Raw genomic sequence first — 72,089 nt, 5'->3', positions numbered from 1 at the left:
TCCACGATAACTCCAAGATCTTTTTCCTGACTCGTTGTAGCTAAATTAGCCCCCATCATGTTGTATGTATAGTTGGGGTTATTTTTTCCAATGTGCATTACTTTACATTTATCCATGTTAAATTTCATTTGCCATTTTGTTGCCCAATCACTTAGTTTTGTGAGATCTTTTTGAAGTTCTTCACAGTCTGCTTTGGTCTTAACTATCTTGAGCAGTTTAGTATCAGCTGCACACTTTGCCACCTCACTGTTTACCCCTTTCTCCAAATCATTTATGAATAAGTTGAATAGGATTGGTCCTAGGACTGACCTTTGGGGAACACCACTAGTTACCCCTCTCCATTCTGAAAAATCTACCATTTATTCCTACCCTTTGTTCCCTGTCTTTTAACCAGTTCTTAGTCCATGAAAGGATTTTCCCTCTTATCCCATGACAACTTAATTTACAGAAGAGCCTTTGGTGAGGGACCTTGTCAAGGGCTTTCTGGAAATCTACATACACTATGTGCACTGGATCCCCGTTGTCCCCATGTTTGTTGACCCCTTCAAAGAACTCTAATCACAGATCATTAGGGTTGGAAGGGACCTCAGGAAATAATCTAGTCCAACCCCCTGCTCAAAGCAGGACCAATCCCCATTTCCCTAAATGGCCCCCTCAAGGATTGAACTCACAACCCTGGGTTTAGCAGGCCAATGCTCAAACCACTGAGCTATCCCTCCCCCAAATAGATTAATAGATTAGTAAAACATGATTTCCCTTTACAGAAACCATGTTGACTTTTGCCCAACAATTTATGTTCTTCTATGTGTCTGACAATTATTTACTATTATTTCAACTACTTTGCCTGGTACTGACATTAGACTGCCTGTCTGTAATTGCCGGGATCACCTCTAGAGACCTTTTTAAATATTGGTGTTACATTAGCTATCTTCCAGTCATTGGGTACAGAAGCCGATTTAAAGGACAGTTTACAAACCATAGTTAATAGTTCTACAATTTCACATTTGAGTTCTTTCAGAACTCTTGGGTGAATGCCATCTGGTCCCTGTGACTTGTTACTGTTAAGTTTATCAATTAATTCCAAAACCTCCTCTAGTGACACTTAAATCTGTGACAATTCCTCAGATTTGTCACCTACAAAGGACGGCTCAGGTTTGGGAATCTCCCTAACATACTCAGCCATGAAGACTGAAGCGAAGAATTCATTTAGTTTCTCCGCAATGACTTTATCGTCTTTAAGTGTTCCTTTAGTACACCTCTACCCTGATATAATGTGGCTTGATATAACATGAATTCGGATACAATGCGGTAAAGCAGCGCTCTGGGGGGGCAGGGCTGCGCACTCCGGCGGATCAAAGCAAGTTCGATATAACGCGATTTCACTAATAACGCAGTAAGATTTTTTGGCTCCTGAGGACAGCGTTATATCGGAGTAGAGGTGTATCTCGATCGTCCAGGGGCCCCACTGGTTGTTTAGCAGGCTTCCTGCTTCTGATGTACTTAAAAAACATTTTGTTATTACCCTTTGAGTTTTTGGCTAGCTGTTCTTCAAACTCTTTTTTGGCTTTTCTGATTACATTTTTACTCTTAATTTGGCAGTGTTTATGCTCCTTTCTATTTACCTCACTAAGATTTGACTTCCACTTTTTAAAAGATGCCTTTTTATCTCTCACTGCTTCTTTTACATGGTTGTTACATGGTCCTTGAAAGAGGAGCCCTCTGAAGTGGGTGAATTCCCCTTTTTCTACTACCCTTTCCGCTGACAGAGTAAGAGCAATAGACATGCTATTATGTCCTGGTATGCACAAGTTATGCCTTTCCTGTCTATTCTTCCTTTTTTTGTCTTATGAGAAAACAATAGGGTTTTTGGCTAACTAAACAAGGGAGCTCTTGAAAAACCAACTACTGTTTCTCCCATCTCCAGCAGTGTCTGTATGGCTTATTCCAGCTCCAAGTTAGAATTAGTGAGATTGTTAGGATGGACCCAAAGAAAGCAAGACCCTGAAATGCTGAAATTTCAAGGATGGAGCGGGATTATGTAGCATAATACAAAGGGTATAACTCAGAGTAACCAAATGAAATTAAGGAAATTAAGGAATGTAGGCAGATATCAGGATAAGCAGGGCTGGTGCAACCCATTAGGTGACCTAGGCGGTCGCCTAGGGCACTAACATTTGGGGGGCGGCGACCGCGGCGGCCGGATCTTCGGCTGCCCCAGTTGTCGGCGGTATTTCGGTGGCGGGACCTTCCGCCGCCTCTGTCAGGGCGGCATTTCGGGGGTGGGTCCTTTCACCGCCTCTGTTGGGGCAGCATTTCGGGGGCGGGACCTTCCGCCGCCTAGGGCGCCAAAAAAGCTGGTGGCGCTCCTGAGGATAAGGTTTCAGACAATGAGATTTACATGACTGGGGAACAATTTCCCAAGCGTGGAAGTCCCATTCATGCAGGTCCTGACTAAACACTAAAAAAAGGTCTGGTGGAGAAGAGAGCTTCACTGCAGGGGGATAGACTGGATGACTTAACTGGAGTTTTCTCTCTTTAACTTCTGTGATGCTAGGAACTAAAAATACACAAGGCATTCTTAGCTGCATCCATTGTCTGCTGAGCCCAGCTAGTGCTAACTGTATGTTGACCTTGGCATACTTTAGAGCAGCCTGAGCACAGCTGGAGGGTATGTAAACTGTGCCACCCCTGGACCAGCCCTGGAAGGCATTGTGCCTCAGAACCACTCCCTTCCTGCTTCACTCTTACTCCTGCTGTGGGTATGGGGGTAGATGCTTTCAGCTGGTTTCTACCAGCAACAAATTAGAACAGTAGCTTAGCTGTGTGGGCAAAAGTAGGTGATGGAGCTGACAGCCAAGGCTCTGTCCATTCCCTGCTCACCTACTGTACGAGGCATGAACTGATCATGCAGCACCTTCTTACTGTGCACCGAAGGTCTGGGTAGCCTGCAGAGGGGCGGCTGTGGGAAGTCACAATCTATCCCTTATTTGCATCCTGAGGCAAAGCTAGGGATGAGGGTGCTTTGGGGTTTTCAAGCCCCCCACTCAAACTTGCTTTTTAAAAGTGTGGTCTTTGTTGCACTTTGAATTTCATGGAACAAATTTCCCCTCTGTTAAAACCATTATTTTTCAAATGGAATGTAATGCTAGAACCCCATATTCTGGTATTTCTACCTACAGAGAAGCCTGTGCTAGGCAAACAGGAAAGATCCTTGTCTGAAAGGCATTTTCACCCTGCTTTCTGCACCACCGGGGGAATAAACCTAAAAATCTGCAGGAGTGGCCCTGACTTTGTCTCTTGCCAGAACCAGCAGGAACTGAGGCCCACATATTTAAAGGTATTTAGGTGTCAAACTTCTATTAAAATCAATGGGAGTGAGGCACTTTAATACCTTTGAGGATCTGTGCCTGAAAACTTATGTTTAGACCTCAACTTGGCTTCTCTTCTTGCCATTTAGATGTCTATCCTAGTGGAAATTCCAGGTGAGGATTTGTGACTGGGTCTAATTGTTCAGGTAGGTTTTGGTAACATAGCAACAGAGCTATTGATCTCCTAGTTTCCAGAGCTACATTTCCTCCAATTGAAACATATGCTGATGGAGTATAGTGGAATTTCTACTTGGTTTGCAGGCATAAATCAGTTATTCATGGATACATGCTATATTAACTACATCCACCAATTTATGCAACCAGAGGAAGGGAGGTCATATTTAAAACTCTGGTTCCCAAAATTCTGAGCTTTATTCTAAAGTTAGAACCTGTGATTTTTGGCTGGTTTCTAAATTGGGTTAAACAATTTCTTCTCTCTCTCTGCTGTGCTGTCCCATGTACCCATTACCCAATGGTCCAGTGAAACTGTCCAGTGAAACTGACAGTCATTGGATGCCCCAGAAGGGCTGCATTGGTGAAGTTAAAAACAATTATTCAGCAATGACATCCCCTCCCAGTTTCATAAGCAGACAATGATTTATGGAAGCAGATGCCTGTGGCAAACTGTATTCCCTACAGCAGGCATTTAGTCTGGGTGCAATCATTCATTTGTTCTGAAGGATTACATGCAGGTATGGGTTGTGGTGTCACATTGTGTCACGACTTGCTGCACCATTGGAATGTAAAGTTACACACATGCAGTGTGACGGCTGAAAATGGAAGCAGAATATACAACAGCTGTTGATCAGCAACTGTCAAAGCTATATTTGGGATAATTCAGGCTCTGCCTAGTAGAGATCCTCTAATGTATTAAATATTTTGCAGTTCATCTGCCATATTACTCTCTATCCTATCTGATGTAACCCTTCAGTCTGATGAGGAAATATTTACATTCTAACTCAAGAAGGTCTATTTGCGAGGTAACAGCCCATTTTCTATTGTCATTGTATCGTCGCAGCTTTCTGAAATGTGTTGCCATTCTAAATGGTTAAACAAGCTATATACCAGTAACAGTAAATCTGCTGTTCTGTAATATGGTTAGGACTAAGGTATGCAGTTAAATTAGAGTGTTGCTTAAGCTCTAATCTCAGAAAAATCAGTGATTACCCACAGAAGCCAACTGGCAGACTGTTTACAGTATAATCACAAGACAATTTGTGAACTGTTCAGAGTCTATTTGTCCAAAGATTAACCAAATTTAGCAGCTTAATGATTTTTCAACTTTCTTCTTCTGGCACTTCACTTGATATGCAGCAAGCAAAGTTTGCAAAAAATATAGGATATGTGACCACTTGTAACTGCCAGCAGAAGAATGGAGAGGTCTCTGTTAACAGTTACTAGCAGTTGTGATGTAAGAGAACTTCAGATGGTGTTTCTCCACTTGGAGATCAGTCTAGGGAGGAGCAGTGGGGGAGGGGCAAGCTGTATGACCCTAGATCAACCCCTCTCTCCCCACCTACACACACACAGCACATGTACTCCCAAGGAGGCTATATATAAAAGTTCCAGGTGGCTCCTTTAAAGCCTTTCCTCTGCTTGCACAGCAACCCTTGATTCAGTTGGCCACACGAGCATTTCACATCTACAGGACTGCAGGCTTAGGCAGCAGTCTGGTGGCCCAGACTTCTCTTCTCTTGTCCTTGGCCATGGGACTGCCACACCCCTGAGCAACACGTTGTCATCTGATGATGTGAGAGCGTGGGATGGAGCCACCAGGGCTTGTGAAGGTGAGATAGAGGGGACAGCCATCAAGAGAAGGGGCAACCAGAGAAAAAGAAAGCTAGAAAGAGGACAGAAAAAGAGAAGAGAGAGAGAGATAGTGGCAACTCTACTGAGGCTTGTCAAAAGGGAACAGTGGGTTGGGGAGACATAGGCGCTAGCTGTCAGTTTGCCTTAAATGGAGGGAACTTTACTCTCCAAAAAGCCTGTTAAGCGAGGTGAGAGCAGAAGCGATTCCTTGAGAAAGGGAGCTCCTGGGGTGAGGAGGAACCGCTCTTCTCTTGCACGCCATTTTAGAGGGGCAGTGTAATACCCAGGCTCCTGGAGTCTTTTGTTTGCTGAGAAGACTAATGCCTTTGGGTCAGGAAGAGGGATAGATAATGCCATTTCAATCCATAAGACGCTGTGCTCTCCAGGCGGTCAGTCTAGCTACTGTAACAAATCCACAGGCACACAGGAACTCTTTGGCTGTCATTATCCATGCTGCTCACCATGACTATTCAGAATCCCACAGGAGCAGCAGGGATCAAACTGACCCTCCTGCTCCTGAAGCAAAGGCTCCCTGCTGCTTGAGCTATAGGAGAATGGCTGTTCACTAGTCTATTAGACAGACCAGGGGGGTGAGGTAATATCTTTTACTGGACCAGCTTCTGTTCATGGGAGAAACAAGCTTTGGAGCTACACTATTAGGCATACAGGGACTATGACACACAGTTGAGCAGTTCCATTAGCATCCAGTGTAGGGCAGAGGTGACACAGCCATATTAGCCAGCTAATTACTCTGTGTGCCTGCTGCTGTGGGAACATGGAGGAAAAGTGGAAGGATTTCAAGGAACCACCTGCCACTTTTCCTCACACTCACATATTCAGTAATGAACTGACTTCTATTTTTGTACACCACTGCCCTTTACAAACTCGACTGGACAGGTTATACTATATAGGGGAGCTGGTAACTAACCCGCTATTTCAGTTGGGTGCATCTGAAAACCCTCCCACCCCCTGCACTTCCAGGATGTACTTATGCTGCTTTTCTTCACCTGAACTGGGCCTTGTTCACCTCAGAGAGATCAATCAATTGTAATGGCCTTCGATAGATTGAAATTCTCCTTGTGTCCACACGTAAAAGTACCCCAGTTGATTGATAGGCAGGCCACACAAAGTTACCCTGAGAGCTTGTAGGAGTAAAGCCTCAATTGATTGTGTGGTAATGTGTATGCAACACAGTGCAGTCAGCTCTGGTAGCTGTCATCTTTGCTGGTGCTCCCAGTCTGCCAGCAATGTAGAACCAGAAGCAGCAGGAGGTGCAAAGGTAGCATTAAACTCCTACTTTCAGCAATGTCCTTCTTAGATTCCTCCCTGCCCAGAAATTCCCCTCCAACTATATTCCCGTATTACCCCTGGGCAGTGCCCCTGATCTGTATTTCCTCAGCAGGCAATCCAGTTGTAAAATGCTAGCTGAGACTACAGTATACTCCCTTCCCCCTCCCACAATATCCTTCTGTCCATGCTCCAATTCATAGGCTGGTCCCCTCTCCAAATCCAGTAATGTCCCCTCTCTGATAGCTACAATTCTCCTGAGGAGTGTAGCTACTGCCTTTGCTCCTCCTGGGATTCAGGGGGACATAGATGGCCTGTGCTGTCCCTCTGCAAAGGGGAGAATTTCACCCACTGTGTATATATCAAGACTTATTTGGAAACGCTATTTGGCCCATACTGGTTTGCTAGTGCCTAACGTAGTTGGAATTTCCTTATTAGCGAGCTGCGGTATTGTATTGCTTGTACATTGTCCATACCATTCTTTTTGCTGCTGTTCCTTGGATAATGATTTTCTTTGTACATAACTCAGGAAATGAACCTGGGGGTGGGGAAAGTGTGTGAGAGAGGAAACTACAACAAAGGCTCACAAAGGAGATATTTTTTCCAGGTTTGCCCTTCAGAGTTTTATTTTTTCTTTTAGACACAAGTGTCTGGGTTACATAGTGCTTACAATATATGGCTTTTGTGTTGCTTGGCAACTTTCTGAACACTCTTGTTTTGAGCAGAGATGTAGTTGTTCAAAATGTACATTAATGCTTCTAAATACAAGCCTCTTAAATTATTTTCTTCTGTTCTGTTCAGTGCGCTGGTGTCTCTTATTGATATATGTCAAAAAGAACGTCACTTCCCCGCTTTACTCTGCAGAGCCCATTGTAGGTGAAGTGCCTCTTTAGACCTCTCTTTTCTTGGGAAAGATTCAGCAGGTTTATATAATTGTGAAACAAGCTGTGCTGAATAAAGGACCAACCCCTGCACCCTTACTCCTGCTTGGGCACTTAAGTATGTACTGAAGATCTTTCCTGAAATGGAATTTAAAGCAGTAAACTGGAAGGTCACCTCTTTCTGTCACTGAATGAGAATCCAGCTTTCATCATAAAAATTATACCAAAAGGACTGATGCCACCCCCTCCTTTACACCAGTTTTTGGGAGTCAGTGGAGTCACATGGATATAAAGGTGAGGTAAATGAGTGGAGAACATTGAAAGGCACATATCAGAGCCTGGCTTGCAGCGCTTTCCCTCTGACCCTGCTGAAACTGCTGTGGGGGGCTGTCAGCTCTCTTGGTAAGACATAGAATATGGAGTGCAGTTTTCCATTTCCCCTCTCAACAAACTGGATAGTTCTTTTGATGTTGTTTTCCAATTATTAAAAGAAAGAGAGAAAAGGTCAAGAACAGAGAGTCATTGTGCTGCATTGTGGGCTTGAGTCAATGTAGAAAACAGAGGCTGCCGTGTAACCCTTTTAAACAAGTGTTAGTAGCTATTGTGATCAGTCTTCAGAAGGTCACCATAGCCTAGCTCAGGAGTGGGCAAACTACGGCCCAGGGGCCACATCCGGCCCTTCAGACATTTTAATCCAGCCCTTGAGCTTCTGCCAGGGAGCAGGGTCAGGAGCTTGCCCCACTCCGCGTGAACCATGGCTCCACACGGCTCCCGGAATCAGTGGCACGTCCCCCCTCCGGCTCCTACATATAGGGGCAGCCAAGGGGCTTGGCACACTGCCCTGCCCCAAGCACCACCTCCACAGCTCCCATTGTCCAGGAACCATGGCCAATGGGAGCTGCAGGGGCGGCATCTGCGGACAGAGCAGTGTGCAGAGCTGCCTGGCTGTGCCTCTGCATAGGAGCCGGAGAGGGACATGCTGCTGCTCCTGGGAGCTGCTTGAGGTAAGCGCCGCCCAGAGCCTGCACCCCAACCCCCTCCCATGCCCCATGCCACAGCCCAGATCCCCCTCCTGCCCTCCTAGCCCCTTGGTCCCAGCCTGGAGCACCCTCCTGCACCCCAAACCCTCATCCCCAGCCCCACCCCAGAGCCTGCACCCCCAGCCAGAGCCCTCACCCCACCCCACACTCCAAACCCCCTGCCGCAGCCTGGAGCCTCCTCCTGCACACTGAACTCCTCATTTCTGGACCCACCACAGAGCCCACACCACCCGTCAGAGCCCTCACCCCCTCTTGCATCCCAACCCCCAATTTCATGAGCATTCATGGCTCACCTCTGTACTAAGGCATGAAGAAAGCATAGCCAGAAAAAAATCTATGTGCATTTTGCCAATGGCTCTATGGGAGTTTTAATATAAGCTATATTTGGAATGATTACACAACACACTTGGGCCTTACAGACTCCCCTATGGATCAGATACTGGGCCACATGGCAAAATTCGAAAAATAATAATAAAAATGTTATTTGTCTGACAGTCGTATCTAGGGGCACTGTGTGGGAGGCACTGGACAGACATATAGTAAAAAATAGTCCCTGTTGAAAAGAACTTACAATCTAAATATAAAGGAACTATTGTTATCCTCATTTTATGGGTGGGAAACTGAGGCACAGAGAGATTAAGTGACTTGCACAGGGTCACACAGGAAGTTTGTACAGAAGTGGAAATTGACCCCAGATTTTCTGAGGCCTGGATCTGTGTCTTAACCACAAGACCATCTTCTCTCTAGCTCAGAGGTGGGCAAACTACGGCCTGCGGTCCACATCCGGCCTATGGGGCTGTCCTGTCCAGCCCCTGAACTCCCGGCCGGCCCTGGCCCTCCCCTGCTGTCCTCCCTCCCTCTCAGCCTCAGCTCACCGTGCCAGCAGTGCGGCGGTGTGGCTGTCTCCGGGTGGTGCGGCTCAGGGGAAGATTTACAAGTGACCACAGGGTGCCCTGGCACGGGCCCCCCAACAACAGGGGGCCCCAGGGCTGGGCACTTGGGCAGCTCAGCACAGGCGAACCCCCTGCAGGAGGGAGGGGCTGCACTGCAGGGGCAGGGGAGCAGGTGGGCGGTGCGAGTGGTGGGAGCGCGGGGAATGTGGCCAGAGGACTCAGGAGGAGCACCGGGCAGCCACGCAGCCGGCCGGAGAGAAGCGGCGCTTTCAAGGGGAAACTGCCGCTTCTCTCCGGCTGCACGGCTGCCCCTGCTCTTCCTGAGTCCTCCACCCATGTTCACAGGGCCACATTCCGAAAGGGGCTTGTGTGGATATGGGGTGGGGTCCCAGGGGGGCAGTTAGGGGCAGGGGGTCCCAGAAGGGGGCAGTCAGGGGACAGGGAGGGGGGGTTGGATAGGGGGTGGGGTCCCAGGGAGGTGGCGGTCAGGGGACAGGGAGCGGGGGGGGGGGTGGATAGGGTGTGGGGTCCCGGGGAGCAGTCAGGGGCAGGGATCCTGGGAAGGGGCAATCAGGGGACAAGGAGTGGGGGGGTTGGATGGGTTGGAGGTTCTGAAGGGGGGCAGCCAGGGGGCGGGAAGTGGGAGGGGGTGGATAGGGGGCAAGGGGCAGGCTGTTTTGGGGGGCACAGCCTTCCCTACCCAGACCTCCATACCATTTTGCAACCCCGATGTGGCCCTCGGGCCAAAGAGTTTGCCCACCTCTGCTCTAGCTGGTATTTATGTAGCACCTTTCACTCAAGATTTTAAAGACTTTTTCAAACAAAATGAATTCCCATTCCCCACCAAAGGTGGGATTAGCATCATTATTATTATCCCCATTTTAGAGGTAGCTAATATGAGGCACCGAGAGGCTACCGTAAATGACTTGTCCAAGGTAACATAGCCTGACTACCCAGTCACTGTTCTAGTCATTAGACAACAACATTACCTCTCCTTGTCCATTAATTAGCCGTGGTAAAACTTAGCTCTGTGTAGGCCAAATTCTGCCCTCAGTTACACCCATGGAACACCGCTGAGTTTAATAGGGTGCCTGCGCTTAACTGAGAACAGAATTTGGCTTCCAAGTGACTAAGATTTGCCATCCCCCAACCATATTATCTCAATAGGCATATCCACAGCAGTCAAGCTGGAGGAAATCCATTCTAGGTCACACCTACTTTGTAGGAACTGCACAGATAAACAGTATCCTGAGGAGCATTTTTGCCAAGTGCTGTCAGTCAGAGTCCATAGTCACTCCAAGACCAGCCAGTCAGATCTCTATATACCGAGCCTGCATTGGCAGCTTACATGACAGGAATCTTGCCCAGATGCAGATATGATGTATTTGAAAATTCTTCATGACAAGAAAGATTTGTTTTGGGCTTATCTGTACCAGCTTAGAGAGAAAAAACTTGAGAGAATACTGACTTTATCAATATGTTGGTGCCAACTGGGCCAAACAAGATGCTTTTGTTTCCTTTATCTGGTGTTATCTCAGGGAGAAAGCCCAGAGTTTTTAGGACCTGATTCTGCAAGGTACTACTACTGAGTTTCATGTGTACCTTCCCTTTCAAGAGATCTCAGATCTGAGGAGCACCGCATAGCATTAGCCCCATTGTGGATCACATTAACCCAGTAGATCAGATGAAATGTTCCTATTCAAGTGAAGGTACTTGGATTGCTCAAACCCAGAAGAGTTGGATGATCAGATAGTACTGAGAGCTGAAGCAGATGCTGTCTGGATAGCAAATGTCTAGTAAGAGAGGTTCTTTTCAGAGGTAAAAAGCTGTTGTCCTCCCTGCATAAGACCTTTGTTTCACGTTACCATACCCATAGAGAAAAAACAAACCAATAATTACGCTGTGGAGGTTAGCAAAAAATCCTGAGTGCACGTTTGCTGCTGCATGGAGGACAATTTACTGTAAAAAGACAGTCCCTGCCCCTAAAAGTTCACAATCTCTTAGAACATAACAGATAGATGAGACATAACAGGGGTTCCAGGCAACAGCAGTGAGTACAATCAGCTCCAACCTTGCCTAGACAGTGGCAGCTAGTGCCACTTTGAAAGTACCCAAGGGGAGAGTTTTAAGGAAGAATTTAAAGGTAGTCCCTCCAGGTCAGGCTTGAGACACTATGAGGGAGTAGCATACAGAGAAGCTTATACCGCCCACTGCCTATGCTGTGAGGATAAAGAGAGGCTTTCCAGGGCGGACAGTCTGGCACTATTTGCAAGCACTAAATTCACACCATTTTTTTTTAAATCACAGCTGAACTGAACAGAGAACATCAGGAGCTCACTGTCACTGAGCAGGATTTCCCTGAGTAAATACATGAGGTGGGGACTGATTATAAAAACTAAACAGCCTTCATCCCTCCTGAATACAAGTGCTCTTAAAAAATGGCAATTTGCTGCTTGCAAAGCACCTTAGGGCTTGTCTACATAGGAAAACTGACCAGAATAGCTATTCCAAGAGAGCACCCTGACTGGAATAGCTATTCTGGTCAATTTCCCCATGTAGACAAACCATTAATGCATTAAAAGTGCTGTGACAAAAGCCTGAATGGCCAAGCCTTTTGAAAATAATAAGTATAATGGTCCAGATTTTTAAAGGTATTTAGGTGTTGCTGAGCTCAGGCTCTAGCTCTGTGCAGGCACAGCTTTTAGCAGCACCGATAACACCTGAAATAGAACAGAGAGAGTGCCCAATGGAAATATATAGGCCAAAAAATGGCCTGTTCCGCTTACAGCTGCCTACAGATAAGGGCAAAATTACCTGTCACCAAAGAGCAGATGTGCACATTATCACATTGTTCCTGTCCTACAGTTTGTGAGCTGTCTTCAGAGTCCATTAGCACAGTGCTTCCAGTACAATGTGCTGCCAACATGGGATCTGATTCCTTTCATAGTCTGAGAACCTTTAGAAAAAATGTGCAGGTTAAATGAACGTACTCAGATGAAATGCAACATTAGTGCTGAGATTTCAAGGGCAAAGCAAGCCAGGACATTCAGAGCCTAGGTTCCCAGAGTAGTCTTAACGCTACCACCTGCTGCCTACGTGTTACAACAGGTTCTTTTAGAAGGAACCCGTTTCTATAAGCTTTCTGGGAAGAGGCACAGGATGAACACACAGTTAGTGCTCCCTGTAGAGAGCAGCATGTGCACTAGGCAGCAGACCAGGCCTCTGTGGGGATATGTTGCCCTATAGCTGGTAGCTGCATCCTTAGAAATGGGTGTAGACTTGTCATTGCCGGGCCAGGGAGCTTAACCAGGCCTCAGCGAGGCTACTGCTACTGTGAGAAGAGGCAGAGGCAAACCAACGCAATGGAAATAACCTTACATTTATCAACTTTATAAAGGCAAAGCTAGAAATTTGGCAGGAACATTAATAATATGAAGTAACAGCCAATATTCACCAAGGAAAATAATATACTGTAAATTACCATTGTAATAAAAGAAATTTGTCAACAATGCATTGTGTCACCCCCCAAGAAGGAATCAACTTCTCCCTGGCTGCAAAGTCTAGTTTCACCCCTGCTGTCCTGCTTTCATCCACCCCTGGCTTGCGCTGCTCCTTTGATTCGGCCCTTTGACAACAGCGCCTCTTTCCAACAGGGTGACCCGTGAGTGACAGCTTCTCCCCTGGAGAGCCACACCCATTCCCCAGAAGCCCAAACTGTATCTCTCTGTCAGCCTCCCAGTGGTCAATCTCCCTGGTCAGTTGCTGTGTGCCCCTCACAGCTGGCTCCTTGCACACGTCCCTTTGAGGTCCAGCTTTCCTCTCCCCAGCAAATCCCCTTTATACCCCAGCACTGACTTTTTCGTCTCCTTCTCTCATCATCTTCCCACTGGCTCCTTCCAGTGGATTCTGAGCTCCCTCCCCAGCTTGAGCTGCCCTCTCACTGCCTGTCTCCCTCCCCAGGACAGCACTCTATGCTGCTGCATCGCAGCTGCGGGCTCTAATATTACCCCTCTTGGTCAAAACTGCAGCAGGTGCTAGTGCCAGGCTTACTACACTTCTAGCAGTAACAAACAGACCGTACCACCTGGCTCCTAGTACTGAGCTCTGCCCCATAATGTCCATCCGTGATTCCTTTGACAGAGAGCCTTTCAGTGGTTTCTCTGTATGTATTTGGGAGAGCTAGAACTGGGAGGAGGGGAGGCCAAAAATTAGCTCCTGCACTGCCCCTCTTGGCATGTTTTTCTGCCATGTGCTTATGTACAAAAGGCAATCACAATTTGGCCATTTTTTTGTTATAAATACCAGTTTCCAGACTTACACTCTACCTAAGCAATATTGCTTTTCAAACACTCTGTGGTCTTTCTGCTTGGCTGTCTGGAAGATGAGGCTCTTCTGGCTATCTGTAAATGATCTGCACTGTGCTTGAATATGGAGGCTTCTGTTCCTTTTCTTGTTTTGGTCCAAAGTCCTAATGAGAATATGAACTTCAAAACAAAAGTGAAATCTGGGGAGTGCCCTCAAATACACACAAGGACGAGCTGTGAGTCCTTGTTAACATTTTCTGGCAAGCTAGTAATTAAAGATGAGTTGACACTCCAGAATACACAAGGCAGGAGTCATCTGTAGTTAGTGATTTGGTATGAGACCAAGCCTGTGTGTATGAGATTCATCCCTGGAAGTCAAGGCAGTTCTAATCAGGGTGACTTTGGTATATATAACTGAAAGATCTAGTTCAGTACATCAGTATATTTCTGACTGGTGTGGATTTTATCTGATAACTTTCTGTGCCATGGGTCAAATCCTCAGCTGGTATAAATCAGTGTAGCTCCATTGACTTATGCAGATTCACACCACCTAAGAATCTGGGTCACAGTCCATATTTCAGGGTTATCTTTGCTCTATGCCCTCTCTTCCTTGCCTCCATTTCATCCCTGCCCACCCCCTTGCTTAGTCATTTGTGTCTGTCATAATCCCAGGTAAACTGTAGACTAGAGATGAGCCCAAACTGGAACACCAAGACTTAATTCCTTTGAACTTTGGGGAGATTGGGGTCTGGAGCTCAACGCCTTGGCTCGGCCAATTCTCTGCTGTAAACATTTATCCAGAGCAAACCTGATGCTTCAGGAGACAATAAATAGAAGATTAGAATGATCATCTCTGCAGAGGGGTTTGTCATGAGTCATGAAACATGAGTCAGCAAATGAAAGAGTCCTGCACAGTAGCTCAGATACTAAGACGCTGACAGAGACAACTGCTAATGTATTCTTAGTGATAGAGTAGAGGGCTATAGGAGGATTAGCTCTGTAATGTCTGAGTCCAGTGTTCCAGAAACTGCACAATGCTTTGCAGAACAACACTTTGTTAAGTCTACTGAAAGGCTTTGTTGTGGATTTGGAAGAGGCACATTGAACGTCACGCTGAATCATGGGGCTCAGTTCTTGGAGTCAAATGGGAGTTACTTGTATCCCTCAGGGAGAGAACTGGCCCCTGCGCATGTGTGTAAAATAGAGCAACTAGAAGCACCCTTTCTAGAAATGCAGTAAATATGTGATCACATGCAATGCTCCTTAAAATCCATGGTGTTTTTTTGGCAGCTGAAGTACCAGGGCTGAAAACAGCAGGAATAAAGTATAGACTTTTCTTTTTAAGGACCAGATCTGAGGCCCATTGAAGTCAGTGGAAGGCTCTCCATGGAGTTCAGTGAGCACTGGTTTATGGTCTCAAACCTTTAACACAAGTGGTTGTGGTACATACTTTTAGACCTGCAAGTGCTGGGTTCAATTCTCCAGTCAGCTCAAGCTGGGTGGGTTATATGTGTGCTGTTATGTGCACTGTTTCCTATTCCAGCAGTGTCATATGGTGTCAATTTGAAGGCACTGGACATCGTTTAGTGTGGGAGAGTTATTGGTCTTCCTAAACCTACCAGCTTTGACTGAGTCCTTTGTTGTAAAGTACTAAAAGTGTAGAAAAGAAGCCAACAGGCTGCTGTGACACTATTGTATCTTTTAAAATACAGAGTTCAACACACAAAAAACCTCAACAGCAGAAACATGAAGAAAACATGAAGTTTCATTAAGCAGAAGAGTTCATTGAGCTCACAGAATAGCATTTTATTTTCATGTCAAAGTGTACTGGTCTCTGACAGACAAAAGGCAGGATAAGTGGATTTCTGAGTGACAATAGCAAATTAAATGGAATCCTAATAAGAAATAGGAATGCCACCTTCAGCAGAAACACTGCTGGTTAAATCTCCCAGGGATTTGGAGGTTCCATAATTCAAATGCATTCTATGACAGGATCTAACTGAGGACTTCATTTTTAAGAAACTTTCTTGATGTTGAGCCAATAGGTGTCTTGCGTGTGCTTTATTATTATAGTGATCATGAAAGGTCTAATCATCCTGAAGACCAATTCTCTTTTTATTCACAGAACAGGTCCAGTGTGGGCAACTCCTACTCTTACCATGTGCCTCAACCCTGACTAGGAGGGACCACCTGTGGAGGAAAGAGAGTCATCATTCAGTTTCCATTGACACTCAGTCCTTGACCTCTCCGCCTGACTGTCAACAATGGTGCCAATAAGTGGCGGTTGCCATGCGGACACCTATCCAAGAGGAACAAGACTCAGACTGACAACCAAGTTAATGGGAAAGATCCTTCACTGGGTATAAATCAATGTAACTCCATTTAGGTCAACAGAACTTCAGTGATTTACACCAGCTGAGGATCTGGCCCCATACATCACTTCTCTGATTCTGCAATTAACAGGAGCAGTACAACTTGACTGACTATACTGTATCCCTTTATACAACCAAACTTGGTGCAACTGCTGGTATATATATATATATATATATATATAGCACAGGTCAAACAGCAAATATCAAAAGATGTGCGACTACAGAGATGACATTTTGCACCCGGTCTATTGCTTAGTAAGTGGTTTCTCAGAATGTTATCTTTGGAATTTGGAATTACAATGATTGCTCTGTAGTAAAAGAAAATATGTACTGTGCCTTCTAACAGTTTGGAATGGTTTCATGATCATCATGTCTAGGAAAGAAGGGTGGCACATAAACAGTTCCTATATGATACATTTTGGGAGCTGACTATATAGTTGTAGCCCTCATCTAAGTAAGGCTTTGGGCTGAGAAATAAGATTGTATTGTAATGAGCTATCCCTGGGATAAACTGTGTTTCAGGTAGCCAGGGACTCAGGAACTGTACTGCATGAATTATGTATGAACTGGAGATAAAGACACCAATTCACATAGGCTGTGACAGTCTGTTGAGCCAGCAAATAAGAAATTACATAGATTGAATCGCTGTAAACATTACAGATTACAACACTGCTATAATGATTGTGAAACTCTGTAGGGTATGGCCTTGGATAACCTTACCTGAAAATAAAGGAAATACCAGAAAACTAAAGGTTTTCTATTGCATTCTAGAGCTGCCCCTCACAAACACTTGAGATGTTAAACACTTGTTTTTTCTGAACAGATGTTTAGCATCTACATTTAAGGGAGGAGACCCTCACAGATTTAAAGGCCACAAACAACTGATCTGAAAAAAATGTTTAAACAGGAAACCTGAAACTAGCAAGTAACTGACTCTGAAGCGAAGGTGCTTGGTAGGGCTTTATCCATTGCTCACTGAAGTCAATATAAAGATGCCCGTTGTCTTAAATGGTCTTTGAATAAGGTGTACACTCATACACCTCCCCACATGGGGAGTGCTGTGTCAGTTCAGAGAAGTTATCATGAGGGACCAATCTCTGTTTTCACATTGATCTTAAACCAATGGCTTCAAATGAGTGACTCTGGATTTACTCTCCCATAATTGAGAGCAGAATTCATCTCTGGTTTTAAATGATATATCTCCACTCAAGTCAGTGCACCCACTTATCTAAATTTGTTCTGAGGAGCCTGTCTGTGTTGTGTCTATCAACTAGACCCATTCTGCCTCTGTGCAACCCACTGACTTCAGTCATGTCTACTGTGTGGTGCAACTGAGGTCCGAAATTAGCCTTCTGAATGTACTCTGTCAGATAGCAGAGTCCCCTGTGCTGTGACTGGACTCACTGACACGCTGTGGAAGACCAAACATTGCTCCAACTAAGATCTGAATGAGGTCCCTTGAACAGGGACAATAAGGCAAAGCCTTCTGTTAGTTATGTGCATAGACACTTGTGTTAAGCTTTTGTTTTTTTGTCAGCTGGAGGTCACACTTACAAATATCAAAGGTACAGGGGGGGATGGAGAATAGTGAAAAGGAAACATCTATCTATCTATGTTCTGATAACAGTGTCTATCACTACATAGTATTTGTTTTACTGAGATTAAAAAGAAACTCTTGCTAATTTAAAAAAATATACATTTAATTCCATATAATAGATTTTTCCACACCCCTCAGAGTCACAGTTCTTCCTCTGCCCCAAGGGGGTAATAATTTATTACTGGTCTATACTAATAGGAAATTCTGGTACCCCATTCGACAGCTCAGCTGTATTGGTGGGTACATTGCCTGGGGGCAGAGCCAAGCATCCACTCATTTCCCACTCCTCTCCTCCCCACCCATCTGTCCAGGAAAGGAGAACTGGGCACACAGCACCCTCCTTCTGCTGGGCACCCAGATTCAGGGTCCAGATAACCCATTAAAGGTTGTAATGCTGGCTCTTACTTCCCTTTTCCACATAGTTTCCCTTTAAAATTCTACTGACAATGTTGAAATGATTTCATATGCCCTAGGAACACATTAATGTTATTAATCAGTGACAGAAATGCCCCAAACCCTGCTCTGCCTCACTTAACAAACAAACTGTTATCATCACCAGCACACAAATCCAAAAACACAAGCAGGTGTGTGGAGGTGTCAGAAGCAGAATGAAGGGGGAATGAGTCATTTTTCTCCTTTGGAAGCTTGAGATAGGCTGGCTGAAGATTCTCATCTGCCTGGCTCTGATCCTGGGCTCCCTTACTTGGTGGATTAGGCATGTTGCACTCATTCTTAACATCAGAGAGTCAGTACCATGAAAATCTAGCTAAGGCTTCAGGGCGGCCTGGAGGGGAATTGTAAAAAAATAATTTTTATTTGATGGCCAGATATAAAGTGTAATTTTCAGTTACTTTTAAGGGCTTTGTCAAGTTAGTGGCACAAGCCTTTGGTTTGCAATGCCTAGAGTCCATTTGAAAGGAGAGAGGCTCCAAACCAAATAGATTCTGAACTCCCCCATACTTGGGGAAGTTTGGATTCAAATTTCTCCACTTGGGCCCATCTCTAAACCCCAGTTATAGCACATTTATGAGTCCCTCTTGACTATCTCTTCCAGGAGCTAGGGAATTGCCCAAGCACCAGAGAGAGTTCACAAGAGAGCATTCTGCCTTGAGGAAACCCATGTTAGAGATGACAATGAGGTAAGTAGCCTCAGTCCTTAGCGGTTGTTATCTAATTATAGCATAAAATCTTCACATAATTGAACCTGATGGAGAATTTCTGCTGGGAAAAAACCCAGGATGAGACTAGCAAGAATATTACAGGTCAAAAACAAGGTGCACTGGTAAAATCAGAAGCTGTTTGCTATTAGAAGCACCGAAGTCACACAGTTTTTAAGCAAACATAAACATATATGTCACTGTTAGAACTATCAAGAGGGTTCAGCTTTATAGCTGAGAACTTCACACGATAGATGAATAGACTGTGAGCCACTGGAAGGTTTCCACAATTCATTTGCCATTTGTTAAGTCTTTTACAAACACCAGCCTGGTTTTCAAGAAAATCCTTCCTCCGTCCTTTTTCACTCCATTGTTCACAGCTCCTTCTGCACTTGTTGTAAGCATCATTAGGAACAGACACCTTCGTTGAACATGAAGCTTGAACTAATAATAGCATACTGCTCAAATACTCATTACTAGGCTGCAGCTATGCTTGAACATGTCTGTACAGGCGACAGACAACTAGGGACATGTCCCTATATGCCTCTTAGTTACAGCAAGGGTCTGATACTGCTCCCACTGAAATTAGTGCTAAAATTCTAATTGACTTCAATGGGAGTAGGAGCTGGTCTATCATTAGGAAATTTCACCATTATTCCCACTGGATCATGAGTGCAGCCATGTACGTAGGGACTGTTTGGAGTCAAAATGGTCAGCAAGATTAATATCACTCTTGAGTTCTTTGTTTTTGTTTCTTGCTATGATATAATTTGTATATGTTTGGAGTGAATTTAGGGCTCGTGAAAGTGGTAGTTTAGAGTTGGCCTGATATGCAAAGTTCAGATTCAAAGTTCAATGGTGTTTTGTAGCCTACACTAGGAAAGTGAGAGTCTTTGTCTCCCTATAATGTTGGGGCTGCATGAGAGGTTAATGAGTATGCTACAAATACTGGCTATGGGTCTTAGTCCTTCAGCTCAAGTGGTGCAGTCTTATGCTTTCAGCACTGAAGGTCCAGGTTCAAACCTCTCTAACAACCCAAGAGGGATCAATTACATTTGGAGCTAGGATTTCAGTTTGACCCTTTCTAGAGGTGAAGATTAGATCCACTGGCTGTCTTTCTAAAAAATATGTTCTAGTTCAGCCACTAGATATGGGCTTGGTGCAGGAATTACTGGGTGAAGTTCTATGGCCTGGGTTTTGTAAGTGGTCAGAGTAGATTATCATAATGGTCCATCATTTAAGATTTAAAATCCATGACTCTATATTGAGTGAAGGGCTTCAAAGGGCTTTGGATTGAAATGTGAGACATACAAGTACCATTCTCCAGATAAAATTAGAGACAAAAATTCAAGGATTTGGAGCAATCACATTTTTGACTTGCTCCGCTATGGCTCCGCTCCAACTCCGGGCATAAAACCTACTGCTCCGTGCTCCAGCTCCGGGCTCCGCTCCAAAGCCCTGCAAAAATTAATAAAAATATAAATTTCCCCCTCTTTCTCCATTTAACCATCATGGCTCAAATGTAAACGTTAAAAGATATATTAAAGTGCAATGCAAACAAACCACCAGGAGGGGAAAAACAGGGAAGCATTTTTGTTTAATTAATCTGATGTGGCTGATTTCCAAACAGACTGGAATAGATAATCAAAGGGAGAACACAGGCTTTAACTCAAGATGTTGCTGCTGTTCACAGCTCTGGACTTGAAGTATTAGTTGACCTGCCACAGAAAGCTGCTAATGATTCAGGACAGACACGCTTGTCTCAGTCACAAGAGCAGCCAAATTTGAATTCTACCCACACAGGAAAAACACCAACCACCTTAATTCAGATGAAAACACTGATCAAATTTGGCAGATCACCTAAAGTATAAATATCTAGGGCCAGACTTTCAAAGTGGCATCAGCAGAGATTTATCTGCATGCAGAGTTGCTAGCATGTGTTGTTTTTGCACTCTATCCCTTGTGTGCAGAAGAGATGGAATTTACATGTGTAAAACCCACTTGTGTTCAATTTGCATGAGCTGTGGGCAGGTAAATTCCATCATCTGCATACACAAATGAAGGACTGCATCCACACTGTGCAAGACTCAGTACCCTGTGTCACTGTACTGCTCCTTTGGTGCTAGGCAGGGCACAGGGATTGAAGCTCTGTCTATGCTAGATGCTATCGTGGCCAAAATGTCTGAATTCTGCCTACACAGCAGCTTCCACTGATGGAATCGCAGGTGGTGCCGTATTGCAATGGGATTGTTGCCAGGATAAATGCATCCAGATTGCACAAACTGAAATAATGGGCCAGATTTTCTTCCTCATTCCAACTTTTTGGTGCTGCTCAGCACCATGTAGATCTGTTTGTCTTTGGCCAGCTGAGATGTCCCTCAGCAGGTGGGAATTTTTAGCTCGTACAAAATCAGTCATTTATGCCAGTGTGGTCCCAGCATAAGGGGCCTGCCAAGAATGAGAGGGGAGCGTAGCTGAAGCACCACTGCTTTCCACTGGAGCAGAGACAGGCAGAGAACTGGGGGACCAGAACCAGGTCCCTGCTGAGCTCCTCTTCTGCTGAGCCAAACAGATCTTGCCCACAGCAGAGATTCTGGCCCCAAGATTTTCAAACTGGACCCCAGTTGTTTCTGAATCACTGCTGGCTAACAAACTTCAGTGGCTTAAAGCAGCAGCATAATAAGCAAATTGCTAAAGCATCTTTCTCCAGGGGAAACCCACCCACAGCCCAGGTACTGTGGATTTCTGAGCGTTGTGACCGGCAGGACACGCTCATCCCCAGTGCCACACGGGAGGCTACTCCAGCATAATGGAATAGCTGGGGTAGGCTCTGTAGCCCTAACACTCTCTCCCATGGGCGAGATGGACTGGATGATCCACATAGCAGTGAATCCATCAGCCCTAACCCTGCCTGACCCCAAACCGCTTACCTGTAGCCACACAGGGAACTTCTGTATAGCTAGACCCTACTTGCACTGGGTGTAGGCAATCCTACACAGCCTTCTGAAATCCTGTGCCCTCTCAGCAGAGCAACTACCCTTGTTCTGCTTCAAGAAGGGCTCTCCACCTTTGGTGGGAGAAGCAGAGTTTTCCTTCAAATGAACAGGGAATAGAGTGACCATATATCTGTGGGGTGCATCAAAGAGAATATTGCAGTCAGCACTCAAACTGCAGTGGGGTTCTGGATATTTCTGAAATGATATGCATTTGTCAGCAAGGTATTCTAATGGAAATTAAGAGCATTACAGGAGGACATTTAATATCTCGAGTGAGCGACAGAAAAATGACAGCCTAATTTTATGTTTCATTTTTAGCAGCATTATTCTGAATTGTAGGATAAGACTTAGTTAACTGATTAGCCCTGTTCTCATTTCAGATAGTGGGATGCACTCAGGAAAGGTAGAACAAAGAGAAAATTACATTGTGTGTGTGTGTGTGTGTGTGTGCATGCACACACACATGCGTGCATGTGCGCACGCGCATGTTTTAATCATAACTAATGGGCAACATTTAGATTTTAATTTAGATTTTAAACTGTAAACTTGTATTGATTGTTGGTGAACATGATAATAAAAGGAAGTACTGCTAACAATACATGGTACAATGAATGTGTATTTAGCTGGGTTTGCATATTAATGACTACCTTTTAATTAAGCTTAATTTCAGTTAAAGGCAGACAAATTCATATTAGAAATAAGGCAAAAATGAGGGTGACTGACCATTGGAACAAACTACCAAGGGAAGTTGTTGGGTTCTCCAACTCTTGATATCTTCAAATCAAGACAGGGTGCCTATAGCCAAACCCAAGTTATTGGGCTCAGTACAGGAGTAAGTGGATGAAATTCTATGGTCCGTGATATACAGGAGGTCAGACAAGGTGATCTAATGGTCCCTTCTGGCATTAAAATGTATGACAATGAAAACTTAAAATTACAGAAAACTGGTGCATGTGTTGATAATAGCCTGATTCAATATTGCTGTGTTTTGTTTTCTTTTGTTTGTTTGGTACGTTATTATGGGCAAAAATTGGCTTGTGCAATGTAATCTCTCTAGAGTGGGACCTGCTTATAACAGAATCTGACATAGTGCAACTCTGCTTATAGTGCTGTGAAGCTGGAGAGTTGCTTCAATGAAAATAAACAGACTTTCATTCCTCTTATGCTAAATTAAAGCCAAGATTTGCAACCATGACTAATAATTATGGATGGCTCAGTTTTTGACCTTGAAGAGGAAGCAGAGCTTGCTTGTCCTCAAGACCGAGTACATAGAAGTCTTGACGCTTGGCAGAGGCTATGATAATGAAGAATCCTTCCCACCCTTCAGGCCCCCATTGGAGAGGGCTAGTTCAAGGGACAGTGTCAGATTGCAAATCATGGTGTTCTTTTTCAACCACATTCTTTCCCTGGAAAGCCCCATGTATCCAGACATGGTTCGAAGGTGGATTTATAGTCAGCTGTTCAATTTGCGTAGGCTGTGCCTTTATTTATCGTATCAAGATCTCACAGCAGAAATACATGCCCTCATGATCACGAGGCCTGATTACTGTAATTCCCTCTGAGCAGGGCTTACCGCCTAGCTTCAACGACACTTCCAGCTTGTGCAGAATGAAGCGGCACATTTGCTCACTGGCTTGAGCTATCGTGCAGATTATGAGCACCTGCATTCTTCACACTAACTGCCTTATATATAGGGCGATTTGACTTTGAGCTGACAGTGTTGACTTCTAAAGCCTTTAATGGTGTAGCCCCTGCCAATATTCAGGACATCTTTTGAGAGCCGTGTCCTGATAAGTATCTGCACTCAGATGTCATCCACTGCTTTTGGATTCCTACCACGGGTCTTAAATCAGCAGCTGATTGGGTCATTGCTGTACTTGATCATAGGGTGCACAACCTGCTCCCCCACTTCATTAATCTAGAATGCTTTCCCCCCCACTCTTAAAACTCTGCTATTCAATGATCTTTTATCAATCCGACCAATTCCACTTTCCCTTCTTTCCTCTCCTTCTTTGATTCGGACTATCCCTGTACTGGTTTCATTTGTTAAAGCTTTTAGAGAAAGTACGTTTTAGGATGTTGTACAACATCACAAGCAATTTGCAGGAGAGTGGCTTGGATGCTTATTAATAAATCAACTGTTAATTATTAACAAATGGTAATCTTGTATGGTTTTGATAGGATTTATTTTCCTTTCCCATTGCCCACTCCCTTCCTGATCACATGGCCCTGTGTTAATCCAAGCCTGATCTTAATTCTTCAGAAACAGCATCTGGTGGAGATTAAGGTCCATAGATCACACACTAATCAGTACCTGTCAAACACTGCATGGGGAGACACGGGGAGCAGGAAGATGAGACTGCTATTTGACAAGAGTAAAGAGATTAGAATCTAGCCTGAACTGGGACACAGCTACACATTAGACCCAAAGTCCCTCAAAATAAGCAGCTCATGTATGACTGTAAAAGGCCAGTGCATGGAACATTGAACTGGGACTCAGGAGGCCTGGGTTCTAGTCCTTGCTGTGGGACCTAGGCCAAGTCAGTTCTTCTTTCTAGGCCTCTCTTTACCCTTTATTTGTCTTGTATTTGAAGCAGTGATGACCAGTTGGTATTTAACCTTCTCATTGAGTAGCATGTGGTGAGCAATCTGATCAGCTGAGATGTTGAAATGTCCACTTCCCTTTGTATTGTCTGAGAGTTTATGTATGAGCGACATGCTTTTTTGCTGTTATGGGCCATATTTAAGGATTCTATCAAGTTCTGCCAGGATTTTAAGTATTCTCGAACTATTTCTGACAGTAGATGTTTACCAGTGGCTATTGTGTCATCTCCAAAGGGGTCTTCTTGGAATTTTCCCTTGCAAGCTTCATGCAGTACGGCTGACTGGGGTGTTAGGCCAGGGGGATATTCTGTCCAGTAACCATAAGGTATGTTTCTTCTAGCAGAGTATAAGGTGTTTGCATCCATCAAGCTAGCTCTTACAGCACCCTTCCCCATGGAGGAATTGGCTGCCAGAATCAATGCTCTGAAAATAGAGAAAGGCCTAGCTGACATCCGAACTGAGCATATCAAAAATTTCAGTCCCCACTCACAGGAGTGTCCTGAGTATGTTCAATACCTGTCACATCCAGCTCAAGAAACTGAAAATCTGGCACAAGCCAAGGTAGTAGCCCTTTCAAAGCCTGATAAGAAACTATCCAACTCAAAAAACTTTCAACCTAGCTCACTCTTGTGTGATATCGTAAAATTGTTTGATTGCTGCCTTACACCAGTTATTGAACCACTTCTTATCAACAAACAGGCCAGTGTTTGCCCAGGTCGGTCATGGACTTGACAGCATCTGAACTTGACACAACATCTTGAAGGATGGATATGAAAAAGGATTATGGGAGTGATGTTTGTTCATCTCTCAGCTGCCTCCTCTACTGTCAATCATTGCAGAGTCCTTGCCAATGTGCTCATGAGAATGAAGAACCACCACAAACTTAATACAGACCATACTGGAGGAACAGAAGATTCTTTGTGAACTTTTGTGGCAAATGGATTTGATGTCGACAATAGAAGAATGGCCTCCCACAAGACAGAGTCTTAGCACCCACATTACTCAATGTCTACACAAACCACCAGCCAAACTATCCTGGCACAAGGTGCCTTACCTACGCAGATGACCTATGCGTCATCACCCAGTGCAAGGGGTTTGCCATATGAGAGAGTACTCTGGTGAACGCACTTAGCACCAAGGACAAGTACTATGCAGCCAGCCAACTGCATGCAAACCCAGCAAAGGTGCAAGTCAGTGCATCCTATCTCAAAAACCGAGGGGCCAAACCCAAACTCAACAGCAGCTGGCTTGGAGGCAAAACTTACTGATTCCATAAATCCCATATGCCTCAGTGTTACTGTCAACCACCCGCTCTCCTTTAGAACCCACATCAAGAAATCTAAAGCCAAGTTTAGCATATGAAACAACATTCTCAGGAGGCTGGTTATATCAAAGTGGGGTGCAGACCCATTCACTCTGAGATCACCAGTACTGGCACTTTGCTACTCCTTTGCAGAATACGCCTCTGCAGTGTGGGCACGACCCCCTCATGCAAAGAAGCTAGACCTGGAACTTAACACCTCCTGCTGATAAATGACAGAATGCCTTTAAGCCCACCCACATCAACAGCCTCTACAGTACGTCCTTCCAGGTATTGCTCACTCCTGATCTACACCAGGAAGTTGCTAGTAGAGTTGAGTGCACAAGGCAATGCACAGATCCAAGACATCCCCTATAACAGTTTTCTTGCCACTGTTAAACCCCAAACATTGTCACCCAAACAGACAAAAGTTCAGTTATGGCAAAAAAGAGTAGAGAACAACCCTGCCGCCTCTGAGTTCCAGCTCCCACTAGTCAAGCACCTACCACCCAGTGCAGAAAAGCCCTGGCCTACATGGCATTGACTTAACTGATGCCACACTGGAGTTGGCCCATCTAAAAACATAATGATCAAATGGAGCTACATCACTGGCCCCAATACCTGTGACTGTGATAGACAGCCTCCTATGATGCCATGCTTGAGTATGAATGCACTTCCAGTGACTTGGCAGAGTGCAATGATCAGGCAATCGCATGTGCACAGATGTGGTGGGAAGCAGTATGAGGACACCATAAGAAGAAATTGTCTTGCCTATTTAGACTTCAAGTTCTTGAGACAGGGACTCTCGTACTCTGTGTTCGTACACCACCTAGCACAATGGTGCTGTGATCTCAGCTCAGGCATGTAGGTGTGCCCAGAATACAAATAAAAATTATAATCACATGTGGAGAAGACATGGCAAGGGCTGCTGTACTGAAGGGAGAACATGCTCAGCTCATCTGTTCCCCCTTTCTCCTTCTGTCTTTTCTTTTTCAGTATTTTTTCCTATTGAATTTAAACCAGTAGTTTTCAACCTTTTTTCTTTTGTAGACCCCTAAAAGCTTTCGAATGGAGGTGTGGACCCCTTTGGAAATCTTAAACATAGTCTGCTGCAGGCCCCGTGGGGTCCGCACCGCGGCCCACAGGTGGAAAACCACTGATTTAAACAATCATTTCTGCTATTAAAAAAGAGCAGTCTTAGCACCCTTAGCATTCGTGAGCTGCTGGTGCCTCTCTTGCTGTTCTGAAGTTATAGTCTCATGAGACAAAACTGCTGGAAGAACTCATCTTGCAAAGAGGGGTAAAGCCCAGCAGAGGGGAAAGGAAGCACTGCATTCAACTGTGAGAGCAAAAGATGAGTCTGTATGTGATTTCTAGATGCCATCCTTTCCTGGTGAGATTTACTGTTAAGGCATGACCCTTCAGAAAGCTTCATTATAGTGATTGCTTGATAATCCCCTCCCTGCTATTCCACAGTATGGTGTATGACGACTGGGAAACAGACACATTGTTCTGTCCTGCTGTCCTTTGATCTGCTCTAATCCTGTTAACTGTTCTCTTTCATCAAACCGCCCACCCCAAGAACATGCCCTCCCAGCCTTCTGCCTGATTAACTCTGCTCTCCCTTCATTTGCACTGGAAGCAGCATTATGTGAATTACTTGCCCGTTAATGCCGATTCTCTTTAGGAAGTGAACAGGGTGACATCACCCGACAGCACAAGAACAGTCACTCTGAGCATCTGTGGGTGTGTGGTTTGAGCCAAAGCTGCATGGCAAAACCTGATACTTCCAGGACCTGAGATGTATCACTCTGGCCAATTATAAACAATCTGGTTTCCAATTTCCTTAGATGCATAAATAATTTAGAAAGTGGACACATTTTACAAGGCCATTCCCTGTCCCCACGTCCTTGTTCTTAGAGGCCCAGGCTTTCTGTGGGCTTTAAATATATGTTGGCTAGCCTCTAACATCTAGTGATTTCTCCATGGGGGAACGGCCCCGCTGCCATGTGACTGAAATGAACAGGGCCTTGTGGAAGGCAGTTATGTGGCTTCACAAATGGCTGCATAATTTACTTGTCATCCAGAAGTCTCTCAAACCGCAGTTCATGATGCAGCAATCCAAAATGTAGCTGTTTCCTGCCAACTCCTCAGCTTGTCCCCTGCCATTTGCAGGAACTTTGCAGGAGGGGGACAGTGTGGCGCTGGGGGAGTGAGGTAGAAAGGAACAGGCCACAGCAGGAGGGGCAGCAGGAGCTGAGGCCAGGATCCTCAGAGGTATTGAAGGGTCTCACTCCCTCGGAAATCAATAGGAGTTAGGTGCACAAATACCTGTGAGGATCTTGGCCTGAAGCGCAGTCTTGAAGGAAGCAGGAGGAGGCAGCCATTTAAGGAGCCCCCAGAGCAGAATTTAGGAGCTCTGTGTGGAAGGGACCTTCCCCTGACATGGAGCTCTGTTGTGGGTGGGCTAAGAGCCCCAGCAGCCAGATGCTTCTTTCCTGCTAGGCTTCCTCTGGCTCTAGTCAAGACAAGGTTTAATTGCCTACTGGCATTACCTGGCCAGTTTAGGAGCCTCCCAGGTGATCAGAAGGTTTTTGTAATCAGCTAATACAGTCAGACAATGGAGCAGAATTCAGTGCAGTCCTACCATACAAATCAGGAGTTCTTGCCCATCAATTTAGCTCTAATGTGCCACCTCATGCAAAGGGCCTGGAACAGGAGCCTGTAGTTAAGACGGTTGAAGTGGATACCTTATTCAAGCAGACTGGCAAATGTTACAGCCCCAATGTCTTATCATTGTCCACCTCTCCTCTTCTTGTGTCCCGTTCACTTCCCTAACCTCCCTCTAATATTCCCAAATGTGTAGTGCAGTTATTTTCTCCTCCTCTACGCCATGCTCCTCTCCTGAGCATTTCTTATTGGTTTAGGCAGCTCTCTGCTCAGCGTGCTGACTTCTGTAAATCCCTTTTTTAGGTGCCTAGCTCTCCCCGGGGAGCCTGGGTACGTAACTTGGGGTTATATGAATTCCACTAGATGGCAGGGCACCTAGTCTGTGTCTACATCAGAGACCTTATAGCAGCACAGCTGCACCGCTGTAAGATCTCGCATGTAGCTGCTCTATGCCAATGGGAGAGAGCTCTCCCGTCAACATAATTAAACCACCCCCAATGAGCGGCAGTAGCTACGTTGGCAGGAGAGCTTCTCCCGCCGACATAGCGCTGTCCACATCAGCACTTTTGTCAGTGTTTTTTTTCCAAACCCCTGCGCGACATACATTTTACTGACAAAAGTGCTAGTGTAAAAATAGCCTTAGACACTATAATGCTCGGCCTAAATCTCCCTTGTGAATCCCACCTCTAGGGGATTTGCCCAGGGTCACACAGGAAGTCTGTATCAGAGGCAGGACTTGAAGCTCGAGCTCCCAAGTTTCAGACCAGTGTTTTAATCCGAGGACCATCCTTCCTCTCTCCTGAGCTTCACCAAAGTATGTGAGATCAGAATCAGGCCCTGCATATCTAGCTGAAGAATACAGAACACATGTGTTATCAATAAAAAGCAATGAGTTCAGCAGCTGAATAAAAGACACGCTTCAGCATTAAGGTTTGAACAAGGGCTGGACCCAGAGCAAACCCTCAGAGATGAAAAGTCCCAGACTCCGGTGAGGTTCTGCTCCAGATCTGAATTTGGTGGCTGCAGCCATATCTCTGTAATGAGATGAACCAAAATCCCTGATGTGAACACCTCTGATCTTTGTGTCTTGGACCTGCCTCACGTAGGACTCAGTTATGCTCTGTGGGTGCAATTCTGGCCCCATTGAAGTCAATAGCAATACTCTGGTTGTCTTCAGTAGGTCCCGGATTTCACCCTAGGAATTTAACGCTGCAGTTCCCACTCAGGATGGCAGCAGTTCTACCTGAGCAAGGACTGCTCTATATTTCCCTAGGACAAGATTTCTTTTCTACCTATCCTGTGAGTGGGTTTTACGCAGGAGAAGTGGGGTTCTATTTCTTCAGATGCTGTTTTTCTGACTCGAATACAGTCAATTTCATTTAAGGTGCTGTGACACTCTTGGAAGAGCATCTAATCCATTTGCCACGTACAGAAACTGTCATAAAAATTACAGCTCGTGAAGAGAAGAGGGAGAAGGCGGTGGCAGTGAGAACCCAAGCAGGCGCATACAGATTAACACACAAGTAGGCAGCTAGCTTTGGGTTACCGGAATATCTGCAGCATTTGGGATATTAACGGCTTCCCTCGCTGTAAACAGAGATGAGCAGTCACCTGTGTATTTGCAGGATTACAATCATTCACTGCAATCATTTCCTATTACTCCTGGGCCTTCTCCTGCTCCCATTGTAGTCAATGGGAGTTTTGCCATTGAAGTTATTGTCAGCAAGAATGGGCCCTACTGCTTTACCAGGATGTCAGTCCAAGTGTTATTTTAGGTGCTATTTTAGGTTCGTGTTCTTTGTTCACACTGAAGGGTCCTAAACCTAAAATCCCAGCCCCAAGCTTCGACCAAGTTCAGTTTCAGACCCACATTGTGCAACTCACCCCTCACTCCGTAATGAGCCAAACCCAAAATCCTGGAGTCAGCGATCCACAACCTTTGAGAAAGTTTGAATCCAAGTCCGGAAGCAAAGTCTGTAGGTGGGCCCCACTTGTAAATTACAGAGGAGTGTTTGCCAGATTCTGCCACCCTCATACAGATCATGTTTGCCAACCCCAACCATTCAAAAATTAAAAGTCAATCTCCAAAAATCATGAAATTGGCTTAAAATCACGAGAATTTTAAAAAATAATAAATGTGGAGTTCTTGTTATTTGCCTTCTGGGTTTTGAGCCTTTCAGGGAGCACCTGGGTCACGTTTTCAAGCTCTTCTCTGCAACCATGAGAGTAGGAAACTTTTTTTCTCACATAACCTCATGACTCCAGGTGCTGGGACTTTAAGAAAAACATCCAATAATGTGAGACTTTGAGTAATATTGTACTCTCTGAGGAGCCCCATTAAAATGAATGGCACTCCTCACAGGGCAAGGTACCACGAAGTGCAAGCAAGGGTGGCAGAATCTGGCCCTAAGTGGGTGAAGATGTTTGCATACCAGTCACCAGCCCTAAAGTCTGACAGATCTACTTTGCACCTCCCTAGGAAAGGGAGGGAAGGGAAATGGATGATGCTACATTCCTGAGGGTCCTGGGGCAGTCAGTCTCCCCACTATTCACCCCCCATTCTTCTCCTGTTTCTTTTCAGCCCCTGTCCTATTCTCTCCTGCTTCGCAGCCTCTATTCCAACCCCTTCTCAGCCTGCCCCTGCAGCCACCATCTCCTCCTCCTTGGGGCTCTGTGCTGGCTGGGCACAAAAACAGAAGAGGGTACGTCTAGACTACCCGCCGTATCGGCGGGTAGCGATCGATTTCTTAGGGATCGATATATTGCGTCTCATCTAGACGCGATATATCGATCCCCGAAAGCGCTCCCGTCGACTCCGGAACTCCACCAGCGTGAATGGGCGGTAGCGGAGTCGACAGGGGGAGCCGCGGACGTCGATCCCGCGCCATGAGGACAAGAGGTAAATCGATCTAAGATACTTCGACTTCAGCTACACTATTCACGTAGCTGAAGTTGCGTATCTTAGATCGATTCCCCCCTCCTAGTGTAGACCAGCCCAGAGAGTAGCATGCAGCTACAGCAGATGTTAGCAGCTAGCAGTAGGAACTGCAAATGGTGCTTGCAGGCCGGCTGGATGAGCGAGGACCCAGATGAGCGGCAGGAATGCATGGCAATGCTGCCAGATGCATGAGTGTCATGTGAGCTGCACGACAATTTGCAGCTCTTGATTCCTTTACCAGGGCACTGCTCCCACTCTGTCTGTTCAGGGGCACTTTGGGCAGCACTGGCCAGCTCCTGGACCCCAGCTGAGCTGGAATTGCAAGCTGGTTGCACCACTGTGCCTCCAGTCCAGGTGGGTTTCCTGTCACTAAGGTTTTGCAGACCACCAGAGTCGTGTGACCCAGTGTGTGCAAAGTGATTTACACACACACACACACACACACACACACACACACACACACAGTTATGTAACTGCTGAATAGTTGATATGCTAGGAAGGTACTGGGCCACCTCTTCCAAATCTTTTGTCTGTATCTGTGTGGCTGGGAGTGCTTTGGTTCAGAGCATGCCCATTACATGAAATCAGTGTTTGTCATCCTCGTTTACATCTGGTGATTTAGACAGCTTGTAGAGGAAACCAGCATCAGGTTTTGTAATGATCTGATGAAATTCTGAATTCAGGGGAAGCACAGAAAACAAGAAACTGAAACCAACAGGATCTGGATAGTGCTCAGCCTCTGAACTATGACAGGGAGGGGTTACTGCATGAGATATGGGCTTGACAGGAGAAAGGGCTCAGCTATGCAAACAGTCACCAGGCTGAACTGGCTCTGGCAGGAAGGTGAAAGTTCACCATATTCAGCATGTGGGGGACTATCACATGCAGTGGCGGTGGGGGGGGGGAAGGGATCATGAGATTTTGTTTCTTTCAACGGTGGCTACATTCCAAAAACAGATCTCTCCATGTCTTAAGACCAGTAGGCAGACAGTACTAAGAGAAAGTAGCACTCAAGGGAAATTACCCTCAGGCCTGGTCCACACTGGCGAGGTCAGCGTACTTAGATCTACTCACCGTGGTGTCTTTGCTGCAGTGAGTCAGCTGCTGCCACTCCCCCGTCGACTCTGCCTGCGCCTCTCGCAGCGGTGGAGTACAGGAGTCGACGGGAGACTAGATGCGATAAATCGACCCCCGCTGGATCAATCGCTGCCCGCCGATCCGGCAGGTAGTATAGACATACCCTCAGGCATGTAAGAGATGTACATCTCAGCCTGCCAAGGCCCAAAAGAAGGATGCGAGGCATGACAAGACCCAAAAGGAAGGACATAAAAAAGAGACAAGGTAAGTGAGGTAATATCTTTTATTGGACCAACTGTTGTCTCTCTACTATCCTGGGACCAACCCGGCTACAACAACATGGCTTGCACAAAAATAATACTCAAGCAGGAAACTTAAAATGCTGTGGGATCTTTCCTTATGTATAAATAGCTCCTTCAAGAACCTCAGTGTCATGATTTTTTATTTCTGATGTAAATAACTGTCACCAGTCAGCATGAGGGCACAGCAAATTTGTCCAAAACATAAGGCAGCTTGGGACTAAAATGAGGTAAGTTCATGCGAGAGGCATAGCAAACACAACAGAAAGGGAGAGGAAGGAATTGTTGTGTGTTTATAGCAATTAGAGCTCAACAGTTTGGAAGTTGTTCTAAAGCCCACGATAGGCCATAAGTGAAAAATCAATAAATAATATAACAAAGTCAAAGAGAAATCCAGACTATGGCACAGCCCTGCTGTCGTTTCCTCCCATATCCACCTACACTCTGCTCACACCTCTCTCTGAGAGCTCCCTTCGGGCCCACGTTGTACTAGGTGCTTAGTAGAGCTGATTGGGCTATTCATATACCATATATGTGAAGGATATCCCCCGTTGGCCAGCAGGCTGTAGACCGATGGAGACATTTGCAGGATTTTTTTGCTATTCACAATAGTTCTACTCCAATAAGGGAGTGCACTAGGGGATTCAGTCTCTGCTATGGCAGTGGGGTCAGACAGGTCCACACCCAGGCAATCAAGACAGAATGTGTGCACAGAGTGCAGACCCTTGGAATGGCAGGGCCCTATTTGGCCACATAGAACTAAGGCTGGCACTGCCAAGAGCCAGGAAACAGAGGAAATCTGCTGGGAAAGCCTGATCTCCATGAGATTTCTGGGCTAATTCCACAGATCCATAAAGTCTGGGAAAGGATTCCTAATTTAGGGTGTTTCTCTGGATTAACCGGTCCCCTTCCAGATCTCCTGAGGCTCATCTGCTCCATTACTGACCTCTGCACCCCCTACAATTTCAGGACCAAGCCTTCTCATCTGACCTGCAATCACTGCTTTGAATTCTAAGCAGCAGTGACATCTAGTGGTGTGGAACGGAATGTGCTAGGTTTGCAAAACAGGCTGTAGAAACAACGAGGAGTCCTTGTGGCACCTTAGGCCTGGTCTACTCTAAGAAGGGGGGTCGAACTAGGGTACGCAAATTCAGCTACATGAATAGCGTAGCTGAATTCGAAGTACCCTAGTTCGACCTACTCACCCGTCCAGACGCGGCGGGGTCGAACTCCGCGGCTCCCCCGTCGACTCCGCCACCGCCGTTTGCAGTGGTGGACTACCGGAGTCGACCGCAGCGCTTCCGGAGTTCGAACTATCGCGTCTAGATCAGACGCGATAGTTCGAACTCCGAGAAGTCGAACTCACCGCGTCAACCCGGAAGGTAAGTGTAAACCTACCCTAAGAGACATTTATTTGGGCATAAGCTTTCATGGGTAAGAACCCACTTCATCAGATGCATGAGGTGAAAAATACAAAATCTCATTAGACTGACCTCGCACTTGGTAAAGCAATCCCCATCCTTTCATGTATACCTGCTCCTGTATTTTTCACTTCATGTAGCTGATGAAGTGGGTTCTAGCCCACAAAAGCTTATGCCCAAATAAATTTGTTAGTCTCTAAGGTGCTACAAGGACTCCTCATTGTTTTTGCTGATACAGACTAACACGGCTACCCCTCTGAATACAGGCTGTGGGACTCAGTGAAACCTCAGGGCTGCTGTTCACTTGTTAAAAAGAAATAAGCATGGTGGATCACAAATGAAGCTCTTTGGTGTCATCCTATTATCAGTTATACCTGGAACTGAACAGTTCTACCATGACAGAATTTATGATCTGCAGAGGATGTTTGTATTAAAAGTCTAGTGCTCCACAAACTCAAACACAAACTAAAGAAAATGACAGGAAAATAATAATCCAATTCCTCTATTCAAAAGAGCATTTAACCTCCCTGCATAAATGATTTACTCTCAACCCCATCTCAGTCAATCCTCCATTGCCCACTGATTCTCCCACAAACATCTTCAGCACATTCCCCCACAAACACCTTTGCATTTTCTTCCATGCTGTCCCTGATGCGTGGAATGCCCTTCCTGTAAAATATCTGTAAAGTCAGTACCTTATCTTCCTCTAAATCCCTCTTGAAGCTTCACTTCTGCCATGATGCCTACACAAATCAAGCACTAACACCAACAAAACCACCACACCTATAAACTGAGCACACAGCTAGTCTGTGAAAAAATATAGCTGTCCTAATGGTACGCCAGCTTTCCTCTCACATCACCACCTCCCAGCCTAGTCATTTATTTCATCCTTCTGCAATGGACTCTCTTATACTAAGATTGTCATTTCTTTGGGGCAGGGACTATCTTTTACTATATCCTGTACAGTTCTTAGCACAATGGGTCCCAACCTGCATAGGACCTCTAGGCAACTGTAATACAGAGAATACATGCTAATAATAATAATTAATAACAAAGTCTCAGACTTCACTGCTTAAGTATGGTCTCACACACACATACCTTTGGCATGGCTAAATGCTGCTCTAAGCTTTGCTCTGCCCTTTTACATAAGTTTAGAGTCCTCAAACATTACTAAGCAAAACGTCACTACCTTTCTATCAATGTTGCCCCGTGATCCATTTATGCTGAAGCAATACAGCTTCATATATCTGCTACAAATAAATTGAGATGATTACACCTGTGTGAGTCATGAAACTTTGGCGTCACGTGCAGGCAATTCAGTAGGTAGACCAGAAGAACAAAACAAGTCTATTTTTATAAAAAAAACTTTTTTCTGACCCAAAGGAATGATGATCACATGAGTTTATGCAGATCCTGTTACTGCAGCTGTTCCTCAAGAGTAACTGCTTGGTGGTGCCAAGGACAGCTAACAAATGTAATGCATCTTTTTTCTTAGTTCTGATGGTGTGCAGTAGCTATGGATTCCTGATGGAATGAGGTCAATGACCACTCATTATGTTCTGCTCCTAGAGCTGCAAACATCCATAATGAGTCCAGTCACAGAACACCAGAAAACCTCTTCTCCACTTCCTCTTTAGAATAGGGCATTTCAAACAATGATCAGCTGGCACCATTATAGGCACTACTGTTTACATTACAATACTGTCACAAGGCCCTGACTAGGCACTGTGCACACACATAGTAAGAGACAGTCCCTGTCCCAAAGAACTTACAATCTAAATAGAAAAGGCAAATGAAGGGTAGGAAGGTAAACAGAGGTATAGAGAGGGGACATGACTTGCCCAGTGTCACTCAGCAGATCAGTGGCAGAACAGAGAACAGCATCTAGGTCTCCTGTGGCCCAGTCCAGTGCCCTCTCCACTAGACCATGCTGCTTCTTGAGTGGCTTGTGGAGCCCTAACTACAGCATAACATTCCTTTTTCAAAAACAAACGCAACCAACTAACTGACTAGGTGCCGACTACAAAATGGTAGAGTCTGGATGCTGATGGTGCCACAGTGACCAAAAGGGACTGAGGGTGCTGGAGCCACAAGAGGCTGTAAATGCAGCCCAAACAGCCTCTGTTATCCCAGTGAGGCTTGCACACCCAAGGCACATGCACCTCAGTTGTGCAGACCTGTATGGAAAATATCAGCACATCTTGAATTGTCAACCCAGGAGGCTGGTTCACTGTGTACTGTCCCTTTGCTCCCAGTTCACATCTGTAGGCTGCGTGGCTGTCCCTCCCTGTCAGTCTCTGAGGGAGGCCACACCTGCTTGCTGTCGCATCCCTGTAAAGGTGAGCTCAAAGGGGGGAATTAGCTTCACCTAGTGCTCCAGTCCTCCGGCTGGGCAGAACAGTACAGGAGTCTATGAGCCCTAGGCCCAGTCAGGGTGGGGCAGTAATGCAATGGGTAGGCTCTGGCCTGCAATCAGGGCTGAGCACCAACAACAGTCTAGGGGCTCAGGTAAGGGTTGCCTGAGGAGCGCAGGCCTCCAGGCCTAAGGAGGGGAGAGTACTGCCACCCCACAAGGGTAGGGCGGCAGGGAGGATGTGGGCCTGCCCCATTCCACCACATCTCAGCCCAGGGCCCCAACAGTGGCAGAGTGGCCCGCCACTGGGTCAGCGAGGATCCACCTGCAACATGCTGACCTTGTATCAGGTCAGCTCCTGACGAGGCGATTTCCTGGGCTGCTTCCTACCCTCCCCCTCAGGTGTACTTGTGTCTGTCATCTCAGGGAACGCTGGCCATTTCTCAGGCAGCAGCTCCTCAGCATCTCGGTCAGCCGGCAGCCCGTGGAGATCCGGCCAGTCCTCAGGCAGCAGCTCCTTGGCACCTTGGTCATCCAGCAGTCTTGAGAGCTCTGGCCAGCCCTCAGGCGGCAGCTCCTCTGCAGGCTCTAGCAGCAGGCGGGATGCGTCCATCTCCTGTGCTGGCTCCACCACAACTGAGCTGCAGGGCCCGCCTTTTGTACTTCCGTCGGAGGTGGCTCTCCTGGTTCGGCTAACCAGGGGGCGTGTTGTGGACCCTCCCTGTCACTCTCTGAGGGATGCCATGCCTCCTCACCACAGCACCACATGGGAAGCATACTGGATCCTTAGGAAATGAGTGGGAAACTTGCTTCAGAAAACTCTACTTGCAAATGAAGCTGATGTTTGAGTTGGACCTGATCAGCAAAATTCAGATCTGGATCCAGATTCATCTTCTTCTCCAAAGTTAGCAGGGGCTTCTCTCTCACGTTCTGGTTCAGGCCCATCTCTAGGTACTTCGTCAAGACCAGAAAGTTGCTGCCCACACATCTCCTGTTGCCAGGCTACTGAGTGAATGGGATGGCCCATTCAGGGTCTCTCCACAGACCAACAGTTTCTCCAGTCTGGGTGTCTCCAGTCATTCCTTCAGACTACAAAATCACACAACCTGCTGCTTGCTATGGGCACTGGCATTTCCATGAGGGCTCTAACACGGGACCAAAAAAAGCATGACTACAGCGCAAGCGTTGGTAATTCCTTCCTATCCCGAACGAGAAGGAAAAGAGCAGACAGTGTGGTCTAGCTGATAGGACACCAGGATGGAAGTGAATAGACAGGCAGGATACTTAACCTCACTCATATCAGTTTCCCTCTCCAGGGGCGGCTCCAGGCACCAGCTCGCCAAGCGCATGCCTGGGGCGGCAAGCCACGGGGGACGCTCTGCCGGTCGCCGCGAGGGCGGCAGGCAGGTTGCCTTCGGCGGCATGCCTGCAGAGGGTCCGCTGGTCCCGCGGCTTCGGCGGACCTCCCGCAGGCGTGCCGCCAAAGCTGCGGGACCGGGGACCTCCCACAGGCAAGCCGCCGAAGGCAGCCTGCCTGCCGTGCTTGGGACGGCAAAATACCTAGAGCCACCCCTGTCCTTCTTTTAGTGATCTATGGATGAGAAGAGCATATACATGTTCAAATCACCATACTGGCATCATCTAATTAATCCTCACAAGTGCAGGGGAGGGGGGTCACTATTCTCCTATTAAGATACATGGAGAAATGAAAGAATCTTGGGTAGGTTTAAAAGTACACAGTGACAGAGCCAGCATTAGAACACAGGATTGCCTGGTGCCTTCCCCTGTGCCTTTCCTCCTGACCACACCGAGTTTTTAATGCTAATCATCTGCTATTATTAAGCCCCTAGGAGGAACTCAGCCACCCGCAGCAGAGCAAGTTGCTCCTATTCAATTGCCACATAAAAATATGAATTTGAAAGTACATGTAAATGCCTGATGCTGCAGAAAAGCTTGTTTGAGTGCTGTAGATTTCTAAAGAAGAGCTTCTTTTCCAAACACTTCCAAGACCAGTGAGTGTTAGGCCACTGATATGCTGAGCAAAACTGGCTGCATAAAATGAAACCTGCCTGAGGCTTGTTGGGATAAACTTACATACCCAGTTTAGTCTGGAACTCTGGCAGAGGCAATGCATGGGGGGATGCCCCCCCCCAATATCTGCCAGGGTTTACATACCCTGTCCTGTACCCTGCTGCATTACCACCAGAACCTTTAAATTGTGCCCCCACCTACTCCCCACTCACTATCAACAGTTATGCATAATCTCTGAATTCTGAATTTAAAGGAAGAAATGAAGTGTAACTCTACTTGTTTGTGTGGGCCAGGCCAGTCCCTCCACCCTTTTCAATCTGTCTTGGGAAATATGCCATCCACTCCTTCCACTCTGTCGCCTCCAGGCACGCACAGTGGGCACACTTCCAGAGTCTAGCAGAGAGAATGCTGACTTGATTGGATTTGAATCACAAAGGCACCTAGCAACACTTATTTGCCCAAATGAAATAGAAGTCATAGATCTGAGGACCATAATTAAGGGCAGAATGGAACCTTATGGAGCCAATTAAGTCACTGAATCCTAAATCATAAATATTTCTGCCCCAATTCCCTGCTAAATAAAAAGTTCATACAAGGTCAGCTGCTCAATTGATGACTTCCTGAAATAACAGGTGACAAGTTATTGGCCTTTTTATCCCTTAAAGGTACAGAACAGTTTTCCAAAGTTAGTGAATTTAGTAGTCATGAAAGACATCAGGTTGACATCCCTAGAGTCTGAAGTCACCTATTCACCCACAGGACAAGTACAGCATGGACAAGTATAATTTTCTACCAATATGCCTCAGCTCTGTTTAGGAGGGACCATCTCTAGGAATGAGCAGGGAGTTCAGCTTCCAAGATCCCTTCAGTCCTTGATATTGCTGCTGAGACTGCCAGCTGTGGTGTGACATTAGTCCATTCGGTACAAGAGCAAGACCACCAATCCATTTCACAGCCATGATTTGGTGACAACATTTAATCACAAATGACCTAGACTCTATTTGAATCTGGAGGTGAAAGGCTCAATAGCCGATTACCACATGGTGATATTTTACCAATCTGACTATTAACATTTTGTTTCCAACTTTTTTCCAGCAGCTACAGGTATGTGTTAATGAACGGATCCCCTCCTGCTCCAAGTTAACAGAAACTTCATGGGAGTTAACCACAACAGTCTCTATCCAAGATCATGCTCCATTTTATTCTCCACTGCATGCTGTTTATCTTATCCATCCATGAGGATAAAGCCAGGGCTAGTTAAAAGAAACAAATTGCATGAGTAGAAAACCACTAGTGATATACTAACATCCTCCCTTTCTGCCCAGCTGGAATATGAGGCTTCAGAGGCACAGTTAGGTTTCAAGTACTGCTGCTATTCTGTTGAACAGATCAGACACTTAACCTACAAAGGGCACATCAGTGTCAATGGGTTACAAGTGAAACATCCACGGCTGAAGAATCCAGATCTGATGTAGCCCAAGACTTTCAGGCATCTTCATATTGAAGGGAAGGGCAAATCAGGGGAACATTCAGTTCCCCTTCCCCATGCGCAATTAATCCATCCCTGGGGGAAAAAAATCCCTTAAATAACACATTGGTTATATAAATAGCATCATGTCTATGCTTTGCAGCAACGTTATTCTCATTAAAAACTCTGTGCTGTATATCAGTGGCAGTGCCCCAGAGGACAGGTACAAAAAAAACAAAAAAACAAGTGGGGGTGGGGGGAGGAAGGGAGAGAAATAGAAGAGCACAAAAATAAAGGAGAGAAAGAAAATATGCTATAATCTGAACCCTTCTGCTGAGGGGGAGAAGTGATATAAATTCAAATGCAGCCTTGCAATAATCAGAGATTAAGAAAAAGTCTGTCTTGGACTCTGCAGACCTATATGTGACAGATATGAGATCTTGGAAGCACTGAAACTTCAAATGACTATTATACTGAGATACGCCGGATTCTATGGGTTGAAGGATTAGTCATAAACTTGTGTACCTATAAATGTTATATGTATCTTTGTGAGCTAGGGTTGTATTGTAGCCCCCTGGGGAAGGGTTACCAAACTTCCTCCAGGAACTAAAACTAGTGGAAGAGTTACAAAGGGATTTCACAAAACTGGGTGACTGGGCAACAAAATGTCAGATGAAATTCAATGTTGATAAATGCAAAGTAATGCACTTTGCAAAACATAATCCCAACTACACAAACAAAACTCTGGGGTCTAAATTAGCTATTACCACTCAAGAAAGAGATCTTGGAGTCATTGTGGCTAGATCTCTGAAGGCTTCTGCAGCGGCAGTCAAAAAAGATAATAGAATATTAGGACTCATTAGCAAAAGAGATAAATAATAAGACAGAAAATATCATAATGCCACTATATAAATCCATGGTACGCCTACACCTTCAAAACTGCATGCAGTTCTCATCACCTCATCTCAAAAAAATCATATTAGAATTGTAAAAAGTACAGAGAAAGGCAACAAAAATGAGTAATGGTATGAAACAGCTTCCATCTGAGGAGAGATTTAAAAGACTGGGACTAAGAAAAGAGATGGACTAAAGGGGGATATGAGTGAGGTCTATAAAATCATGACTGTTGTGGAGAAAGTGAATAAGGAAGTGTTATTTATCCCTTCACCCAATGTAATTAATAGGCAGCAGGTTTTAAACAAACCAAAGGAAGGACTACTTCACACAATGCACAGTCAACCTGTGGAACTTGTTGCCAGGGGATGTTGTGAAGGCCAAAAGTATAAATCGGTTCACAAAAGAATTAGATAAGTTCATGGAGAATAGGGCCATCAATGGCTATTAGCCAAGACGGTCAGGGATGTGTAACCCTGTGCTCTGAATGTCCCTAAATCTCTGACTGCCAGAAGCTGGGACTGGGCAATAGGGGATGGATCACTTGATAAGCTGCCATGTTCTGTTCATTCCCTCTGAAGCATGTGGCACCAGCCACTGTTGGAAGACAGGATATGAGGCTCAGAGTGACCAGATAGCAAATGTGAAAAATCGGGGCAGGGGGTGGGGGGTAATAGGAGCCTATGTAAGAAAAAGACCCAAAGATTGGGAACTCTCCCTATAAAATTGGGACATATGGTCACCTTAATGGGGCTAGATGGTCTGACTTGGAATGCCCATTTTTATGTTCTTAATTACTTCAGATCCCAAGATAAGTAAACTACTCTAGAGATGTACCATCTGTGACAGATATTGTAATTTTCTGCAGTATCCTTGGGAGACCTTGTGAATTGAGTTTAAACAGCCTTGGAGTCCATTGTATTATAAATGTAGAGTTTATGTATTATTGTGGAATTGTATGTAACTTCTATAGGGGGGAGACATGACCCAGGTAAACCCTGGGAAGCATTATGAACTTCAGAGGACTATTTGAAACAATGTGTGAGGGAAGAACGAACCTATCGGACAAACAAGATTAGGTGACTTTCCAAGGAAATCGCTAGTGGGAGGTGAATGCTAATGTACCCCCTGTGGTTATGCAAGAACTCAGCCTTTTGAAGCTTCCCTGAGCAGGGGACCTTTGTCTGCTGATTACCCGTTCCCAGGGTTCCAAGATTAAAGGCCCAACTATATAAAGGAGTGACTCACAGATTCATGCGTGTGCTTGTTCTAAGCTAACAGCTGTTATGAATTTGTAACCACAGAAAACCCCCTTGGTGGTATTTGAAGGACTGATCACCTGCCAGAGCCCTTGCTGGAGGTGGCGGGTGATGTCTGGGAAGCTTATTAGCATGTGTGTCGGTTCTTTTATCATTTTAATATGTTTTTGCTGTAATACTTTCACCTTAAGAATAAATGTGCTTACTTATAAAGGGCTGGGTGATAATTTATAACTACTGGGAAATAACCAGTTCATTGCCTCTCAGGAGAAAGCAAAGTACAGACATTGGCCTGTCTAGGCAATCTGGCTTGCTGGGAATAACACAGTGTAGGCAGTGAGCTGTGCAGCCTGCAAAAAACCCAGTCAGGAGGAAGAGAGACATGGGTCTCTACTCAAGAGAAGTGACTGCTGAGGATCCTGAAGCATACAGTGGGCACCCTTGCAGGACCATGGAGGGAGAATATCAGGTTCAGTTGCCCCAAACTGTGGTGAATTGCATATATTGGCTCAGACCAGGTTCAAGCAGCTCAGCAGACAAAGGAAGGACTTGTGCTATAATGGGCCAGCCTAAACTGACTGAGTGTCCTTCATTGTGATCCAAAAACTGGCATGAGACTGTAACCCAGAGGGCAAAACCCTGCTGAAAGTGCATGAAGGACTGGAAGCTGCCAGGATCTCCATGCTGAAGATGGATGACACCTGGTAAGCCAGCATTCATGTAGACTTTTCTTTTACTATATATTGTCTCTTTAATGCTTTCATCCTAAAAATAAACATACTGTGCTTTGTGAAAGCTGGCTGGTCACTGGTAACCACTCACATTGCCCCTGAGAGAGAGCAGAACTGGAGGCACTGGACTAAAATCAGACCTGCTGGGATAAGCACAGTGAATTGCAGAGGGTTGGAAAACATGATTTATGAGGAAAGGTTGAAAGAACTGGGCACATTTCATCAAGAGAAGAGAAGAGAAGACTGAGGGGGGACATAACTGTCTTCAAATACATAAAATGTTGTTATGAAAAGGACAACATTCAATTGTTCTCCGGGTCCACCGAGGGTAGGACAAGAAGTAATCAGCTTAGTTTGAAGCAAGGGAGATTTAGGTTAGATATTAGGAAAAAAACTTTCTAACTATAAGGTTAAGTCCTGGAACAAGTTACCCAAGGAGGTTGTGGAATCCCTTCATTGGAGAATTTAAGAACAAGTTAGACAAATACCTGTCAGGGATGGTCTAGGTCAGTGCAGGAGGCTGGAATAGATAACTGCTTGAGATCCCTTCCAGCCCTATATTTCTATGACTGGAAAAATTGCAACCAGCTCCACAGGTAACAAAGAAGACAATCCCTGCCCCAGAGTCCTAAGATGGTACAAAACATATAGATAAAACAAACTAATGGGCCTGGGCTCAGAGGGCTGGAAGTATGAGGTAACAATTAAACAGAGTTTAGCATAAACCCAGAAGACTCAGTTCATTACCTGCCTGGCCAATGCCATCTGGTAGCTATTTGAAGGCATCATGGCAGAGGTATGTTTTTAAAAGGGATCTAAAAGAAGATAGGATGGTTAATATGAAATTGCAGCCTTTGTCCTCTCCTGAAAATGATGAAATAGTCCTTAGCATTTTGCTGTTTTCCCCTTTATGTATGACATTAATAATTAACCAGGCCCTTGTCTCCCCACCCTGCCCTCCAAGGAATGCCAGGATGTAAAAACAGGAGTATTCAGTTGCATTTGCCATGGATGTTCTTTCTTCTGACAATACCAGTCCCTAGTATTTAGGCCTGTGGTGTCCCACAGCAGTTGGTCCTAATCCTCCTTTAGATCAGGTGTCTATACTGCTGTCCCCATATGTATATAAATACCATGCATATCAATAGGAGTTAAGTGTTACACCTTACTGGTCAGTGCACATATCTACCACTGCCCTCTGCTGGATAGAATATCAAATCTGTTGAAGGATTCAGAGTCGCAACCGTGTTAGTTTGTATCCGCAAAAAGAACAGGAGTACTTGTGGCACCTTTAGGGTGACCAGATAGCAACTGTGAAAAATCGGGACAGGGAGTGGGGGGTAATAGGCACCTATATAAGACAAAGGCCCAAATATCGGGACTGTCCCTATAAAATCAGGACATCTGGTCACCATAGGCACCTTAGAGACTAACAAGTTTATTTGAGCATAAGCTTTCGTGGGCTACAGCCCACTTCATCAGATGCATAGAATGGAACATATAGTGAGGAGATATATATACATACAGAGAACATGAAAAGGTGGGAGTTCCCCTACCCATCCAGTTGTGGAGGATAAAAACCTTGTAAACTGAGCAAATCTGATCTGGAACAACCAAGAGACAATACTGATTATTATTCATATTGCAAGAACACCTAGAGGTCCAAGCAGGTTGGGGACACGGCGCTACTCCATTCTGGGCCTGGTGCAGAGGGAAATGCTAAGATAGTGCCTGCCCTGAAGAGCTCACAGCATAAGCATGGAATGCCATCATGCATTCTGACAGTCAGCTTCTAGTGTACAGTTGTGTTTGCAGCAACATCTATCATTTGGTACAAGAGAAATAAAGCCTAGGATACTCTCTCAGGGTCAGTATCTCCTGCTTGGAGAATGAATGTCTTCACATCAAGTCTCCAAAAATGCCAGTGCATTAATGTAGCAACAGGTGACGATTAGCCTCTAGCAATGTTCTAGTGCACACATTAGCTTGGTCATGTGAACTCCATTGGCTTTCAGAGTCAGGATCTGGGCATAAGAGATGCACCCAACACTGCCCTTCCTGGCTGTGGCTTTCTGAGCATCCATATATGGCATGTGTAGCCTAAAGTCAGGATTGATCCCAAATACCATAGTTGAATGTATTGTATAAAGGGGCTGGATACGTTTATGAACTACTACAAATAGTTGTCCTTAAAGGGGTAACCAACCTCCTGCTTCGGGGCAAAAGGAGGGATGAGAAGGAACTTACTAGAGGGATGAGAAAGAAACTTCCCCTTTCTATTCCTTATGTGCACAACACCGCACCATCGGCCAAGGGTCCTATGAAGGGATTTTGCTTTCCTCTGAATCATCTGCTATTGGCCACTCCTAGAGGGAGGATACCAGACGTGACAAACTAATTGCTCTGACCCAATGGCAGCTGCTTATAATTGTCACAAACATTTACCAGCCCAAGCACAAAAAGTTATTCACTCACAACTGGGGAATAAGGAAAAAAATAAACACATTTTACTCCCTCATCAAAAAGCTAATCACCTAGGACAAGTGTGGGGGTAGAATTTGGCAAGGCTGTGGTATGGTAAATCCTGTGTTTCTGGTGACATTTATCTAAATAATCACGACCTCGTCGGTCTGCAAAATTAGGGTGGATATTTCACAAGAGCAGATTCTCTTGTGAGATTACTAGCATGCCCTGCCTCCTGTTGAACCAGAAATAGCATAGGATATTCCTTCACTGGTCTCAACAAGGGCCAGGAGTTGCAGAGCTGCTGAAAATAACAAAACACATGCAATAAAGTAATCCAGTATGTTTAGACTCAAAAATAATCTCATTGTGTGATTTTTGGTCAAGGCTAGCTCTTAAGTTTTCCAAGACAGTTTGCCCATCCCTTAGCACAGGGAGTCTCAAATCTTTTCATAGCATCAATTTTTAAATGATTAAGGATAAATGTATATACACACATCAGGAAGAAACAAAATAAAAATAAGTGGACTAGTTCATCTTGTAAGTGTTTGCTAAGGGGGAAAACTCCATAAAAATATCTTGCAGGGAGGAAAAGAGAGAGTAATTAAGCTACAGTAGCTTATCTATGGACCACTTCTCTGCTCATTTGCCAGCATGCAGAGCAACTCCCTTCCCATTTGTGATCTTGCAGCATCCTGGGGAAACTATCTATTGCTTACATGGAAACCAAATATTAGGGAAATATTGAATGTGTTTTAACTTCTTTTAGTGCCATTTAGCAGCTGGAAAGAGGCGAGCCAGAAGCCTGAGCCAACCAGCTCCTTGCTGGACCACTGCCTGACAGCCACAGCCTCAGCAAAACCATGGATACTTGGGATGGTTCCAAGCAGCCAAGTGTATATTAAGGTCTCACACTGGATCTCAGCTGTACAAAGTGTTCAAGTGTTCACATCTTGGGTTTTCCGTCAGTCCATTAAACTGACAAGGAGCCACCTGTGGCTTTGAATACAGATTCAAACTTGCCCAAAGTTCCCAAAGGAGCTGTCTGATGGGTTTCAACTTCTGGCCCATCTCCAATGCTTATCAATCAAATCAATCCAATTTAGTGTGATGACGAGAAGAAATGAATGTGTTATTTTCACCTTGTTAAATATAGTCCTTTTGCAAAGGTGGGTTCCACTGCTGTCAAGTGCTGAACCTCCTGTGATGTGGGCAGCAAAACTCAGCTCCTATCAACTTCAACTCCTATCAGCGAGGTAGATGGGGGTGCTCCATACCTCACAGGTGGTGCTGAGCACCTCACAGAATAAGTGTCACGGTTACTTTTAACAACACCTTAATTTGTCCTGTATACCAAGAGTGGGGTAATAGAGGTCACAGAAGCCACACTGCATATGTCAATAGGCAGCATGTTTCATGCTACATTCATAAAAAGACCTCTTAGCATAAGGAGCAAAATGGAGAGAAGTTGATAGTACCCCAAAAAATCTGCAGAGGAGAGTAAGGCAGACTTTTGTAAAGGATTCATAGCACAGGGAAATGTACTCAGTGAGGAATGGGTGGAGGGATGGATGGGTGATGCATAGTTCCTATCAGTAACTGTAAGAAATGTCTCAGGCAATTCAAACGTTTATGCTGTGGCATACATGACGAACACCCGGGTATTTATGAGACAAGTTATTAGCTATGCTTCATCCTTATCAGCCACCCTCAGCCTACAGAGGAACCAGAGACTCCTCAGCTTTGCTGGTGTTCACCATCATGTTGAAGGATGTGGCGAGAACCTCACAATATTTGACACGTGCAGGTTATCAAAGTGTGTGACACTTAACTTTGCTTGCCCAAGAAACGTCACCACCATCGTTGAATCTCCCAGGTATCATTATCCCTTGTGACACTACTCAAAGCATTTTTTTTGTAGGCTTACTGCAATGCACATGGAAGTCCATGATTCGGTCTGAGAGATTGCAGCCTTAGGGAAAAGGAGGAAGTATGGCAAAAAATGGGGTCATGGTGGCTCAAGTGGAAGGAACAACATTGAGACTTAGCACTTCCAATCTGCAAAGCACTTGCAGATGTTAACTAATGAACCCTCACAACTTCCCTGTTAGTGGGCAAATCTTATGAGGAGAAACTGAGGCAGAAGCCTAGCTTGTCAAACACAGGGTGTCTAAATTAGGCTCCTGAGTCCTTTCATGGAGCTGATCTCTGATAGCTCCCTTTGAAGTCAATGGGTGCTCAGGACTTTTGAAAACCTGGTCACCTATTTAGCAGCAACTAACTAGAAGCCCCAAGATTTGAAGAGCACGGCCAGAGAGATTAATGGCCAAATTCTGTTCTTAATTACAACCCCAGTGACATCAATGAAGTTACACAGGTTAAAGGCAGGCTGGATTTGCCCTTTGGGCCTCGTCTGCGCTAGGAAATATTTACAAAACATTCCAGCCATTGCTAATAGCAATGCTATTGCACCTGTGTTTGTCAAGCTACATATCCTCGTAGAAAGCTCTCCAGCTCAGCACCATGTTACGGAATCCTGTAAAGTGACTTGCAGCAGGGGGTCTGTGTCAAAGCAAAGATTAGAACTCAGGGGTTTCTCGCTCCCAAATCCCATGTTCAGATGACAACTAAACCACTGACATACTCAAAGGAAGAAAGCTATTGGGATGCAGAATTTAGAAGAGGTGCTTGGGCATGCTTATGAGCCACATGTTTAGTAGGAAGTCCAAAGCATGGAAAGGATGCCAATTCATAAAGGAACATGGTCCCAACATGGTCAAAGTCCATATGATCTTCTGGTTAGAGCTAACTGCTTTGAGAGATATAATGAATGGTGAGAGAGGAATATTTTGTTTCTGAGATCTAATTTTTATTTTATTTTACAAAAAATTGCCAATTTTCAAGTAAAAAAAGTTCCATATGGACAATCAAGTACACTGGGAAATACATTCTTGACAATTATATTCCATCAGCAGGTGTCATTGTGATTAAACCGCGGCACCCTAGGCAACCTGATTAAACAAATCACTCTCTTCTTTCTTCTTACCACCAGCAATTCTCTTAGGACAACAGTGATTAACTATACAACTCCTAAGGACCCAAAGAGAATTCAGTGCAATCACAATCATACTCTACCTCCAAAATATTCAGAAGTATAAGAAATGCTCACTGGACAGATAGCCCCTGCCCTTCTCCACTCCATCAAGGACTGAGTGCTGCTTCCTTTGTGTTATGCTAATTTAAGCCCATCTCATGAGATGCCTGCAGTATACTTCAGCAACCAGGCCACATGCAGGACTACACAGAGTCGCCACAATGTAAAAAAATTTCCAGATGCTCCACAGTTTCACAGGATCCCGGAAGATCAGCATATGCAATGTGAAAGAATCAGGTCAAATATTGCATCAGGGAATGATGAGCCTATGTTATGAAGTGACATCACATCTTCTAGGGATAATCAATTAGTTTAGCTACAATGCATACTTGAATCTTCTCCTAAAACTCAAATCAAACCCATAGTGAAAAACTTACCTGAGGTTCAAAAGTGTTCAATTGCCTTTTTTTAAAAACACTGTTGTTATTTTCATGCACACGTCTTGGTTTCAATTGAGATAATAAACAGAAGGGATTGAATGGTACAAGATAGAGGTCTGTGTAGAGCACCTAGCACAACAAGCCACCTGTCCTGGTACCTCAATATAAATGATAAACAATAACTCTACCCCTGGACTATTTGGAAACGGGAAGCACAGGAAATCACATTAGAAAAGTTGACTCCATTTGTATCTGATTCAGCAATGCATGTAAGCACATGCTTAACATTATGCATTTGAGTTATCCCATTCCCATTCAGCAAAGTGTTCAAGCACATGCTTACTGTTAAGCATGTGCTTAAATCCCACTGAAGTACAGCATTCAATTTAATTTAAAGTTAAACTTGTGTTTAAGTGTTTTGATGAACTGAGGCCTTGATTTCCAGCTAAATTTTTCTGACTCTGGAGGTTTGGATTGGTCCATATGCTCAGGGACTTCTGGGTGCTGTCCACCTATTGTGGCTAATCACTTTGCCTCAATTCAGGCAGCTTCATTGTGACACAGGAATAACCCTGAACAGAGGCAACCCCAACAGTGCAGAATGGTTCCATAAGCTCTGCCAAGCCAGCAGGAGCAGCCTTAGCAGTTTTGCTAGCCAAGGTGGAAAACATTTGTGTGCCACTCCTCCACTCCCATCAAACCAAGCCAAAAAAACTATTTTTTTAAAGCCAAGTGGAACAGTGGTAAGGTGCTCCTGGAAGTTGGCACCCAAGGCGACCATCCTGCTCACCTGCCCCTAGAACTGGCCTTTCAAGCCAGTGCTACTATGCCTGTCTTTATTAAAGGGATTATTTCCCAAGACAAGCATACCGGATGAGCCTGTTATTTGCCTGTAATGTTGTGGGGAGAAGATCTCCCTCCATAGTCCTGACCAGAATAAGCAAAGAGCAGAGCTAGTCCTAGGGACATGCCAACAGCTGTACTGAACATGGCTGTCAGAGTTCAGGGCAACTGTACCTCTACTTTCTCCTCGTGGTCCAGCAAGGGCACCCGCTGTAGGCTCCTGGCTCTTCAGCCATCACCTCTCTTGGATAGAGACCTGCATCTCTCTCCCCCTCCTGACTGGGGTATTTCAAGGCCGCAGAGCTCCCTGCCTACACTGAGTTCCCCAGCAAGTCAGATGGCCTCAGCAGGCCTGCTTTGCTTTCTCACTAGAGGCTACAAACAGCGTAATTGCCCACAGTTAAAAATTAACACACAGACCTTGCTAAGCAAGGACATTTATTTGTAAGGTGAAAGCACTATGTGGAAAACATATTAAAATGATAAAAGTACCTAAACACATGCTGATAAGCTTACCAGAGGTAATGCCAACTCCAACAAGGGCTCTGGTAGGAATCAGTCCTTCAGACCCCACAATAATACACAAACATTGAATTTTTAGTACAATGAAGTCCTCAGATCATTAAATTCAACAGGGTTTGTCCAGGACATTCCAGAAAATTGCCATACCTGTCACAATGGCTATCCCTTGCCCAGGGCATTCCATCTTTGGCTAAAGCACAGGGGCCGGGAATGGAGCCAGTACAATCTCTTGTAAATCTGAGAAGAAAAGTGAATAGCCATGGCGATTGAGCAGTGGGAGCCCAGGGTGGGGGCATGGAGAACTGCAGATATTGGTACTCCTAAGTGGCATTCTTAAACTTCCTCTAAGAATATGTTAGACCAGCACACTGCCATAGAGGAGATTGTCCAGCGCATGCTGGGACAGGAGGCCGGGGGTGAAATTCTTCCCGGATGGATTTCCATTGACCTGAGTGGCGTTACACCAGGGATGAATTCGGCCCAGGTAGTTTAGCCAGTGCTCTATGGATACTTATGCAGTGCAGACACGACATGATCCATGTATCTCAATGTCAAGTCTCAGTGCTTTGAATCCAAGAGATCCCACTACACTGAGATTCATTACTCATAAAGGATTATCTTACTCTGGTTAAAAACAAATGATTTCTTAAGTCTTTTCAGGGATTGTGTAACACTACAGGACACAGTCACCCTCCTTTCTGACTAGGGTTGCCAACAATCCCTTATTTTTTCTTCTCTGTACAACAACATTGGGAGATGCTGAGTGCTACCAAAAGCAGCAAGAAATACCCCTGGCAAATGTAAGTGAGTACTGCTTATTATTAATTATTATTAACGATGACAATAATAATAATAATTTTGGAAGGAGGGGTGGGGTGAGGAGTGCTAAGTAAACAGTCCCCTATTTATCTCTGACCCACTTCCTAAAAGCAACTTAAAAGATACCGTCATCCAGAAAGTGATGCTATGTGACTGGCCCATTTAAATTAATGGCGTTGGTTGAGTGTCCAAGTTTCATGTCAAGGGCCCTTATTATAACTCTGTAAAACCTTGCTAGTGAAACTGCAGGCCAGACTGAGCTCTCACCTTGTTTCACTGCACACCCCAAATATGAACTAACTTCATGAGCCTCAAGGCAGGTGCAGGCCACTTCTGAGGGGCTGTAGCCATAATTATGGTTTTGGAGAGAGAGCACCAAAACTCCAGGGGTTTCACATAGTTTGGGCCCAAAATTGGAGGGTTGAATTAAGTTTCACTCGGAGATCTTGGGGTCTGATTAAAAAAAAGAATCAAAGTGAGACTCCGGGAGTACAAAGAGGGCTACAGCCAGGATTTACAGGACAAAGGCTAAATTGTAGAAGCCAGCCATTCAACCCACTCCTTTCCCCCACAAACACACATCATCTTCCCCCCAGCTTATCCTTCTTGGGTTTGGGCTTTTTTTATGCTTTTGTCTCTCCTGTTTTTCCATTGCCTCTCCTTTCCCTCCATTTTAGCACGTCTTCTCACTTTGCCTTTCCCCGTTTTTCCTTCACCCATTTCTAAGCTCCCTTACCTGCTCTGTACCTTGATCCCACTTTCCTCCTCTCCCTGCCGTTTTAAAGCTTGCTCCATCAGATTTTCCACATGCCCTCGACCTCCCACTCCTCCTCTGTTACCAGGAGATTCAAAGGCAGGCCTGTTACCCCTCCTGAGCCTGGGAAGCAGTCTGCTCCTGCCTGAGTGCACGTTGCATTCAGCGCCACTCACAATGAAGCTGGCAGATCCCAGCCCTCACCTAAATTCAGGTCCAAGAACAGCAGCACGACATGTTCCCCTCGTAGGGTATGACCCCAAATGAGCTGGAACTGGATAAACATTTGCCCTAACACCTACATGCGCAAGCCAGCACAGAGTTAGTCTTTTTCCATTAGTCATGTTATCACTGAGGTCAGCAGTACAGAGCACTAAAACGATAGATTTCAGCTTAGTGCAGGGAAAGAGGACTATGCCCTCAGAAAAGTTTAATGGTAGAACAGGACTTTGTAATTCCAGCCAGGCACCTTTCAAAGCTTGGAGAGCAGGAGCCCTGAGTCTCTGGCTGCACCTACCCCCATGTAGCAAAAGGCCCCATTCTTGTTCCTTTTGTCAGGGGTCCAGCTATTTATTCATTAAAAAATAAACATAAAATTTGGTTTGAGATGCTGTTTCAGCATCAGAGCTTCCTTGAAATAGATGGGCTGGGGGGCGGGGGATAAGCAAGAAAAGGTTTGAATCCCTATTGTGCTACATTTGAGGCCATTTACTACCAGCTAGGGGCCCTGTCTTGCAACTTGTGTGCTGAAGGACTGCTGTGACTGCATGAGCACTGTTGAAATCTTCATTGCATCCAGGCAGTGAATTGCAGGACGGGGGCCTAACATCCCTCTCTCCTGCTGAATTGCAGTATAGATTTTTTTTTTAACTTTATTAAAGGGAAAACTTTAACTGGAAATCACATTTCTGTCTGAAAACGTTACACTGATCACGTGACACCTAAGATTACTCTAACTGAAGAAGTTAATAAGGACAAATATTCTCTATTTTTTTTCCAGCTTGTTTACTTTGTGCATTTGATGGTTCTTTGCATCCAGTCAGGGAGGCATTGACCCTACAAAGCCTTACACACATGCACATACATAGCTCCATTGAACTCGACAAGTGTAAAGTGAAGCACACTGCGGAAAGCTAAGCATGTGCACAAGTCTTTGGAGGATCAGCTCTTCAGGCCCCGATCCTACAACTAACTGCACACATATGCACCTTTGTGCCTATGTGAACCATCGACTCTAATGTGGCTCTGCAAAGCTGGAGGATGTGCCCACATACAAGTAGTTGCAGGATTCACACCTTGATCAGTTTCTCCTTTCCAAAAAGACTCTTGTAAACATCAGCAGGGAAGAAGAACCACTTGTTATAAAAAGTTAAGAATTTTTTTTTAAAATGTCAGCACAGCCTGTCAAAAGAGCTCACTCTGTGAGAACCTGGAATTTTAAAAACAATTATCCATTTAAAACAATTCAGGTGAACAGCGTTGTCCCTTTACCGATACTTCCCACAACAAGAAGACATAATTTCCAGGGTACAGCTATTGTTATTACACCTGTACCATGATATCTCAGGATGTCATTATCCAGTATTGTAGGAGGAAGGAAAGAGTTAATCTTATATTTTCTCGGAGAAAGAACAATTCTGAAATCCATTTATTTTCTAACTTTTCTGCCAGAGGTGCAAATGTTTCATAGCTTAGTTATTCAATCAGTAGTTGATCTTTTATGAAAATGTCACAAAACTCAAAGAGCGACAGATTGGTTACAGCAATAATTTATTAAAATAATTTCCATTTTGCCAGGACAAATAGAAACCTAATGCCTTGATAACCTGTAGCTTATTTAATTGTCCTCCTGTTTGAATTCCCATCTTGGACAAACTTTGGAATGCCAAGAAAATTTACAATGTGACACTAGGACTATTGCTAAACAAATCCCTTTGTGGATATGACAGATTTTTGGACAGATCAGACAGGAGAGGAAAGAGGAAGGTGCAGTTGTCAACCACTCTTTACAAGTTTTAGGTTTAACAGGATAGAGTAATTCTTGAGTCTCTTCGCAGGCAGACAAAAAATAGCCAGTCCTGACCATGAATGGGGCCTGCTCAGAGAATGTGGTGCTCCCATTGGGAGTTAAAGCTGCTCTCTATGCTGGGAAATCAAAGGCATCGTGGTAGAAACACTTCCTGCGGGAATCCTTGTTTCAGCACAAGGTGCCTAGGTAGCAGGGATGCTGGAACAATTTTTATAGTGGGAAGTGCTGAGAGGCATCAAACCAAACTGTAAACCCTGTATATAATGGATTCCACTTCAAGTCAGGGGATATGACAGCACACCCTGTCTCCCTCCCCCAACACACACACACAGTTCTATTTCCAGCACCTGGGTAGTTCAGAGAAGTGTGACTTATACCTCCTCAAATCAGCTTCTGTGTATCCAGCCCAGCATTGTCAACATGACTGCAGATATATTAAGAAGTAGGCCACTGTTGTAGACATACTTGTGTATAGCAATGTCTGATGCGGATCACTGAAAATTACTGTTGTAGAAATTTGTGAGGTGCCTTGAAGGACAATCTTCATAGGTCAGGTGTGATGCTGCTTGGAGTCTTGGATGCACCTAGGAACTTTGAAGAAAAGCTAAGGAAGAATTCATTATCTAGCTATTTCATGGGTATACCAAATCTAAGGCTTTCTAATTTGAGAGAGCAGAGGAAGTTAATACAGAGTCTTTGGTGTTCACCCTGCCTTCTATGGAAGGTTAGAATAAGGGGGGAATACAGACAATTTGAGAGAATAACATTGCATAACAGACTATGATTAAAGAAGATGATCTGCTCTTCTCTATTCCTTTGCCATCTGGCTCTCTAAGATATAGGTTTTCAACCTAGGGTTTGTAAGCAACCCCTCGTTAGAGGGTCATGACCATCCTGTCCTTCCCATATTCCTCAGTGAGGGGGCCCACCATGGAAGAGATTGAGAATTCTGCTCTAAAAGTTGGTTTAAAGTATTTCTGTGGCAGAGTGGGTCAAAACCAGAACAGAACCTCAAATCTGAACCCCCTTCAGGGTAAGGGGAAGGAAGATGTTTGAACCTGTATTTCCTGAACCAAAGCCTCATTCTGGGCAGGATCCAATAGTGAAGGTGCCTATTTTCCAGTTTCATTTCAGATACCATCAGAAATCTTGCAAGACTAGCTGATCTCAAAGACTTTGTATCCATCACTGGCAAGTTTAATCAAGCTTGGATGTTCTTCTAAAAACTGTGCTCTAGGGATTATTTTGGGGGCAGTTCTATAGCCTGTGCTATACAGGAGCGCAGACTAGATGACCACAGTGGTCCCTTCTGGCCTTGGAATCTATGACTCAGCTCCCTCTTATCCACAAGTTAGAATACTTCAGCTCTGATACACTGCAGCCTCCACATGTTTGTTCAGCAATATATTTTCTAACTTGAAGTAAGAGGAACGTTTGAATGGCAAATTGTGTTCTCTCTTTACTCTACCCTTGTCCGTCTGAGTCCTCACTGTTGGTAACTTTTGGCTCTTCTTTCCCATGGGTTTTACTCTTGCCCTTGACACCCACATAAAACCTCTTTTGAAACCAATGAGAGCCATGCAGATGAATGCAGGGAACGAGAGACCCAGCACCCCCTTAGAAATGTTAGCAAATGATAATCAGGAACTTTGAAGAAAAGCTAAGGAAGAATTCATTATCTAGACTAGAGCTTGAGCAGAAGGGAGATATTAGCATTGTCCATCTGGAAGAAAGGCTGAGTCTAAATAAGGCTGAGGTCAATTACTCTCAGTAGCCAGCAAGAGCAGAACAAGAAGTAATAGTGGGATTGAGTGGTAAGAGGGGAAATGGAGGCTGAGTGTTAGGAAAAAGCTTTAGAAAAATGTGAACAGTTGGAGAATAGGAGATGGTGCCAATGGGGCTTGGGAAGACTCTTCAGTGGAGATTGGAGCTTATCCTATTTAGCGGTTGCAAGGACTGGATCAGACCCCAGCACAGACTAGGACAGCTCTATGGGCCACAGCAGGAGCACAGAATCTCCAAGAGCAAGATCGACCCTCCACTATCAGCACATCCCCTTCCCTCCTGGAGCCAGTGCCTGCGCTGCTCCACCTCCCCTTTGGCCATGCCCGCAGCACAATGGCCTGGCCCCTAAGCCTGCAGCTGCTGCTGCTGAGACACAGAGACAGCTCTGAGAACAGTACATTCACTGTCTATGCTAGGGATACTTCTTGGGAGTGTTTTTTATGCCTGCCCCATGCCCCCTTTGCACCAGCAGCTGTGGATCTGGCCCTCTGAATATAGGTGCAATCCTGGAACCTTTCAAATTCCTCCTGCACTACAGGGTGAAGAAGTCCATTGAATAACACTGAATTTCTGTAACCTGACACCGACTTTCTGCAGGACAGTTAGAATTTCAAAGGGCCAGAATTCTAATGAACAGATTTTGAAGGTGTTTATAATTTATTTACAAAGGTAGGTGATACTTAAACCTGGTCTGCGCTTAAAGTTTTGCTGGCATAGCTATATTGGTTACGGGTGTGATTTCCCCCCCTTCCTGACTAACTAAGCTATATTGGCAAAAGCCCTCATACACACACAATTATGCTGACAAAAAAAGTTCTTTTGGCAGTACAGCTTACTGCATTTGGGGAACTGGTATAAACTACACTGGCAAAGGCACTTGTCAGTATAAGTTGTGTCTCCACTAGGTGGATTGTAGATATGCTGGTATATCTATACTAGCAAACTCTTTCCAGTGTAGACAAGGCCTTAGATAAAGGGCTCCTGACAGACTGAAGTGGCTTATTAGGCTATCTAACCTACACACCTGTAACACTGAAAGATTGTTCCTCAGACTGTCAGTGTGTAACTTATACCAGTTCTCCAAACAGGGACATACACACACACTCACACAATCTGAGGAGCAAGCTTGCAGTGTTATGGGTGTGTCGGTTAGATAGCCTAATAGGTCACCTAATTCTGCGTTCAGTAGCCCTTTATCGAAGGCCTTGTCTACACTGGAAAGGGTTTGCCAGTATAGATATACCAGCTTAGCAACATGGCAAATCCACCTGGTCGGAGACACAGCTTATACCAATAAGAAAGTGCCTTCCCCACTGTAGTTTATTCCAGTTCCCCAAAACGGAGTAAGCTGTCACAAGAACTTTTGTCAGCAAAACTGTGTTTATATGAGGACATTTGCTGTATAGCTATGTTGGTCCAAGAGCAGGGGGGGTGGGAATCACACCTCTAACTAACATAGCTACGCCGGCAAATCTGTAAGTGTAAATCAGGCCTCAGCATCACCTACGTTTGTAAACAAATTACAAACTTGTTCAAAATCAATTAATTAGAGTCCTGGCCCTTTAAAATTCTACCTGTTCTGCAGAAAGGCAGTGTCTACACACACACACACACACCGCAAAGGACCCAGCCAATGAAATCAACAAGTAGGTCAGCAGGATAAAACATTTACATCCATAAAGTCCAATTGCTTTAGGATTGCATTGGCATATAACAACTGAACAGCAAAGAATGCTGACTCAAAACCAGTTGATCAAATGGAACCTTTTGAAGTTGTCACAGCAGTAACCTCTAGAGATTTCTTCAATTTTGAACCTCAATCCCATTTGTAAATTGTATTTCTGAGAGTGTAGCTCTTTCCCTTGAAGGGAAGTTTTGCATTCTAATCCTTGGGCTGTTGTAGGCCTGCCAGAATCAGCTGGTGCGCTCAGACATTTGCAACAGTTGCCAGCTCCTCTCATTCCTTCTAAACTATTTCTTGCACACCTACAGCATTATGTAACTAATAATTATGCCTCTCATTGAATTCTGCTTCCTCCCATTCTCCTAGTGATGTTACGCCCTTGTCAAATGCAATGGACAGAGATTTTAAAAATAGAACTAATTCTGGAAAATAAAATATTTATTTTCTAGATAACTGACAAATGTTTCAAACTGCCACAGAACTGGACATTTTGGCTCCAGATGTATCTCCCACTCAGACACCTTGTTCTTCCATCACAACCTCTATATTTGTTTTCTCACTCACCTAACTCAAAAATGACTGAATAGATCAGGGGTCGGCAACCTTTCAGAAGTGCTGTGCCGAGTCTTCATTTATTCACTCTAATTTAAGGTTTCGCGTGCCAGTAATACAATTTAACGTTTTTAGAAGGTCTCTTTCTATAAGTCTATAATATATAATTAAACTATTGTTGTATGTAAAGTAAATAAAGTTTTTAAAATGTTTAAGAAGCTTCATTTAAAATTAAATTAAAATGCAGAGCCCCCCAGACCGGTGGCCACGACTCGGGCAGTGAGAGTGCAACTTTAAAAATCCGCTCACGTGCTGCATTCGGCACAGGTGCCATAGGTTGCCTACCCCTGGAATAGATTTTTCTCAAGCTTAAAAAAAAAATCAAATTAACTGTTAGGCTAATAAAAGGACATACATTTTGAACCCTGCAAATATGCCACCATTGACAATTACAGGTGCTGAGCAGTATAAAAACCTACATCAAATAGAAACAATATTTTTTTCATTAATTTATGAGCAGATAAGGAGGTTCAAAAAGAATCATATTTTGTAGATCTATAGCTACTTTTGTCCAAACACCTCAGAGAACTTAGCATTAAATTAATTCAGCCTCACAACACCCCACTGGGTAAAATTAGTTTTGGTCTTGTCATTTTATAAGATAGGAAACTGAGGCACAACTAAGTGGATGAGGGCACACAGGAAGGATATGGCAAAACCAGGAACAGATCTAAGCTACCCCAACATCCATCCTGATGTTTAAGTCACAAAGGGCCTGTCTACACTACTGCTACCGGTTGATTTAAGCTACGCAATTTGAGTTATGTTCGTAGCGTAACTCAAGTCGACGTAGCTTAGATCTACTTACCACAGGGTCCACGCTATCCTATGTTGATGGGAGACGCTCTCCGGCCAATGTTGCTTCGGCCTCTCATTGAGGTGGAGTACAGAAATTGATGGGAGAGTGCTTGCCCATTGACTGAGCGTGTGTTCACTAGACCTGCTAAATTGATGCCACTTCATCAATTGCAGCAACACCAATTTAGCTCCATAGTAAAGACCAGCCCAAAGTGTCATGCTATAATGGAAGTGAGCTTGCAACTGTAGGGATAAACTGCACAGGCTTGGCACAAAGTTATACAACTTGTCAGTAAGACTCAAGAAAAGGGGGAAAGTATCTGGCTGTAACTATTATTTGTATTACTGTAGTGCCCAGGAGCCCAAGTCATAATCCAGGACCCTGCTGTGCAAGGGTCAGTACAAACACATGGTCAAATCAAAGAGACAGTCCCCGCCTCAAAGAGTTCATTGAAAAGTATCGTTTGCACTTTAACAATATTACAGCTCATCTGAGCTGCACCCTCCCTGGTTTCTTTGTCAGAATGAGTGACATCACAACTACCATAAGCAAAAGAAACTAAAAAGAAGATTTTCTTTCAACCCCCCATGCTGACAATAATTGGAGTCATTCGCCTTGGCAGAGAAACAAGGAAGTTTACAGCTCAGACACCTCGTGCCCTTAAAGAAAATGTAATTGTGTAAAAAGTTTAATCAGTGATAATTATATCTATTTTTTCCATTTGTGAAATCACATGAAATCTGGGCAGTCCAGCTTTAACTATCACCTTCAACATCTCAGTCACTATAACTAACAGGAGAACAGAGTTCAAAGTTCTGCTGATTGTGGGAGAGATGAGTGGCTAGGGATCGTCTTCACATCATTCCTCCTGAGATAGTATATTGTCTGGGAGGGTGCTAATGGCTCCAGGAGACAAAGGGCAAGATTAGCTCAGGCTGAACAAACAAGTTTCTCTACACAGGCGGTGAAATACATCTATTGGGGTTTTGTTTATGTTTATGAAAAAGATAACTTATTAAAACAAGGGTCCCCATGGAAAACCCATGTGAGCTTTCTCCTCTGCCTTGATTGAGAGTTGCTTTAATTCTTTTTTTTCACTCCTTGTTACAGCTGATTCCACAATCCCATTGCAGCACCTTCCCCCCAGCCAGGGCCGGCTCCAGAATGTTTGCCACCCCAAGCAGCAAAAAACAAACAAACAAACAAAAAAAAAAACCCAGCCGCAATCGTGATCAGCTCTACTGCTGCCGCTTCAGTCTTTGGTGGCAATTTGGTGGCAGGTCCTTCGCTCCGAGAGGGACTGAGGGACCCAGCGCTGAATTGCTGCCAAAGACCCGGACGTGCCACCCTTCACGGTTGGCCGCCCCAAGCAGCTGCTTGCTGGGCTGGTGCCTGGAGCCGGCCCTGCCTCCAGCTAGGCGGGACAGAGAGTTGTAGCTTTGAGGCTTAGGCCCAGATCCACAAAGATATTTAGGCTCCTAAGTGCTAAGCACTATTAGATCAGTGACTGAACCTAGTCCCCATATCCTTCCAGAAATCACCACTTCTCAGGAAATGCCCCGTCCATGGGTTGTTATTAGTTAAGCACCCACAACTGACTGCACAGATTTCAGAACTGAGCGAAGTGTTCTGGTTCCCCAAACTCAAGCACTGCTCTGTGTATTTAGCACATTTTCTGGAATGATTCCACATACCTGTTCATGCTAAGTCCACAGGCTTTTGCCTTATGAAATCTTTAGCATCAGCCAACTGGCTGCACAATCCAGCTGGTATGTTTAAAGCAATCAGCACTGCTGGCACACATGCAATGGGGAAGAGCAGAAACATTTTGATATCATGTGAATTCACTGTCGGGAAATGAAACCTTATGACGACTCCTGTTGAGGAACTCCTTTCTTGTACAATAGCGGTCACATGGCTATAAGCAATCATACACAAAAGATTCTGTGTTGGTCAGCATGTTTCTCTGATTATTCCTACTGTACTGTCAGCATTTTAAACTTCTCCCCCATCATCCAAGCCACATACTTTCCTTGCCCTGCTGTATACGTTTCTCTGGTTGGGAGAATTTCATTGAGTCAGAGAACAAAAATAACACAGAATGAAAGAATAAAGGGAGAGGAAGAATTCCCATTTTCCCCTATCCATAGAAGAGGACTCAGAGTTTAACAGCCCATTAGATAGTGTTTTAGGTCCCACTTTTCAATCTCAAACACAATTATTTTCCTCAATGTATGAAACCAGGAAAGGCACAGGTGAAAATTCCACCCCAAGAACAGGAAATGACAAAGACAGTTACTATTGTAACTTGCAGACTGCACATAGTAATTAAAATGTTACAATAAAAATAGCCAGGGATCAACATACCAGGGAAATATTTCAGCTGCGATTGCATACAGGCGACCTATCAGACCTGACCACTTAGAAAACTCTTGATCCTTACAGTAAAAGAAGGGAGAAGAGACGATTCTGGGATCTTATCCAATCCTTTGGGTTGAGGTTTGGGCCGCAGGGATATGCTGGCCACCACTTCCTGCAGCTCCCATTGGCTGGGAACGGTGAATCACGGCCACTGGGAGCTGTGGGGGCCGTGCCTGCAGACGGTCAATGTAAACAAACTGTCTGGGGGCCCACCAGTGGATTACCCTGATGGGCCACGTGTGGCCCACGGGCCACAGGTTGCCCACCACTGATCTAAGACATTGAGACATCTCCTTTCATATTTCATTTTCATGACTGATAAATCTTCTAAGGGCAGGTCTACACTTCAAACGCTGTATTGGTGCAGCTCCACCGATGCAGCTGTGCTGCAATAGCACTTTAATGAAGACTTTCTAAGCTGACAGGAGACAGTTTCTCCCACTGGCTTAGTTAATCCACCTCTGTGAGAGGCAGTAGCTATGCCAGTAGGAGAAGTTCTGCAGCTGACATAGCACTGTCTACACCAGCACTTAGGTGAGTATAGCTATATCACTCAGAGAGGTGGATTATACATACCCTGAGCAATGTCATTGTACCAAAGTGGTTCTGTAGCATAGACCAGGACTAAAAGAGTTTTAAATTTTTACCCTTATTCTTTAATGGCCCAATCCAAGGCCTATTCCAATAGAAACAACCCTATTGACTTCAATGGATATTGGATCTGGTTCTAATGGTGTTTGGAGTCAGCATTGACCTCTCCGAGTGGCATTGTCTACACCACAACCTATCACTGTTGCTGACAACAGTTATTAATCCTGGCTGCAGCTGAATATGCTGATCATTGTGTCAGTTAAGTGTTGATAATCTCGCTTTCAACCAAGGGTTAACAGCAGCAACATTTAGCTAATATGGTGCTGGACACCGGTTATCTTTGTCTACACTTACAGCTGAATGATGCTCAGCACTGTGAATGTTGTTAACAACATTAATGGTTCCGCTTTATAATGTAGACAGGGCCAGAGTGTTTTGGGCTGGAGATTTGATCTAAACCAGTCTCCACCACTAAACTCAGGGAATGAAAGACACTGAGATGCCGACAATTCGGATTAAAGTAAATGGAAGCCACTTGATCCTTACCTATGGGATTGAAAAAAGAAGAAAAAAGCAACCCTCCCACGCAGAGCTCATCAGCACAGGTAACCATGCAGTCAGAGAATCGAAAAAGAGCACCAGCATGGACTGTATGGGAGGTACTGGATCTGATCGCTATATGGGGAGAGGATTCTGTGCTAGCAGAACTGACAGACACACTGTCTGATAAATTGAGAAATTGGCCATTGCTCCATCAGCACATTAGAAATGTGTAGTTAAGTAAGTAGGATTTCAGTATCACAGAATGGGATTATGAGGTGCCACATACATTCTATAGGAAGAAGAGTCAAATTTACATATAGCAGCAAAACTCCTGGAGGATTATACGGGAACTATTTGTGTTTCTAAATATAAGTGCTCATGACCAGTCATCATTCCAAATGACTTTTCCATTCTCTCAGCACCCCATGTTGGAAACATATAGGAGATTAAGTGTTTCTCAGCCTTGTGTGTTTGAATTAGGAAACTATGAACTGCTGACCAAGCCTAAGTGATTCAGCTCAGATGTGTACCCCGATATTCCGCTGAAGAATCTTACATCTGCAAACCTGGATGGAAAGTCTGGTAAGAACGGGCTTTCTGGTAGTTGGGACAGAAATAGCAAATCTTCTGGTTGCTGTTATCATTCAGTGAGCACAGGGCAAAACACGGACGTTGGTCCTTGTCCCAAGCAACTTAAAAGCTATGGGCTTTCTCCTTCTCCATTAAAGTCAATGGGAGTTTTATCATTAACTTCAATGACAGCAGGGTCATGTCATTTTAATTAAGCAATTGATTTTATCATTCAGAAAAGGAAGTCAGCCCCAACAAACACACACACACACACACACACACACACACACACACACACACACACACACACTAATTTGTCTCCAGACTCTTAACAATTCCAAATACTACAATTTTACATAAAAAGGTACAAGGAGAGTTATGATACATTAAATAATAGCATTTCACTCCCATTAAATTATATTACTCTGTGTTAGATTGTAAATAATTTGCAGCGGGGATCCAGGCTTATATTTTGTAAAGCACTACATTCTCTTACAAATAAAAATTAATCACAATTAATCAGAACTGTCCAGTTGTCTTTTCCCAGTTGTATTATATCTTAATAGTATGTCCTTGAGACTGTCACACTCACAATAGTTACCAAAGGCAATGGAGACATAGCTTCCATTCAGTTATGGGATCTAATTACTCACTCATTTGACCTATTAGTTCTGGTATGAGTCATTTAAAACTAGACTGGTGAGAGTTTTTAAGAAAAATAATGGAGGGAATATTTCTGCATGGGGGTCAGGGGCGGCTCTAGCCATTTCGCCGCCCCAAGCACGGTGGCACGCCGCAGGGGGCACTCTGCCGGTCGCCGGTCCCGCGGCTCCGGTGGACCTCCCGCAGATGTGCCTGCGGAGGGTCCGCTGGTCCCACGGCTCCGGTGGACCTCCCGGAGGCATGCCTCCCGGCGACCGGCACAGCATCCCCCACGGCATGCCGCCCCAAGCACGCGCTTGGCGTGCTGGGGCCTGGATGGGCCCCTGATCGGGGTTACTGGAAAATGTGAACTTAGCTTTTTCCTTTAAAAAAATACATTTTTACAAATATAGCACATAATAATCCTGCAATTCTTACTCTGGCAAATTGCTCAAACTCCTAGGAGTCTGTGACACTAACTGATGTTTATCTCAGTAGGGCATTTAAGAATTTTTTTGTTTTTTTAAAACATGCCAAGATAAAGACACAAAATCTTATTAACAGCCAGGAGTTAGACGATCAAAGAAGATCGAATCCTTAAGTCTTTCATCAATGCATGCTAAAAAGCTCTCAGTCATTGGAAATGCCTCCAATAATCAGCCGGCTTGCTCCAGCAGTGATATTTGTAATGCATCTTGCAATGCTTCCACTAGGCAAATAGCGCTTACTGCCTTGAAATTTCACAGCAGCCCACATCTGCCCAAAATTCATGCTCCAATGTACACCAGAGGATTGCAAAATCCCCAAATAGACAATGCCTGAATATTTCTCAACATATTATGTTGCCCAAGTACAGTATTCACAGGGAAAAGACAATATACCGCTCTCAGTAAGACCTGGTCTACACTACAAGTTTATCTCGAATTTAGCAGCATTAAACTGAATTAACCCTGCACCTGTCCACACAACGAAGCCCTTTACTTCGATATAAAGGGCTCTTAATATCAATATCTGTACTCCTTCCTGACGAGGGGAGTAGCACTGAAATCGGTATCGCCATTTCGAATTAAGGTTAGTGTGGACGCAATTTGACGGTATTGGCCTCCGGGAGCTATCCCACAGTGCACCATTGTGACCGCTCTGGACAGAAATCTGAACTCGGATGCACTGGCCAGGTAGACAGGAAAAGCCCTGTGAACTTTTGAATTTCATTTCCTGTTTGCCCAGCGTGGAGAGCACAGGTGACCACGCAGAGCTCATCAGCACAGGTAACCATGCAGTCAGAGAATCGAAAAAGAGCATCAGCATGGACTGTACGGGAGGTACTGGATCTGATCGCTATATGGGGAGAGGATTCCGTGCTAGCAGAACTCCGTTCCAAAAGACGAAATGCCAAAACATTTGAAAAAATCTCCAAGGGCATGATAGAGAGAGGCCACAATAGGGACTCACTACAGTGCCACGTGAAAGTTAAGGAGCTCAGACAAGGCTACCAGAAAACCAAAGAAGCAAACAGAAGGTCCGGGGCAGAGCCACAGATATGCTGCTTCTATGCTGAGCTGCATGCAATTCTAGGGGGCCCACCACCACTACCCCATCCCTGACCGTGGATTCCGAGGAGCGGGTAATCTTAGCCTTGCCTGAGGATTCTGCGGATGGGGAAGATGAGGAGGAGGAGGAGGAGGAGGAGGACAACGAGCTTTCGGAGATCACACAGCACTTCATTCTCCCCAACAGCCAGGATCTTTTTCTCAGCCTGACTGAAGTACCCTCCCAACCCTCCCAAGGCATTATCCCAGACCATGAAGCCATGGAAGGGACCTCTGGTGAGTGTACCTTTGTAAATATAAAACATGGTTTAAAAGCAAGCTTTTTTTAATGATTAATTAAAGGACTTGGGATGCATTTGCAACCAGTACAGCTACTAGAATAGTCTGTTAACGTGTCTGGGGATGGAGTGGAAATCCTCCAGGGACATCTCCATGAAGCTCTCCTGGAGGTACTCCAAAAGCCTTTGCAGAAGGTTTCTGGGCAGTGCAACCTTATTCCGTCCTCCATGGTAGAACACTTGACCACACCATGCTAGTAGCAAGTAATCTGGTATCATTGCATGACAAAGCCTGGCAGCGTATGGTCCCGGTGTTTGCTGGCATTCAAGCAACATCCATTCTTTATCTCGCTGTGTTATCCTCAGGAGAGTGATATTGTTCATGGTAACCTGGTTGAAATATGGGAATTTAATTAAGGGGACAGAGGTGGCCGTTCCTACTGGGCTGTTTGCCTGTGGCTGAAAAGAAATCCTTCCCTGCAGTTAGCCAAGCGGGGAGAGGGGGGGTTGGATGGCGCTGAGCTTTTTTGCATTTGGCTAGCAGGGATCTCCCCTGATACCAGCCATGTGGTGGGGGGAGGGGTAAAGCGATTATCCCAGAGAATTGGATGGCGGGGGGTTAGTTTGGTTTCTGCTGCTGCACGTTAACAGAAAAGCCGCAGCACTCAACGGGCTTTGCTTGGTATATGGGAAAGGAGGGCACTGGTTTTATGAAGGCTGCAGAAGCCGAAAGACAATGGCTTACCATGGCCGCATGCAAGCCGAATTCTGTTGCCCGGACCTGCCTCTGTGATCTCTAATACCAAAACCGCAGGCACTCAATATTAAGATGCAAAATGCAGCCTTGTACTGAAAACACATGTGCTATGTAATGTGAATAGTGTTGTTCACGGTGAAAGAGTATAAGCATTGTTCTGTAAAATGTATCTTTTAAAATACTTCTCTCCCTTTTTTTCCCTCCCTCCCTCCCACAGCTGCAAATTTTTCAAGCCTCTCTCCTCCATCCCGAAGGCTATCTCAGATAAGGTGGCGGAAAAAAGGGACGCGAGACGAAATGTTCTCTGAAATCATGGAATCGACCCGCAATGAAAGAGCTCATCTGAATGAGTGGAAGGACGTGGTATCAACGTACAGGAAAGATGCCAGTGAACGTGAGGCCAGAAGGGACCAACGTGAGGACAGGAGGGTCGAATGTGAAGAGAGGAGGGACACTGGAGATCAGAGGTGGTGGCAGGAAGATCAGAGGTGGCAGGTTGCAACACTGGGGCTGCTGCATGATCAAACTGACATGCTCCGGCATCTAGTGGAGCTTCAGGAACGGCAGCAGGATCACAGAGTGCCGCTGCAGCCCCTGTATAACCACCCTCCCACCTCCCCAAGTTCCATAGCCTCCTCACCCAGACGTGTAAGAATGCAGGGTGTGGGGAGGCTCCATGCACCCGCCCACTCCACCCCAGTGGACAGCCCAAGCAAAAGGCTGTCATTATTTTGAACTTCTGAAGTGGCCTTTTCCTTCCCTCCTATCCTCCTCCCAAACCCCACTAGGGCTACCTTGTCAGTTCTCTCCCTCTTTTTATAATCAGTTAATAAAGAATACATGATTTTTAAACAATAGTGACTTTATTTCCTTAGAAAGCAAACTGTGATCGAAGGGGGAGGGTGGGTTGCTTACAGGGAATGAGTCAATCAAGGGGGCGGGTTTTCATCAAGGAGAAACAAACAGAACTTTCACATCGTAACCTGGCCAGTCATGAAACTGGTTTTCAAAGCTTCTCTGATGTGCACCGCTTCCTGGTGTGCTCTTCTAATCGCCCTGGTGTCTGGCTGCGCGTAATCAGCAGCCAGGTGATTTGCCTCAGCCTCCCACACCTCCATAATGGTCTCCCCCTAACTCTCACAGAGATTGTGGAGCACACAGCAAGCAGCAATAACAAAGGGGACATTGGTTTGGCTGAGGTCTGAGCGAGTCAGTAATGTGCGCCAGCGACCCTTTAAACGGCCAAATGCACATTCTACCACCATTCTGCACTTGCTCAGCCTGTAGTTGAACAGCTCCTGACTACTGTCCAGGCTGCCTGTGTATGGCTTCAAGAGCCATGGCATCAAGGGGTAGGCTGGGTCCCCCAGGATAACTACAGGAATTTCAACATCCCCAACTGTTATTTTCTGGTCTGGGAAGTAAATTCTTTGCTGCAGCCATTTAAATAGATTAGTGTTCCTGAAGACACGAGCGTCATGAACCCTTCCCGGCCATCCCACATTGATGTTGGTGAAACGTCCCTTGTGATCAGGGGTGGCTCCAGGCACCAGCACACCAAGCATGTTCCTGGGGCGGCAAGCCACGGGGGGTGCTCTGCTGGTCGCCGCGAGGGCAGCAGGCAGGTTGCCTTTGGCCTGCGGAGGGTCTGCTGGTCCCACGGCTTCGGCGGACCTCCCGCAGGTGTGCCGCCGAAGCTGTGGGACAGGGAACCTCCCGCAGGCAAGCCACCGAAGGCAGCCTGCCTGCCGTGCTTGGGGCGGCAAAATACCTAGAGCCGCCCCTGCTTGTGATCCACCAGTGCTTGCAGCACCATTGAAAAGTATCCCTTGCGGTTTATGTACTGGCTGCCCTGGTGCTCTGGTGCCAAGATAGGGATATGGGTTCCATCTATCGCCCCACAACAGTTAGGGAATCCCTTTGCAGCAAAGCCATCCACTATGACCTGCACATTTCCCAGAGTCACTACCTTTCGTAGCAGCAGCTTAGTGATTGCTTTGGCTAGTTGCAGCACAGCAGCCCCCACTGTAGATTTGCCCACTCCAAATTGATTCCCGACTGACCGGTAGCTGTCTTGCCTTGCAAGCTTCCACAGGGCTATCACCACTCACTTCTCAACTGTGAGGTCTGCTCTCATCTTGGTATTCTGGTGCTTCAGGGCAGGGGAAAGCAAGTCACAAAGTTCCATGAAAGTGCCCTTACGCATGCGAAAGTTTTGCAGCCACTGGGAATCGTCCCACACCTGCAACACTATGCGGTCCCACCAGTCTGTGCTTGTTTCCCGGGCCCAAAATCAGCGTTCAATGGCTAGAACCTGCCCCATTACCAGCATGATCTCCAACGCGCTGGGGCCCACGGTTTGAGAGAATTCTGTGTCCATGTCCTCATCGCTCTCGTCGCCGCTCTGCCGTAGCCGCCTCCTCCTCGCCTGGTTTTGCAGGTCCTGGTTCAGCATAAACTGCACGAGAATGAGCGAGGTGTTTACAATGGTCATGACTGCTGTCTTGAGCTGAGCAGGCTCCATGCTTGCCGTGGTATGGCATCTGCACAGTTCAGCCAGAAAAAAAGGCGCGAAACGGTTGTCTGTTTTTTGCCCCATCAGGCATTGGGATCTCAACCCAGAATTCCAATGGGCAGGGGAGACTGCGGGAACTGTGGGATAGCTATGGGATAGCTACCTACAGTGCAACGCTCTGGAAGTCGACACTAGCCTCGGTACATGGACACACACCGCCGAATTAATGTGCTTAGTGTGGCCGCATGCACTTGACTTTATACAATCTGTTTCCAAAAATCGGTTTCTGTAAAATCAGAATAATCCCGTAGTGTAGACATACCCTAAGAGACCTGGGAATCAGACTCTTAACTGGAAGCACCTCTTCCTTTTTCAAAGCATCAGAGAAGTCCACGTAGCCAATTGCATAAATCCTTTAATTTTACCATATCTTATTCCTCCTCTTCCTTTCAAGCAAGTTCCTTTTTGTATTAGGCACACAAGACCAAATTCATCCTTGTGTAGACAGGCACAGCTCCCACTGAATGTAATGGGACTAGTGACTGCCTAGGACAGGGCTAAATTTGCCAAGGACTTCATCTCCATATGAAGAGTGTTAAGCCAAAGCAGTGCTGCTGTCCTTCCCTTTATGCATGTCAGGATTACACAACAGAATACAAAGCTCTTTGTTCCCCATAGAAGTGCTTTGTCTTTGAAGATCAACACCCATTCTCAAGCCATGGTGGGAGCAGCCACCCAGCAGGTCTTTAGTCAGAAAGGGACCTGTTCTTATCTGCTTTGCTGAGGAAATTCACTCCACAGTCCCTTCTTGCCTACTAATACAAGGAGTAATAGGGGAGCCTCTCTCTGATCTCATCTCACACCTTGCATAGCATGCTATTGTCAGGCCTCCAAGGCAAGCTATTTTGCCTGCCACGTGGAACTCTGTCACTCCAGATCTTTAAAGAAGCTGGAATTTCAGAGGAGAGTCACCTGCACCTGCAGATCTGCCCCTACAGAAAACTGCAGTTCCCTGTAGGGTGGGCTTCCAAAAGCATTCATCACTGGCCTGCCTCTGCTCCACTAAAATCAACACTAAAACTCTCATTGATTTCTATGGGGGCAGCCAGGCCAATGCTGAATGCTTCTGAAAACCCCACCTGCAAAGTGCTGCATGTTCTCCCGCTGTTTCTATCATATCTGTTCCACCCGATACAAGCTTCTCAGAGCTGCTACCGGCTGCACTAGTAAATGTATAGACTTCCTCCTGTCTTCTGTCTGCCTCCTCTGTCTTCCAGAGGTTTTCTCACTTATCTTGCCTACCCCTGTCAATCCCCACATCCTCGTTACTGGTTACCACATGACCATACTGAGTACTCAGACACAGTCTTAGGGGCATGCTACCTCACTCTCTCTCCCCTATGTTGGAGGGTAGGGTATATGTGGAGTCAATCACCTTCTAGATTATCCTAACAGGTCCCTGGGTATCTTTGCTGAAGCAGAAAGTTCAGCACACCTGCAAATATGGAAAAGTCCTACAGAACTGAAGAGAAAATCATAACCTTATTATAGATTTTTGGGCCAAGATCATCCGATATAATTTAAGAGATAATATCCCCACTGTGGAATTCTATAAGTGGGGTAAGTAAAACTATTCTCTAAAATATATGGGATTTTAGAATACTTTTTCTATAAGCCTACTGGGTGAATCACTATTCAAGAGAACTCTTTCCATGAGGAACTCGGGTGATGCAATAAGAGAGGCAGAAGGGTGTTTAGTGTGTGCGTGTCTGTCTGTGAGTCGAACGTTTCCCGGCAAGATGAGCTCAACAGGCAAAGCTCAGCCCAAGTGTTACTTCCTCAAAGTCTCTGTGTATTCAAATCTAGGATTTTGCTTAGGCCCAACAAAGAGCAGGGGCCAGTTTAAGCTTGGGCATAAAGCCAGATCCAGCCTTTCCTGTGATTCAAAGATGTTTCCAACAGACATTCTGGTTCAGGCCCATCTCTAACTTCCTTGTTTGTATAATGCAGGTAAAAACCTCTGAGCCAGCCCTGATAAAAGACTACTGGACAGTCGCCCTTACTTAATTTGCCCTATCCTGTGAATACATCATCATTTTCAGGGATGGAACATTAAATGGTGACAAAAGGATATTGATTGTCCTGCTACAGGCGGAACAAAAAGCATTGGGAACACAGAAACAGCTCAAATGTGGCTGGTCACTGTACTTTGGTGTCATGTCATTTCTCATTCAGGTTCTCTTCCATGCACTGTTGCATGCTTTGGTAACATGAGAAATTGTACCGCTGCCTCTTCCTTTTAATTTATTGGTGAACACCTTTCCATCTACTTCTAAATGCCTTATCACCTTCCTGCAGAAACCCATGACACAACGCCCTTGTCTCAGCGAATATTGTAGCCATAAATAAACAAGGACAGCTCCCTGCAGCACTGGCACTAACTGATCCAGTCTCTTCAATAGCCAGGAGCCAGTTTCATTCTTAGTACTGGTGGTCTTGACATGAAGAGTTCAGATAAAGATCTGTTCTGAACTTCCCCACAATTCATGGGGGTTTGGATCCAGTTATTTCATGGTTAGGGCTTGCCTGACAGAAAAGCTACATCCCACCACTGCCCTAAAAATTGGGTAGAAGATTATGGACCTATTTACTGATTTGGTAAAAATTAATTGTATTGGAAATTGTGCTGCCGGTTTTCTCCTGCTAACAATGCCTATTGTGCTGCTCAGATATTTTAATCTGATGTGTTTGGCAATAGCAGTTTCATTTCTGCAAAGAGCAATTTATAGCATTTTGGCAACTGCTAGAGTAACAGGTTTGCTGCTGGGCCATTTTCCTCTCAAAAGAACAGATGAAGCCTTGATGAGCCTAACAACAGGCTTGGCTACACAAAATGGTATCAGTCTGTGTAAACCCTGCTGGTGTGCACTACAGGCTCCCTGGTGTGCTTTCATGGAGTACTTTTTCAAACAGCACTATGTTAAAGTGCACCAGCAGGTTGTGCATGGACCAATTAATGTGCATCACATTAGTGTGCCTTAAAAATCACACCCTCATAGATCACATTACCCCATAGTGTAGATAAGCCCTACAGCTCTGTTTGCTTGTAAGCTCCACCTCCACGGTAGCAATTGTTCTCAAAGACATTGGCTATCTGAAGAACTCTGGCATGGGAGGGTTCCACTGGGGTGACTTGTGTTTTCTGGGGTGCTCACTTAGCCATTCCAGAAGGAGACAAACCACTGTTGGAGTAAAGAGTTGATATTATTTGCAAGTACAGACCGTGTTCAGGTGGGATTGCTCAACCGGTACGTCCACACTAGTGCCCCAGCAGGATAACTCCCCCATGCTGAACCTAGACTTATAGTCCCTAAACAACACAACAGCCACATCTCACACCGAGCTGCCACTCCCCTCCCTGTAACATTTAAAAACATGCTGGAGGCAGGTTAGGCAGAGGGAGAGTACAGCATTTTTTAACTAAGTGAACACTTAGCAAGTCAGTGCCTGGCCAGGTTCCAGGAACCAGCTCAGACCCGGCATGCCCAGAGGTTTAGCACAGGCATTAGCATAGTCACTCCCATAAGCTAAGTTGATACCTATCCTTACACCTAAACCTTTATAACACC

General features: G+C 45.1%; 1 long non-coding RNA gene across 3 annotated transcripts; it reads right to left on the bottom strand.

Annotated features, from left to right (window-relative positions):
* Positions 1-15,375: 15,375 nt before the first annotated feature.
* On the bottom strand, positions 15,376-51,845 carry LOC123366629. 3 transcript variants are annotated; one of them, XR_006578159.1, is made up of 4 exons: positions 51,667-51,845; positions 50,259-50,348; positions 20,077-20,166; positions 15,376-15,772 (listed from the first exon to the last, which is right to left on the bottom strand). It is a non-coding gene; the product is annotated as an uncharacterized LOC123366629 (long non-coding RNA). The 3 variants fall into 3 exon arrangements; XR_006578160.1 differs by lacking the exon at positions 50,259-50,348; XR_006578161.1 differs by lacking the exons at positions 50,259-50,348; positions 51,667-51,845 and adding an exon at positions 21,639-21,825.
* Between the last annotated feature and the right edge of the window lie 20,244 nt (positions 51,846-72,089).

The sequence above is a fragment of the Mauremys mutica genome, chromosome 3 (genome assembly GCF_020497125.1).
Source record: "Mauremys mutica isolate MM-2020 ecotype Southern chromosome 3, ASM2049712v1, whole genome shotgun sequence".
NCBI classification, from domain to species: domain Eukaryota; kingdom Metazoa; phylum Chordata; order Testudines; family Geoemydidae; genus Mauremys; species Mauremys mutica.
Note: the sequence above shows the minus strand (reverse complement) of the source record. Positions and strands in the feature narration are given on the sequence as shown.